This window comes from Excalfactoria chinensis, chromosome 1 (assembly GCF_039878825.1).
Source record: "Excalfactoria chinensis isolate bCotChi1 chromosome 1, bCotChi1.hap2, whole genome shotgun sequence".
In the NCBI taxonomy this organism is placed as follows: Eukaryota; Metazoa; Chordata; class Aves; order Galliformes; family Phasianidae; genus Excalfactoria; species Excalfactoria chinensis.
This window is the reverse complement of record NC_092825.1, coordinates 167,498,035-167,570,123: the sequence shown is the minus strand read 5'-3', so window position 1 is coordinate 167,570,123 and position 72,089 is coordinate 167,498,035. Positions and strand designations below refer to the sequence as shown.

Sequence of the window (72,089 nt, the reverse complement as noted above, 5' to 3'; positions counted from 1 at the left end):
GAATGGCCCAGGGAAGCTGAGCAGGTCTCATCAGAGTCAACTTTCTTAAAATGGTAGCTTGTCCTTAACACGGTCAGGTATAACTGGCCTGATCACCTGGAGTGGTGTCCCACTGGGGTCACTGCTGGGACTGATACTTCTTAATATCTTCAACAATGTTATTGACAGTGGGGTCGAGTACACCCTTAGCAAGTTGGATAATGACTCCAAGCTCTGGGATGTGGTCAACACACCAGAGGGATGGGATGCCATCCAGAGGGACCTAGATGGCTTGAGCAGTGGATCCAAGAGAACATCATAGAATCATAGAATCATAGAATTACTCAGGTTGGAAAAGACCTTGAAGATCATCAAGTCCAACCGCAGCCTAACCAGTAGCCTATCTCTTAAAAAACAACCACAAAACAATACCACAACAACAAACCTCTTCTAAGTCATATCCCTGAGTACCACATCCAAGCGGCTCTTAAACACATCCAGGGATGGCGATTCAACCACCTCCTTGGGGAGCCCATTCCAGTACCTAACCACCCTTTCTGTAAAGAAGTTCTTTCTAATATCCAACCTAAACTTGCCCTGGCGCAACTTGAGGCCATTTCCCCTCGTCCTGTCACAAGTCAGTAGTGAGAATAGAATAAATCTAACTGCAAGGTCTTTCACCTGGGTCATGGCAATCCTCACTGCCAATACAAGCTGGGGGATGAAAGGACTGAGAGCAGCCCTGCCAAAAAGTCGTGGTGGTACTGGTGGATGGGAAGCTGGACATGAGCTAGCAACATGCCCTTGCAGCCCAGAAAGCCAACTGTATCCTGTGCAGCATCCAAAGCAGCACAGCAAGCAAGGTAAGGAAGTGATCCTGCTCCTCCACTTGTCACTGATGAGACCTAACCTGGATTACTGCACCCAGATGTGGAGTCCTCAGTACAGGAAATATGTGGACCTGTTGGAGTGCATCCAGAGGAGGACCACAGAAATTATCCAAAGGATGGTACACCCAGTGAGGACAGGCTGAGAAAGCTGGGGCTGTTCAGCCTGGAAAAGACTGTGGGGTGACCTGGGAGCTGACTTTCAGTATCAAAAGAGGAGCTACAGGAAAGAAGGGGATGGATCCTTCTGCAGGGTCTGTGGTGATAGAACAAGGAGAAATGGCTCCAAGTTGAAAGGGGGAAATTTAAGTTGGATATAAGGAAAAAAAGCCTTTTTCAGTGAGGCTGGTGAGGCACTGGAACAGGTTGTCCAGAGATGTGGCAGGTGCCCCATCCCTTGACACTTTCAGGGTGAGGCTGGAACAGAGCCTGGGAAACCTGATCAAGCTGTTCATGTCCATGTTCATTGCAAGGGAGTTGGACTAGATGGCCTTCAAATGTTGTTTTCATCTCCAAGGATTTTATGATTCTACGATTCTAACACAAGCTTCATGATCTCCATGAGTTAAGAGGTAGATCTGCCAATACACAGAAGGTCACCACGGAAATCCCATGGAGTGTATTCCATCTTCTATTGCATGTAGGCTTTGGAAATAGGGTGCTGCAATCAGCCAGTGACTGTTAGTGTCATTCTGGTTGTTCTGTTAGGCCTGTTAATATTATCTAGGAGTTTTCATTCAACCAACACTATTGATTACCAGTGGCTGGTGAATGCCTCTCATCTAATGCCTGCTCAGTGCCTGGTGATAGCCCACCCCACCAAAACCGCACTGGGCCACAGCTGCTCCTGCTGAACCTTGGACTAACACACAAAATGCTCCCTTACTCCAGTGACTGGCCTTGTTGCGTCTCCTCTCCAGCATCACCAACTGAGTGGGCAGAGGTTGGGCAACACAGGAGTCACACAGGACCGTCACACCCTCTGCTTTACCCGGTTTGGTGTGATGATGTCATTTTCTATAGCAGCAGGAAGACCTGTGGAAAACCCGTGGCTCTGGAAGGATGCAATCTCCAATTTCTTCTGTGGCTCTGGGTGCACGTCTGTGTGGTAATCTGTGTGGTAAACTGCAGAAAGGGGATTGCAGAGCTGACTCAGGCTGTGGGAGGGCTTGTTATCTCCTGGCACTTACAGGTTTGTATGTTGGACACATTCAGGTTACAGGAGAACCTCTCTCTCCTTGTCATCCAGCAATCTGGTTTGTCCCCAAGGGAGGACTCCCTGCACTGTTCCCACCCAGCTCAGTGATGGATGGGCTTCTGCACACTTTGTCCTGCCAGTAATGCCCATAGGACCACATCCCCTTTGCAGTACACAGTGACTTATCACCTCTGAACTGTCACACAGCAGTTTGTATGGCTGGCATTAGCAGCGCTCCTGTGTCCTCCTAGTGTGGGATCTTCCTGCCTTGCTGTGTAGAGCAAAGAACTGTGGGGACCCTTTGCAAACTACTTTCTGCTCTGCCTTTCACCACCCCATGCAGCAAAATATTTTCTCCCACCAAGTTCAGGATTTCTCATGTATGAGGACGAGGAGAGATCTGCCTCTTAGCCATGCAACCAGATTTGCTTCATTTGTAGACTTTTCTCCACCCAGTAAGAACAGAGCCAGGAGCTGACATTTGTTTGGAACTATTGAGTTCAGGTCCACCATATAGGATTTGCAGCTGCTCATCTCAGCTGGAGCTGGTGAGCTGGGCAAGAGGGAAAACAACTGACTGAATGTATGTCCCTGACATAAGATATTAAGTGAAATCCATATGAAAGCCAAAGGAAAGGTGGACCCAGACATGTCACGGTCTGGTATGTAGGAGCATGGATTGGAATAAAGGGGAGGGTGGACATGAAATGCAACCACCACCAGCTGAACCAAAATGGGCACTTCCTCAGTAATGTGCAAAAGAAGTGACTCAGATTTCAATGATGTCTTTTAATTTGGGATCGATGCCTATGTAGATTGCACAGCAGTGGGTAGGAGGAGTGGTGGGAGGACACAGGTGACATTAGAGTAGGATAATTGTTTATGTTTGGTGCTAAGCCAAAAGTTACATTGTAGAAAGGTCTTAAATGCAAGTTTAACAGAACAGCCCAGTTACAGAAAAGAGAAGGGAAAGTTGGATCAGTGTGCAAAGGGTGACTCACACCTTGTTTGCACTGCTCCATTTTTGTGTGTGTTGCCTTGAAATTAAGCAAGCAAATTGTGTAGCAGCAGTTGTTTTAACTGGGGCAGGTGGATTCAGCTGTTGAGAAACCAGCGGTCTCCTGTGCAGAAGGAAAATGTAAATAATCCCCATGGGGAGTTTCTGCAGGCAGCATCTGGCCACACTCACCCACCTCTGTTCTCGTGTTTCCTCTCCCAGCAGAAGATGGAGCCACAAGAGCAAACCCTTTGATGGGTTATTTCCTCCGTGCCACAGGGCTAATGCGTTACCCCAGCATGCTCAGGATATGAAAGGGAAGCCACAGTGCCCAGGAAGCCTTTAAACTCCTTGCAATTATAAATGTTTCTGCTTAACTTCTAGAATCCTGGTTCCCTCAGGGGAAACTGCTGATGCTTCTACCACCCAATGTGAGTGCAGACCTGTTATTACGGGCACTCCCTTCCCATGGATTTTTCTTGGTTGAAGAAACTCTAGTAAACTTTGAATTTTAAAGGGGGAATCTCAGTTCTGTGTTGTATGAGAACAGAGGAGTTCTCAGTTCTGTTACTTTTTCCATCATCAGAACCCTGAGCATCAGGGATTCCTTCTTTATCTGTTACTTCATAGAGATGTCATCTATTTCCTGTTGGTAATTGCACCAACAGGAAAATAAAAGTTACTGCCTACCTGTAAAATAAAATTATACAGTAAATCAGTGACAGCAGAGAAAAAGCCAGGGGTAAGAGGTCACTCTTCACCTGCCTTCACAAGACATAAGTTCCATGCATTAAATCCCCATTTCAAATGCAAGAAGGAAGAAGAGCTGTCAGAACGTTGTGGGGTTTCAGTCTGTCTGGGTTCTGCTGTGATGCTTCCCAGCATGGCCTACCTCCTGAGACCAGCAAGACCTGGGCAGCTGCAACCACTTGCGGTCTCACCCCAGGAGGGACACTGCTTTCTCCCCTACAGAGGGAAATGGGACCATGGCTTGTATGGGCACTTGCTGGGTCAGCATCAGGACCAAAGCCTGTGTACTGTACAGACCACCAGCTGGTCGGTGATAGAAGATGTTTCCTCATCTTGCAGATTTGCTAGCTGGAGTCCAGGTACCAAGCAACACCCAACATCTCCCATCCGCTGTCCCCAAAGGAACTTATTCTATTTCTCTTCTCATTTTTGTAAATATTTGCCTTTCTGAAGTGAATACAATTCAGATACAGCCCAAACTCCAAATGACCCAAATTTCCCCATCACTGAGGGCTCTCAGGCCCCCTATGTCTCCAAGTCAATCTCATTGGCATGGAGTAATGCTTGTGGAAGAGAGAGAACTGGACCTTTGCATTTTCCATTCCTCCATGACTTTGTCATTACACTTATCATCTTCTCCTCTTCATTGACCCTGTCATGAACATGTACCAGGTCTTCCAAAACCTCTTGGGAAATCAGACAACCGCTTGTCTTCCCCACTCACTTTCCTCACCCAACCCTGGAGAACAAGGCTTCCCCAGGGCTTCTCATCTGAGGCCCCCCTGGCATAAGGCTGGTGTCTCAAGAAGGAAAACTTGAGCTACTCAAGTCTCACCTTGATTCAACCTCATCCCTCTTTGCAACATCAGGGAAATACTTCCAGCTTAGCATTAGCTAGCCAGGGGCTGCTGGCATAGAGCAGTATGTATTTGCCTACTTGCAAGCTGATCTGGAACACTGGCAGTGCTCAGCCACAGCTTGAGTCCTGCAGATTGTGATCTTCCTGGGTAAAAGCTTGTGCAGAGGACCCTGCGGGCCCAGTAGAAACTGTGCCGGAGTTGAAAGGGTAATAATAATACACAGCAGAAGTGCACAGGCTGGTTTGAGGAGGTAGCAAAAGGACTTAATGAAAAAGAAACAAATCCTAACAAGCATGGGATACTAATTTTAAGAAGTAATTCACATATTACATACTGCTCAAGGGCAAAATTCATGCTGCCTAACATACTTTCACAAGTTCGCAATGCATGCCCTTTGCAACACAATAAGTAGATATGTTTTAACACTTTCTGTGTCCATGAAACTGTGTAACACATGCCACATCAGATGTCTGCAAGACAATAACATGTTTTCAGGATGACATTTTAGTACGGTAAAGAAGACCCCTAATGAGGCCTGTTCCTGATCTCCCTCCCTGAAGAGTCTGGGCTGCCATACAAGCACCCTGAGCAAAGAGGTGGAGAAGGTGCTCATTAACCCCTTTATTAAGTGCTGAGGTGGCAGTCACGAGGCAGGGTGCGTCCAGAAGTGACAAACAAGAAACTTTTGTTGGAAAAAAGGTAAATAAATAACAGACCAGAAGTCCCACTTGAATTCCACAGGGTATCAACAGCACCAGCACTGAGCTTTGGTGCAGCCTTCCATTTCTGGAACTCAGAGAAGCCCATAGTGATTAACCATCCAAATTTACCCTAAGGGAAGTAGAAATTTATTTTTCAGAGCTGAGGAACACTGGAGCAAGGAGAATGTAACCAGAAAGTTCTAAGCTCACACAGTTGTCAGCACAGGACCAGGTAACAGGCTTGTTCACCAATAGGGATGGCAATGGATGGTGATCTTCTAAGCCATCCTCCATAGCCTCCTCAAGTTCCCACCAGGACATGGGAGGACAGTTGATATCAGCTGTCCCCAAAGAGTCTGATAGAAGGGTATTGGTCACTGAGATGCTCTGCCCAAAATCATGGCCACAAGAGTAGCGTAGATCTTGCCTCATACAGACACTAACAGGCCCTGAGGAAGGGGTGTTCTCCAACCTGATGGGTGGTGTTTGGGGTTGGGCACCTGCACACAGAGCATCTCAAGTGTGTAGTAATGCCTCCATGCAGTGATCTGTCCCCAGATCTCAGCCATCTGCTGTGGTTCAGAGCCAAAGAAGAACCACACACTAGGAAACTCTGAGAAAAAATTAGTGAATGGTTACTGAAAAACAATAAAAATGGAGAAGCATCGTCCAGATCTGAACCGGCCCTTTGAAATTCTAATTCTCTTGGGTTCCACACCAGGAACTTCCTTCAACATAAACAAGAGCTGAATGTTTGGCAGAGGAAAGGAACAAAAACCTTACTGGTCAAATTACCATATGGAATAGAAGGCAAGGAATACATTGCATGAGATGTCTTCATGTATAGAACTACCATTGTGCAAGAGCAAAATGTATTCATTTTATAACAAACAGCAGTACATACTTCAAATAACACTGAGTTCCCACTTTCAGTTCTCTTATTCTTCCTCATTTTTTCCCCTCTAAGTTGCATGTTGGTAAATATTCTCCCTGTTGCTCTGATAACCGTATCTGATTACAGAGATTCGTAGCGTAACTGATGATGAAAGATCACCTGAGGGACACTGGAGTGTGTGTGCCACAGGGGTGTGGACATAAACCCCTGAACTATGTTGGCTGTGTGACCGAAGCTGTCCTACCTGTAGGTTAGGTCAAGCCAGGAGCATGCTCACTGCTTGCACGGGGAATCAGACCAAACTGAAATCCCTTGTGGTGGTTAGAAACCATGAGGACAGGTGGAATGGGATGGGGCTGAACCTGCAGGAGAGGAATGCAGCAAGGTGCTGAGCCCACCAGCACCTTTCCCAGCACAAAAGCTGCTGGTCACGCTCTATCATGATGGCACAGCCCCAGCCACAGTAGCACCAGGGCAGCTTTGTCACCTGCTGGAGCGCAGTGAGGGGACACATTGGTGAGGACAAGGCAGGGCAAGAAAAGTATTTGGGAGCCTGTAAATGGAAGCCTTCCATTCTGTTTTGCAACATGAGAGGGCAGTTTGCCAGATCTTTACAAATGTTGGTGGGTGATGGATTTCCTTCATGAAAATTCACAGCTGCTGGTTAGCTGGAGTGGGCAACGATCTTTATGAAGATCACAGCCCATGGATGTCAAATCCAAACCACCTTCCTGCAGTCCTGACTTGGCTCTCCACCAGACATAACAATGTCAATAAACTGTTGCTTTGTTTCCACAGATTTCTGGTCCCATTTTTAGGGCCATGACAAGTTCCTTGACCCCTCACAGAGAGGCAGCTGCCCTGGTCTAGTGTTTGTGCAATGGTGGATATGAGCAGGGAGGAAAGTACTTTTTCCTGCGAAATGTGTGGCCAAGGAAGATTGGAGAGTGAGGGCAACTCAGAGCCCAGGCCAAGCTTCACCCCATGCTGGCTGCAAGAGCTGGGCACCAGATTTCAGAGAGAAGGAGGATGGAACCACTCATCATCCACTCTCTGCCTTCCACCCACTCTGCTCGTTGGGGCAAGGCAGTGTGCAAGAGTGAGGGCAGCAGGTGCAAGCAGCATGCAAGGGTTCTTCTTGGGGACACCCCAGTGCCCAGCCTGGGTCACTGCGATCACCAAGGAAGTCCAACAGGGAGGGGAGATGTCTTGTCATAGTTCCTTTAACACAGAAATTGGTGTGCTTTAATGGATGCTGAAATCTCTGGATGAGTCCCGGTCCAGGTATGGTACTTCGCAGACCTTGTGGAAGTGAGGAGCAGAGCACAGGGGTCAGGGATAATGCAGCCCAAAGGGTGCAAATGGGAAAACTGGGGAAAGGTAGCTCTTTTAGAAAAGGATACTGGAAGCAAAGATGGAAGCAACTCTCTAAGCATAAAGCCTTCTTAGGGACGTGACCATTCGATATTAACTGCTGAGACAAAGACATGAAGAAATCAGTTTCTCTTCTGCAACAAAGAGTGTTTTGTCTGGCTGCTGGGGAACATCTCCAGAATGCACAGGGTGTGGAGCATGGGGAGAGGCTGGAGGCTCCTTTTCCACCGAGACCCTCCCGATCCCTTGCACAACCCTGCTGCAATGCCTCCCTCTGGCCACAGGCCCACAGCCCTGTGCCCGTGGCTGATGGCAGTGGAACACTGTGGCACAAGGCCCGAGGTCAGCAATGCTCAGGTCCTTGCCTGCTTCATGCAGCTTCGCCTATCCACTGCACTAACAGTAGCTGGCAGGAGCTGTGACTTGGCTTGAACAAGTGCTTGATAAGATCCTTGAAGCAAAGTGAGGATTACTGCTCTATAAGAAAGTGTTGAGCACTAAGAATGCCCTGCTTTCTGTCATCTAAATCATATCAGTTCTCTGAGCGTCACTCATAACACATCTGGCGCCAACTATTTCCATCTACTTATAGGCGATGCTTAATGAGATGCTGCTGTAATTCTGCTGAGCCAGACGGAGATCATAGCCAAGGAAACAGCTCAGGTTTGTAAAAAAGAAATCATGGTGCAGGTTGCTAAGTGATCAACATTCACTATACCCAACTATTTACACAAAAGGAAGTGATTAATTCAGGACATTCTTTACATATCACCTCTATAATTTCCATCTGTAGTCTATTATGTACCTTTATCTCACAGCCTGCTCTCTTTATTTGTTTTACCACTAATCTTAATCTGCAGGTTTTTTTTTACATTTACCCATCTAACACACCCAGCCCTCTGCTTGCTGCAGGCACTCTCAGTCCAAGGAGCGATGCCCATGGACCCACTTGGCTTGTTTTGGGGCATGCTGACACTCTGACACCAAATAAATGTTCTGAGGAACAGTTTCAGTACTGGGTCAATCCAGCTCCCATGGCTGAGCCATGTCTCTGTTTGCCACCACTCATGCAGGAACCAGCGGTGCCATTTCTAGCTCCTGCATGCAGGGTATCTGTGTGCTCTTTGCAAGCTCCTGCTGCTGCATGACAAATTTTTCCTCTTCCTTAGATAAAGAACTTGTGAATGAGACAGCTGCAAATCCCTGATGTTTGCAGGGTAATGGAGTGCTGTCACTAATTCAAACATGGGTACTTTTCATGCAATGCAGCAGTCAAGGAATCTTCAGTGGAAACACCTCTCCCAGTCCCCAAATACTAAATCTTTGCTCAAGAAAGTGGTGAAAGTGAAGGAGCTCCACATCCCCTTGGCTGCCACCAGTGCTTGACCTCAATCAGTGGCTCAAGTAGAGTTCCTTAATTCCTAGAGAACTAAAGTCATCTCTGTGAACTTTTTTACAACAAGGTTGCCATTGGAGCATCTGTATGATTTATTGCTTGCCCTGCAAGTGCAAGTGCTTTGTCCTGGAGCAAATGCCTCTAGCAAGGAATGAGCATGGCCATGGTACCTCCAGCTCCCATCTGCTGGCAGTGACTGACCTGTCCAAACTCACTGCTGCCTTTGAGCTGATGTAAATCCAGTGACAGCTGCTCTCACCAAGGCTTACAAAACTGACTCCTATTTTGTCTCTAAGGAAGTCTTGAGATCACCCTTTATGAAGTCAGGAAAAGGCATTGGAACCTGCTGGTTGGTATCTCTTTGTGCTCTGTCTGCTTTCGGAGATTGTTTTTGATGTTTCAGTAGCCTTTTCCTGCTATATGGCCTGCTCTATTTGATTCTCTTGTCAATTATGATGCTGGAAGTAGAAAACTACTCTATTTGTTTCATCTGTCTTAGAGTTACTGTCCACGTGCTACAGACCACTAAGAGCCAAGAGCAGGTGGATGTAGGACTACTGTTATTGTCTTACATTCTTTTATCTTGACCTATTTCCCATTTCCTTTGTGCCTTCTCCTTTCTAAAAGGTATGAACATCCACTCTTGGTGATTTCTTCATTACTTTGTGCAATGGCTATGTCTCAGCCTTGGCTTATTCATGCCTTTCCTGTAACAACTTAGTTTTACTGCTGTGTAGCTTTACTGTATTTGCTTACAGCTTTCTGTGATGCCTGCTCTATCTTGGATCACTTCCTTGAAAACTTGTCCTCTGGTTTACCATGAGCCTTTCTTCTTACAGACACCTGAAGTGCTCTCAAATACCTCTTTTGAAACCACCTTCTGTAAGCTGGTCCCTACTTACTGTCATCAAGTGTCAGCTCATCTTTTTCTTGGTCTTCCTCTTGGTCTCTTTGTTAGATAAACTAATTGTTAGCTGCATGAGCATTGGGTGTATGCTCACATTAAGCATTAGGCAACGCTTTAATTGTTTTTAATTTGCATGTTTATGGGGATGAAGCGTTTCTGGTTTGTGCTAACTATGTCTGCATCATCTCTAAGATGCGTATCTAACCTTCCCTGAAAGACCTCAGAAACCTTTTCAACTGCTCAAAGTGGTTGGTTTGGTTGCTTATTTTTCTTCATCCCAAGATGTGAATTAAACTTTCTTAATGCTTTTATTTTCACATAAGATCAACCTTGTACAATCTCGTATAAGCTTAAAAAAATCTGTATTATTTTAGAAGCAGTGAGTCCAAGAGTGTAGGAAGACCACTGATGGCCAGTTATAAATTAGAAGGAAATAGATGATTAGCCAAAATGATGTACAGCAGAAGGAGATGTGGAAGCACGAGTAGCAGGTGATAGACCTGTTTGGTTTTATGCTCAACCAGTTGGGCTTTACCAGCTTCCCATGCTCTGGGGTGAGACTGTGAAACTCCCTCCACAGGGAGATACACCACATAGGGAGAAATGCAAAGATGCAGCTGGGTGGTGGGTGGGCAGTTGAAAGGAAGGGGAAACCATATGGGACACACAAACATGCATGGATTTGGGAGGGAAAGGTGTGAAGATGGTGTGGAAAGGCAGGAACTGCATAAGGCTGCAGATGGAAATGACAACAACAAAACTCACACAAACCAACAAGAGTGGCCCAGGACTGTCGCCCATCCCTAGTCAGAGGGGAAAGATAATCTGAGGATCGGAGACCTGAGGATGACTACACGTCATGACTTGCCTTCCTCCATCCTGACCATGCTCCAGGCTGTTGTGCTGCCTGTTAGCCTATTGCCAAAGGTGAAAACACACTGTCATAAATTTTTCTCTAATATACCTGCCTTAATTAAGCTGTCTTGCAATTTAGTTGTGGAGAAGATACTTTCTCCACCCAGTCGCTGTGGTTTTCCTGGGCACGCAAACAGGGGATTTTGACCAGGATTGGAGGACACTGCTATGTTTTGCAGCTGTAGCCGGTCCCACACCCAGACTGAGAATAAAACACTTTAAAAGGAGAAGTATGTATTAGGAGCTGAAGAATTCTACAATAAAAGTGGAAGAGAAAGAAAAAGAGGAATAGGTGTCATGGATTTGATAAAAACAGTTTGCTTGGAGCCTGGGGAGGGGTCGGGGGGGGTTATCACAGGGAATACCATAAAAACCATGGGGAAATAATAGTTGAAGGAACAAAAAAGGTTAAGATTCCCTACAGAAGGATCCTGTTTGGAAGAACAGTGCTGGCAGAATAGGAAATCACAGAAACATTAATGTTGGAAAAGACCTCTCAGATCATCGGTCCAACAACCAGCATATCCCCACCATGCCCACTAACCATGTCCATCAGTGCCGTATTTCCATGTTCCTTGAACACTTCCAGGGATGACGGGCCTTGGGAGCCCAAATGGGCCAAGACTTCAGCTTGAAGAGGAGTAGGCTGGGGAGGGACACCAGAAAGTTCCAAGAAAAAAAGTGAATGCAGAATTGTTCTTTAAATTTCATGCTATAAGAACGAAGGAGCAGGCACTGACCTTGACAGAGGGATGGTTTAGAATATTTCACAAAGCTCAGTGAAATTCCAGAAGTTCAAAGCCATGGGAAGCTGATAAGGTGGAGCACTGGTGGATTCAAACAGGGACGAGCAAAACTCTGGGACAAGAAGTTCAAATCCAGATACTGAATGGCACTGGTAGGGATGTATGGCTGATATCCCTCATCCAGCAAGTGATGGGGTGAACTGCAAGTAGCAGTTGGGTTCACATATTCTGCCTCAAATGATGCAGACTCCTGGTGGAAAAATACCAGCAGCCTGACCTGGGAGAGCATTTCTCACACTCCAGTGTGCAGCTTGTTTGAACAAAGGAGCAAAAAGAAGGACACTGAAATCTTACTTGATGAGTTGTCCTCCAGGAGGACAAGAGAAAGTGGCAGGGGACACAGTATAGTCATTAGTCAACAGCTGAAGAAGTGTGATGCAGATTGTGGTCCTCAAACACATGAAAAGACAAATGAAAGCCCAGAAGTGATAACACAGAAGAATTTTTACCAGAGCCTAATGGAACAAGAGAAGATCTAGGTGAAGTGATATGGGTGATACGGATTTGGAACAGCATTCCCAATTACAGAGGCCACACTTGCTACCAGGGTCCTGCTTATGTCACTCTGTAGCTACAAAGAAGACTGTGGTATAAAAAGGTTTTGTGCCAATAACTTTATTTTGAGGCTCATAGAGCAGTAGTTCACCAATGCTCTCAGCAGCCACCAAGTCAACAGGTAAGTACTGAGTCAGCCATAAAAAAGGGAGCAGCTTAATCTCAGAACGTATCACAAGATAAAATCAGAGCAGCTGAACATTACTGTCAGCAGAGAGGATTAGAAGAAGACTCTGACTGCTCAGCTCCTGCAGTGCACTGAGCTCCTGCAGGAGGAACCTGAGTCAGAGAATTGCTACCAATGGGCACCTGAGCTGCTCCTGAGGATCTGCAGTGTGCTGCCAGGAAAGATCAAAATTTGCCCTGAAGATGTCAGCTGAGATTATTCAGGGCCCATGTGGCCAGAGGTCTACATTTGGATCCCATGTATTGAGTGAAAAAAAGAATCAGTAATCACCACAAACTTGGTTTGCCTGCAGATACAGGAGTAGGAGGCTGGCACAACATCTGGGCACCAGTTAATTCCCATGTGTAGTTTTGCAACTAAAGATGATGCTGTAAGAAACTGAGAAATATAAATAATAAAGAAAAGGGTCATCAGAAGAGAGCAGAGTGAAAACGGGGCTGTACGATAAAGGACGACTGGACAATTGAAAGGAAGGTTTGAAAAAAAGGAAGAAGATATAAAAAGAAGTGCACTTCACAAAGGCAAGGGTACATGAACTCAAATATCATGGAAACGATTTTATATTACAAAAGGTTTGGAAAACACAAAGTTTTCCTTTGCCCAAATAAAATTGTACCCAAGGAGGAGGACTCATGAGATGCAACCAGAATAATGCAGAGCCAGTTCCTATAATTGCAAATGAATTTACTGTGTGTTCCCAAAAGTGAGACATCAGTGGACTTAATGATAAGCTATCCACGCTACCCATGGCAACTGAGTTTTACACAGTTCTGGTCTTTCTGCTTTCATATTATACTATTAAACCTATTAAACTCATAAACAAGATGATCATATATTGTTCTGGAAATCTCTCAACACTGCCTTAATTAGGCAACTTCCAAATTATCACTGTCTTTTATGCCACGTTACCCACAAACCATGATCATGGTCATATCTAGTCCTTCTTGTAGGCTTTAATTAACAGTGGTGATCGCTTATGCCTTTTAATTACAACAGTGCAGATTTCTGAGCCTTTGATATGACCACCTGAAGAAGGTTCTACAACTACGTGTTTTGGCAAACGAGACAAATGCTCCAGATAAGATGAATATTCATCCTACAGCAAGTTCTTAAGCTTTCCTCACACAGAAACAGTGCCATCCTACGAGTGGCAGCTTGGCTAACCTGCATCAGGGATAGTCATAAATGCTACAGCAGGAATTTTAGAAAAGAGAACCTGGAAGAGAGCAGCAATAGGACAGGCTGACAACACTTGGCTTTGTAGGTAAACTATCTTGGTAGGAAAAAAGCTGATTTTTCAGTCTGGAAGACAGGATGATGTAGACAAACTATTAATATCCATTCTGAGCTAAGCAAGAGGCTTACCAAGAGCTGGGTTGGACAGACTGGGCTGCTTAAACATTGTCAAGCAAAACTCCATTACTACAAGAACAAAACAAAGTCCAGCAGGACCCATCAGACCTAAGAAACCCAAGAAAAATCAGGACTGTGGACAAGGCCACTCATGCTGGGTATCTACTGAACTGCACTGCACCAGCACAGCCAGGCAGCAGGGGCAAGAGGAAGGTCCTTTTGCTGACTTCCTGCAAGCGTATCATAGAAACATAGTATATCCCAAGTTGGAAGGGACCCACAAGGATCACTGAGTCCAACTCCTGGTTCCACACAGGAACACCCAACATTCAAACCCAATATCCAAGAGCGCTGTCCAAACGCTCCCTGAGCTCCAGCACCTCAAGGCTGTGCCCACAGCCCTGTGCAGGCTGTTCCGTGCCCACCGCCCTCTGGTGCAGCCCCTTTCCCTCACCCCCAGCTGCCCTCCCCTGACAGCTCCATGCCGTTCCCTCAGGCCCTGTTGCTGTCACACAGCGCAGAGCTCAGCGCTCCCTGTGAGCAGATGTGGGCCACCATTCTTTGTAAAACAGAAAACCAAAAGGCAATGCAAGACGTGCTTCTGGTTTGTAGAACAGCACAGAAGTACTTCATGAACTGCTGTACGATACGGCTCACACAGAGGCACTGCCCTTTTAGTTAAACTGCTTTGTTATGCAGTTCTCTATTTCCACTGCCCTGTACATTTGAAATGGCACAGCTGAGTGTTTCCATTGCTCTATGGGTTTGAAATGACACTGCTGAGGTATCAGAAAATCTCTCTGTGGTCTCTGGGCGCTCTGGGACGCACAAAGTTTGGCGCTTCTTTGTCTGCCTTCTTTGTAGGATATCAGGAATTCCATCGACTTGTCTTTGCACATCAGCATTTTCTATATTCCTGCTAAGAACTCAATAAACAGGCTGCACCACCTAAAGCTTTTAGCAGAGCTTTATAAGAAGATATTTGCAGTGGCACAACAGGGAGAGTAACTGCACGGGAACTTCGCTGTACCTGAAAATCACCAAGGTTTTCATTGAGGTAACTGCAGCAACAAAGCACAGAGGTAGATCATTCCCACTGCTGGTGCCAGCTTTAATTAATGGATAAACCGTTATTAGGCAAGGAAAAGAATTTAAAAAAAGGAACCAGTTTCAACAAAGCTGTTCCCAGCACCTCCCTGCTGAATGACGATCACGTCTCCTCAGTCCATGTCAGATCGCCAGCAAGGATTTTGCAGCCTCCTCACCGTCTTCTTGGACTGCACAAAATGCTCCCATTGTGTTACTGCGGGGCATTATCTGTGTGAAGCAGTCCAAAAACAGGCAACGGTGGCTTCATCTGGAAAGTATGCACTGCTGTGCTACTGGAAAAAATAAGTGCAAGACCTGATGTTAAAACACATCAGAAATGCAAAGGAAGGTTTTCACAATGGTTTAAATTACAGAGGTTTCTTAATGTCTTCTTTTGGAAAACATCTCCTGTTCTTGTGCCAGCACGGAGTTGCTGGACTCCTGTGGAGGCTTTGGCCAGTGCACAGTACCCATCACCTAGGTTTAAGCTATACACAATGAATGCCCTGTCTGGGGCAGATTTACAGCTCTACATATATAGAACCACAACAAACAAACAAACAAAAACCCCTAAAAAACTTCTTCATGAAGATCTGCTATATCCACATCCACGTATGGGCTCTGGATCTTTCTGTGTTAGACGGCATTTATTCACAGATACTAATGAAAATGCTGAGGGTTGTACAAACCTGTGGATAACTTCTCTGAATACAATGTAAGGAAATAATTAATGTGGTTTTCCTGCAGATGGTTAAACCCTGAGTGGTCTGATGTATGGCTAAACAGCCCTCTGAGTTTTGTAGAAACAATGCCCTCACCAAAGCTCTCCTTTATATTTGCTCTTCTCCATTGAGAATGGCAGATGCATTTCCTCACAGCTCCAGGTCACCAAACCAGGGTTTGACAAGCAAATACCTGCAGGTCACAGCCAGCCACAGCTCCCCTTGCTGGAAGCTCCCCAGAATGGCAGAATATTCCAAGGTTTTTGCCTTTCTGCTGGCTTTGATTTGCAGTAGCCCACAAAGCAGAGGACCCTGCAACCACATGCAGGATCTATGGAAGGGCAGCAGGCTCAGGTGTGCCTGAGCAGGCACAGCTACTTACCCCTGGTTAACAAGGACCAAATTAACTTGTGAAACTTCTCCTCAGGACTACCGGGCTATTGAAAACAAAAGGCCATTTCGTTTTCCCATTTCATTTCTCTACTGTCACTCTACCCACTGTGTTGACGCCTTCCAGACTCCCATCCTGTGTACCTCTGTTCCTGCTAGCTTACCACAGCTGCACACATCCAAAGACCTTTTTGTAACTGTTTTGACAGTATTGGTGGACAAAGGAGAAACCAGTGACATCTTCCTTGACTTGCGCAAGGCTCTGACACGGTCCTGCACTAAATCGGAGAGATACAGATTTGAAGGGTGGACTATTTAATGGATAAGGAATTGGTTGGATGGTCGCAGCCAGAGGGTTGTGGTCAATGGCTCTATGTCCAGGTAGAGACTGGACACAGAAAGTGTCCCCCAGAGATCTGTCTTGGAACCAGTATTCTCTAACCTTTTTATCAATGACATAGATGATGGGATCAAGTGCACCCCCTGCAAGCTTGCTGATGACACCAAGCTGAGCGGTCCGGTTAACACAGCAGAAGAATGGGATTCTATCCAGAGGGACATGCACAGGCTTGAAAAGTGGGCCCAAGTGAACTGAATGAGGTTTAACAGGACCAAGTGCAAAGGGTTGCACTGGGGTGAGGGCAATCTGATATACTTAGAGACTTCCCACACAAGCCATTCTACAAGTCTGTAGTCCCCATGTTGTGGCAATGCAACCCTGATGTGTAACTGTAGAGGCACTTGACGCACATCACATCTGCCTTTTGAAAACTCGTCATCACATTGTTGTCTCAAAACAATTTTTTTTTGTTTAGCTTTATCCTGCTTTTACTTCAGCACTATCCTGCTTCCCAGTTGAAACATGACAGATTTTTGCCTCAAAGATGTTGTATGTTGCATTATCCTATCTCTTAGTACCATCCCAATTTGATATTTGATATTACAAGATGGTCTCACACTAACTTTAAAACTATTATCAGTCCTCAAAAGAAGAATGACTACAGTCAGTGTTGGAAATAACTTCATGCTCCCACTTCATTACATTCAAACCACTTCCACAACATTCAGAAGAGTAGGAAGAGTAGGAGGTGCTGGGCATATACAGGTATCTCTCTGTACCTGCCCTTCTTCATCTTACACAAAATCACGGCTTTAATTTCCTAACAGTGTTAAATCAAAGGCTCTGATCTGAGCAACAATGTACTGCGCTTCCAGAAAGAAGCAGTGAGGTTGTAAAACACTCTGAACAAGGAAATGAATAAATAACAAATGAAGAATACAGTGCAACAAAGACATTATTGACATCTAAAAATAGACACTATAGGTGTAATGATTAAAAATAACACAGGGTTTAAAAATAGGTGGTGATGTAAAAAAAAACAAGCCACATGATGAATTCTTCCAAAATATCTCATAGTTTACCATAGAAGAATTGCTCGAACCTTGCTTCTTCAGCTGATAGTCAAGCAGAATAAATATACGACAACAGCTGGAGCAGTTCTGCAACTTCCCGGGACTACTGGTGTCAAAAGTTCTCACAGCACAGCAGGTGCAATCTATCACAGCAAGTCTATTGCATCTGAGGAAAAAATAATAATGGGATAAAAGGAGGAACACGAATTTGAACGCAATTAAACCAATTAATTTAACGGAATCTGGATTCATATCTAACAAGCAATTTGCTGACAAGTTGCTCCCCAGAAGGGATTCTTCTGCATCCAATTAGTAGACCAATTGCACAGACCTGTTAGCAGCTCCTTGCAAATCGTCAGCTAAATACTCTGTAAGCAGTGATGGATTGTAGGGAACCAAGAGTGAAAAGGGAAAAATGGAGAGAGGATAGAGAGGAGGGAGAAGACAAGAATGAAGAACTAAAATCAAGGGAGAAGAAAAAGGCTTTTAGCTGGGCTAAAAACTAGGGGTCTGCATCCCAAAAAGCCTCAGGGCAGGGGGATGCTGCCAAACCTGAACACCGCATTTATCCCCTCTTGGAAGAGAAAAGCCAACTCAACCTCAAGGAAGCCAACTCTTCCTAATGCTTCCCAGTTGTTGCATTTATCAACAAATAATTTTGTGTGCTTCAAATCCCAAGCAAATGTCAGCTAAAGCACATTTTTCTCCAAGCCTCTCCCCTGACCTGGAGCCATGACCCAACGTGGGAAGTGGTGCTCCAAGGTGAGCTCTGCGTGCACATGACCCAGCGAGGGGCTGGGACACCACACACCATTGGTCTGGCACATTTCTGTGCCTCTCCAAGGTTTTGTCCCAGACAGAAAACCACTCCCTTGCAACAAGGCAGTCTGCAGCCAGTGGTCACCCACACAGGAACTGTAGGAGGGTGCGTGTTGGTTCTCACCCATTTACTCCCACAACTTATTTTCCGAGGGTGCTGGTTTCAGAACATGTAGATGCATTCTACCACTAGAGTATCACAAAGGATCGCAGAATGGAGCACCTTTCTCATTAAAATCTTTTATTCATAAGCAATAAAAAAAAAAGCAAATATATCAAATATATCAGGTTTTAGAATATCTCAGAATCAACACAAGTAACGTGATATAATTAGTTATGAAAATGCCATATGCTCTTAACAGGTTTGATCTTGAAAGCAATTGGAACCTTCTATAGCCCAAAATACAAAAACATACATAATATGCAGAAATCATTCCCATAATTAATTCCCTATTGCTTAATAGGGCATCAAGTGTGGGTGCTGACCTCCCCAACTTCAGATCGTTAATGAGGGTTGTGCCAGTCACTGTGGCAATGAAAAGCAATAGAAGGAACCTGACAATTTTAATTCTATTTTGGGATAAAACTGAGTTCACAAATCCTCCTTTCTCTCCACAAACTATAAATTAATGCCAGCCTATCTCTATATCATCCCCTCCCCATCCCATGTTTAACAGACAGATGTGCCCTCGGGCCACCACGTGCATCAGGGAACACACCTTATCTCAGGCCTTGTTCATTGTGATTTACACAGTGTGGTATTGGTGTGTTCCTGCAGACATTCCTGCTGTTCGCACTGTAACTAATTGAGCTGCAGTAACATGTTTCTGTGTCCGCACCTTCCGTAAGAACAAGACTTGAAAAGCCCCTGAGCATTTCATCAAAACGAGTGCTTAATGTCTTGGAGTCTGAGCTGTACCAGACGTTATACGACCTGCTGGCACAAATTCAGAACTGCTAAACTCAAGCAGTGCGGGTGCAATGCACTGTTACAGGTTATTCTTATATACAATAGCGCCCCAAGGTGCCAGCTAAGTTCAAAATCCAGCTATATTACATGGTACGTACATCTGTGAGACAACTTTGATGTGGGCTGAGGCTGCAGCTGCTGGAGATACTGCTGCTTTCAGGTGGACACTCCATCCTTACACAGCCATTTCCTGGAGGGAGGACAGCAAATAAGGCTTAAGTGCTACATCTAAGCCACTGCATCTTTCTCTTGGCAGCAAAGTATCCGACATTTGGGGTCTACAGATGAGTCCTAAGAAAACAATCATTGCTTCTGATAACACACAAGGAACAAAGAGGTGAATTCTCTTTCCAAGACTATTAAGAAGGTTGTAGAGTTGCGTGGAAAAGCCCAGACGAATCCATTGCGCTACATCATCTCCCAAAATAGCTTTTAATCAAATTACTTCATTTCTCACAGGCAAGCCTTAAAATAGAGCATGTCTGTGCAGCGATGCCTACTGACAGCATCAACCACCTGACCCAAGTTTGGGCAAAGCCGTGGGGTATCAAAGTGCGTTGTCTGAAGAACCAAGTAGGTGTCTGGTCAGTCTTACTGAACCAGGGGGAGGGAAAGCGGACAGATCTATGTACTCACAGTCAGGTCATCACACTAGTATAGAAGTGCCATAGGCAGGGAAGGAGGAGTAATCACAGAATGGCTTACATTGGAAGGAACCTTAAAGATCACCTAACTCCAACCCCCTGCAATGGGCAGGGCTGCCACCCTCCAGATCAGGCTGCCCAGGGCCCCTTACAAACTGGCCTTGAATGCTTCCAGGGATGATCATTCATTGCCCAGCACTGTGGAATGGTTACAGAGCTAATCTGAAGTGACCCTTAGTGCTGCCGAGGTCTCAGCTCACTGGCCAAAAAACCTGCTCTCTGCTTAGCACAACCTCCTATCTGCGGTCAGTGCTTTACAAATTAACCCCACTGCCACACTGATTGGCACTGAGGGCTCATTTTCTCCAGTGACAAACAGCTGATGTTTGCCAATTCCAGATCCCCGCATAAGCAAATATTGTTCAAGTGCTGAACTTCAAAGCAAGCTGAAAAATGCGTTATTTAAAATATGATTGTGTTCCAGCATTGCACAGTATTAATATTGCTAAAGCTACCTAATGCTTACACATCCAATGCATATATTGTAATGATCTGATACAGTTTTAACCGAACTTCTAATAACTGTTTCCAGTTATCTGTTAATTATGTCACGACAAATTTGGGCCAAATATTTCATTTGCCTCTACGCTTGTGCACATGGTTGCTTGCACATTTGGTCTCTTCCACATGACCAAAAACCTCCACATTTGATGAAGAACTGCTCTTTGTTTGGTCTGTCCTGTCAGACAAGGTGCCCCTCAGTTAGATTTCATTTGTTTCTTCAGTTTGGCCAGACTGACGAGACAGTCATCTCTCCATTCTCTTCTGGCACTCAGGTGCTTTGGAACAGCTGGAACTTTTTCAGACATCGCCTGAAATAGAAAATATAAGAGATAATTAAAACTTATTTGTGAGTAGTAAGAAGGATTGTTTTCCTGCTTTGGGGAATCATCAGATCCAACACAAAGTGCCATTTATTCTATCACAAGCAACAGGCTGCTAATTCTTCACGTCTGACTGGTAAATAGCCAACAGATACAAGAAAGGTGCTCCCACTGGAGAAGGCTGTTCTGAAGGTTGCAGTGAAGGTGCCTACAGGAACACTGGAGCAACAGCTTCTTTTCTCCATTTACCCCACACAGCCACTGTCTCATCTTTTTGACAATAACCTTTTATTAAGTAGGAAAGAGGCCACCTGGCCTTTTATGTGGCTAAATACAAGCTCTAAGCCAAATCCACATGTGTGTGTTTAAGGCTGTGGCTTCTCTTCTGGCTCCTAATAAACGTAAGGAGGAATACCATGTTTGCTGCAAACATTTATTTTAGGAGTGCCAGCAGCGATTTAAATGGCGGGGAAAGAGTTGCAACAAACCCAGAATTATGATTTCAGTTTTTAATTGGAAAATGAGGGAGAGAAATTAGAGCGCTGCTTCAGGATCCAAAGAGAAAAGCCTGAACAAATCTGTGGGTATTTGTATATTTGTAACTAAACGGGTAAAAAGAAACCATCCCTGTTTCTGAGTGCATAAACAAAGCTGCCCGGATGTACCTGCTATATGCATCACTGAAAGAAGAACAAAAGGCATTAAATGGAGGCCAGCTAGAACACTGGTAACAGATTTCCTTCCAATGAAAAAAAGCTGTTTCTGAGAACAGAGGCAGAGATCATAAGGTCATCTCAGCCAAAATAGCAACCAAGGTCTTAGGTTTAAAAGGTAAGTGCTGAGAAGCTAAAGAAAACCTGGTGCAGCACCCAATGCCAGGCAAGCTCCCATCACTCCAGGAGAAATCAGTGGGAGGGATAAAAGAGTCAGATAAGAGATGCTTAATGTTTTACTAGAAGATTCCTGCAAACCCATCTTTGGTGCTGATGGCTTTAGATAACAGGCACAGAAACAAATGCTGATAGACAAAAAGACAGACGCTGAAGTAGAATCTTCTGTTCCACAAAGAAACCCAAACTGTTTCATTCTAATCAAAACCTTCCACTTGTGACAACTCTCGGTTGTCTTTGATTGTTGCTATAAGCAGACTATGTTGTTTGAGCACAAAAAACACTTTTTCCCTTTTAACATGGCTGATGTTGAAACTGCATTAACATAAAAAGGCAGAAAAACGCTACCTTCCAGAGTCACTGCATAGAGGGAAGTAATCTGTGGCAGTTCATCAAGATCAATTCACTATGTATACAAGTTCTTTAGCAAAGCATTAAAAAAAACAACTGTGAAAACATAGAATAAGGAAATGGCAATGCTGTAGCTAATTTCTATGGATACACTTAATATCTTATACGGTGTGTATAAACAAATTGTTGGGTTTGTAACTTTGAAGACAAACTGGGTCCCAATGCAGCACAGCACTTAAAACACACTTCATATTTACGCATATAAGCAATCTTACCGGACTGCTCACATGCTGAAGGTAAACATGTCTTTGTATGCATTGCAGACCAGAGATCTAGTTCTTAACTACACAAAGAACAACAGAACAGCTGGAGGAAAAAAACACAGGGTTTAAGAAGAGAAACTTGGAGTTATGCACATAACAGCAGAGGACGTAGCACAGACATGATAAGAAATAGCGTGAGAGATTGAATGTCAGTAACCCACGGATGTTTAAAGTTGACTCCCCTGGCTAGTAATAACATTACTCACCTGATCATATTCTTTTGATGTATTTCAAAGTGCTCTGAAAAGGCACTCAGATAATCATATATTTTGTACTGATCTTTTCGCTCAAGGTGAACATTCAAACAAGAAACGGAGTACAGATACCTCTAATAGTAAATTGCAATTATACATACGTATAAACCAACATTCTTTGTTGTGAATGTCATTGCATTTATTGGCTCTAGATTTACCTGACTGATCTTCTGCTCAGTTTCACCTGAAAATTCTGGAACCGGCCCAAAGGTGTTCAGAACAAGTTTCATACCTTCCCGGTATCTTTCACAATAATTTGAAATACCTAAAAATAAGAGTGAAGGATTACATTTGATCAGAAATTCCTACTCTAAGTACAGAAATGCCACCTGTGCTTAAGCCTGGTCTTAACTTAAAATCCAGAAAAGGTGAGCTCTTATGCATAAGATACATCAATATCACCATGGAAAAATGGATTCTATTCTCTGCATTTTCATTAAGGTTCATGGAAAAACCTAACCACCCTCTCTTTCAGTTTAAATCCATTCCCCCTTGTCCTATCACTATCAGACTGTTTAAAAAGTTGGTCCCCCTGCTGTTCATAAGCTCTCTTCAAGTACTGGAAAGCCACAATGGAGTCTACCCAGATCCTTCTCCAGGTTGAACAAGCCCTGCTCCCTCAATCCATTCTCACAGGAGAGGTGCTCCATCCCTCTGAGCATCTTCAACACCCTCATCCAGACCCAATCCAACAGCTCTGCATTTTTCTTGTGCTGGGAGCCCCAAGCTTAAACATGGTACACTTGATGGGGCCTCACATGGGCAGAGCAAAGGGGAGTACTCGCTTCCTTTCCCTGCTGGCCCTCTCTCTTCCCATGTAGCCCAGGATACTGTTGGCCTTCTGGGCTGCAAGCACACACAGCTGGCTCATGCCTAGCTTTTCATCCACCACAACCCCCAAATCCTTCTCTGCAGAGCTGCTCCCAAGGAGTTATTCTCCCATCCTGTACACATATCTGGGACTGTCCTGACCAAAACGCAACACTTTGCACTTGGCCTTGTTGAATTTCATTAGGTTCGTGAGAACCCAATTGTCAAGCTTTTCCAGATCCCTCTGGATGGTATCCCTTTCTTCCGTTGCATCAACTTATTGTAGTTAGCAAATCTCCTATTTAGAGGTAAGGATGTGGTGTGGAACCATTATCCCAGTAAATACACTAAACCTGAGAAGGGAAGCTCTGAATATCCTTTAGAACCTTGTGATAATCCCCCTTTCCTAAGAACCTCTGAGACAGAAAATTTTTTACCCTTCTTTCTCAAATGTTATCTAATTACCAAAGCAAAGACAAAGCTGTTGAAGACAAAGTTGTGATGGTTACCAACTCTTACTTGAGGGCTCAGGAGACTGTATAAACTGAGAATCATGAGCCTGAACTCATCATGGTCTTATCCAACCACAAAGCACAAGAAACATTAAGAGAGGTGGCCTGACTACCACATGAAGGAATGTATCCTAGGCCAAGTCACAAAGTAGTCTCTTTCCCAAACAGCTTGCAGACAGTTCCCTGGAATGCAATACTGTGTGATATGAATACCGTAAAAGTCACACCTATCCAACCCTAAATGAAGGTGGATGAAAGAACAGAAACCTCCAACTACTGGCAACCATGAATCATAAACTCTTTAACACTTGTAGTGCTCAGCATACTTCATAGCCTGAAATTGCTGAAGTACACACATTCCAAATGGCTTCTGAGATGTGTTAGGTGATGGAGAACACTGTTGTTTCTGGACCAGTTGGTGGAAGAACTTTCTAAAGACAATTTCATTAGGAAATGGACACTGACATTATGATGGCTGCCATGTAAACAGCTGAAAGGGCAGGCTGGGAGAACATGTCCATTGCCTGAGAGTAACCTGGAAAGACTTGAGAGTACTGAGCCCTCTTCAAAAAACGGATTAGAAACGTTCTCCAGTGTCAGAAGGAAGGAAACTATGAGAAAAAGAGAATCCTTCTGAAGTAGCTTGAACTTGTGTCTTGTGCCAAGTGCATTCCAGTCAGCATTCTGTCAACCTATTGCCTTGCGTTATCCACCCACGGAGCACATCTGTTCCTAGAACATGCCCTGGCAGATTTTGGCTTTCTCTCGTAGAGAACAACGGCGGATATCTAGTCATATAGGTGCATCCGTGCACTAGTTATCTGGAAACTTTGTATTCTGTTCAATTATCTCAATCAATACACAGCCAGAAACACTCAAGTTGTCTATAGGGCTCCAAAACACCACTGATGGAAGCGTCAGAAAGATCTGGGAAGTATTAACTGCAGGACTGCTGTGATCCAATTCTATCTCTTCCATTGAGAGAATAAGCAGAAATCATCCTCCTTCCTAAAAACTCTGCAGAGGACCACAAGGTTTTAGAATTCTGGCATATCCTGTCATTAGTGTAAAGAGCTGCTCTGTTACCTCCTAACGACTGGGTTCACAGACTGGCACCTGCAGCCAATCTAGAACATCCTACAGGGATATTCTAGATGATACTCATGCACCAACCGCAAGAAGGTAGTATCTACATTCATCCTTGTTCATGTGAGCTTTTTCTTCAAGTTCTGAAGAGTTTGAGCAAAACATCTGCCCCCACATCATGCAACATCACAGAAAGTTCCCAGATACAGAAGGAACAAACCTCTCAATCACTTAGTAAGCCTGTGCAGTAACACTATAGATCTGAGAAGTTCTGGCTCCACTGCAGTCAAGAGAAGGTAGGTGAGAAGTCTCTGTGCCATGAATGTACTTCAGGAGCATCGGTTTAAAGAGATAACCATAGTAGCTTGGGTAGAGGAATGTTTGGACTTGGTTGATTCATTTACTTGGTGGATGTGAACTCCTGAGTTAGAGACAGCATTCAAAAGCTCACTCAGCCAGATAACCCTACAAATCGAGTTCCTGGCAACTCACCTACAGCTTGAATGAATCACAACAGCTTCTGGGTGGGTGTATCTCATCAAGACAAGAGAGACATGCCAAATGCAGGCTGGTTAATACAATTCACTCATTGCGTGCAATGTATGAAAGAAAAGAAGCCATATGCAAAGTCATCAAAATAAGAAAAGGTATAAAACCAAAATGTTATGGATGTAGAGAAGAGCAGCAGTACTACAGTTCATCTCAGCATTGCAGCTGAAGTAGCAACATGCAGACATGCGCACTGCATGCCAAGCAAGGAGTGAATGCTCTCCACAAGCACCTCACAGTCCTAGGCAAAGGAAACATGCTGAAAGTTAGAGTACATTCATGATTTCACTCAGAGGCAAAACAAACAAACAACAAACTTCAAAGTAGCCACCTTGAGTCAGCACTCCCAGTGTGACATCTCAGTGGAGAAATGCAGTGTTTGACTTGAAGCAAGTAAAGATCAATCCAATGCTACTAGCTTTAAGAAGACACCTGAACAATGGAGAATACTGTCAGAAAAATCAATTCGCTTTGCAACTGCAAACTCAATAAGACAAATGTTTGACTCCAGGAGAAACTTAGGAGTTTCTTCATCCAAAGGTCAGGGCTATAACAAAGGTGGATGAGAAAAGCCCTTCACAGAATCACAGAATCACAGAATGACCCGGGTTGGAAGGGACCTCAAGGATCATGTAGTTCCAACCCCCCTGCCTAGCAGGGCCACCAAACATACGTCTTTACTAGATCAGGTTGCCCAGAGCCCCGTCCAACCTGGTCTTGAACACCTCCAAGGACGGGGCATCCACAACCTCCCTGGGCAGCCTGTTCCAGGACCTAACCACTCTCCTAGTAAAGAACTTCCCCCTAACATCCAACCTAAATCTTCCCTCTTTTAACTTAAAACCATTTCCCCTAGTCCTGCTATTGTCAGCCCTTTCGAAGAGTTTGCTCCCCTCCTGGGAGTAAGTTCCCTTCAGGTATTGAAAGGCTGCAATGAGGTCACCCCGCAACCTTCTCTTCTCCAGGCTGAACAAACCCAACTCCCTCAGCCTGTCCTCATAGGGGAGGTGCTCCAGCCCCCTGATCATCTTCGTGGCCCTCCTCTGGACCCTTTCCAAAATCTCCGTATCTTTTTTGTACTGAGGGCTCCACACCTGGACACAGTACTCCAGATGGGGCCTCACAAGAGCAGAGTAGAGAGGGACAATCACCTCCCTATCCCTGCTGACCACCCCTCTCCTGATGGAGCCCAGGATCCCATTTGCCTTCCGGGCTGCCAGAGCGCACTGCTGGCTCATGTTGAGTTTCTCATCTATTAGGACCCCTAGGTCTTTCTCTATGTCCCTTGACATAGGGATAAGAAGATGGAAAACAAGTACTACAGAATCCCTTTAACTTTAATCCTTGTTGATACTCCCCAGGCAGCACCTTAAGCTTGACAAATTAGACTTAATAAACGGTATGAGACAAAAACAGGGTAGTACACGGGAGCTGGAAAAAAAGAAGATGGCACATGGCTTTTAAAAACACCACCTTCCCATGCACCATGTGTCATGCTCCACTATCTCCAGCCAGGAACAAAAAACATCTCCAACAAAAAGGGTAAGCAACTTACAGCACAGGGATAGCAATACTTTCCACTTGCCCACATGGTTTGCCATTCTTTTGTCTAAGCCTCGCTCTTCCTTTCACACTCACCTCATCCATGTCAGAGAAAGGGGGCTGGGAGAGAAGGCAGACATTTTGCAGCAGACACCTGAGAATCATAATCACAGAACAGAAATACCCTGAGGGAGGGCAAGAGTTCCCCGAATATTCCTCCCACCACATGTGGGAACTATGGTGAAGAGAAGGTAGAAGAGGAATGAATAATAAAGTGTTCTAAGGGAGCAGTAGGTATGGATTACAGAGACGAAAAGGGGTACATCCCTATTCCACCCAACATTTTTTGACTGGTACAGTGTACTTATAAGAACAGGTTATCACAGGCTAAAGGAGAACACTAATTCTCAGTTGCCCATATCTATCTTGCCCAAGAAGAAATATAAGGCTCTTTTATACCAACTCCAAAGGAGATATACTGCTGGTTTTCAGGTGCTCACCTGAAGGACTTCCACTGGTGTGGTACAAAGGTGGCTATTAGTGAAACGCCTCTAGTTGCATCATCAAGATGAACAGGACACTCAGAAAGGAAAAGGAACACTGACAGGCATTTAGTTTAGAAGCATGCATAAAAATACTTTTCTGTCCTTAGAAGTCCTCTTCAGAGGTGGGGTCCTAAACACCAAGGCAATGGGACTGATAGGAAAAAAGAAGAGTATACATGACAATATAAAAGGTAAGTTTAGTTCAGGCTTTATTGTATGTAAATATCTTCGAGCAACAGCTTACTGCATGCTAAGTCTTCTTTGTAAGAAAGGCAACAGGCACGAAGGCTGAAGGATGCGAGCAAATGAACTTGGTAAACCAGTCTGGCAAGGACATTACACATGGGGCAAAATGAGGAAGGCGCTAAAATATTTGCGAGAGAAAAAAAGACAGAAGCATGAACCTGACTACTCTGAACCTAAACAACATATTCAGAAGATACATAATGACTCAAAATGAGAAGGAAAGATAGTCAAGCCACTGATGTAACAGCATCAACAACTTGAAAAGATTTGGGTGGGGTGATTTTAGCAAGTAAAATTTCAGAAGTGGTTGCACTTAGTAAGGCTGAAGATGATTATAGAAGAACAGAAGACGTGTATTTCAGAATACCACAGAAGAATCTATCATGGTTAGGGCAAGTCCAAATAAAGAAGTTCCAACCTCTCTGTTTTGCTGAAAGAGGGACTATGTTTCTAGGCTTTGTAGGCCTGAGGAAAACCATCTGCATGAAATTCCATATAAATAGAGAATGTGTCTGAATGAAGAAACAGAAGCACTCCTCCTTTTCTTTGATTTGACTACCTTAACTTGCAGAATTTTGCACCTTCTGCTTACATGCTTCTAGCACTAAAGTTCTTGAAAAGGATTAAAGCTTGGTTTGTTCCAGAGGATAAGATAATGAAAATAATCCATGCTTTAGAACTAGCCAGCACATATGTCTACAGTAATTGTAATTGACACTTAGCTATGTTTTGCCAAGTCGGGGAAGAAGAAAATCTCCTTGCTTTGATATATGGCTTATGATTCTCTCACTTTTGTTTTGATGCTTTGTGCTTTTTGCACAAAAGACCTGCACTTTTAAGGACGGTGTATCCATGCCCATTTCCATTCTGTTCATTCTGTAGACAGCTACACAAATTTCACAACAAGGGCTAGGCAAAATATGAACCTGGGATGGTGCTTTGACAAAGCAAGACAGCAAATAGCAACACAGATCCTTCAACTTCCTATGCAGCTCTCGTGCTAGTATTAGCAGGCTTAGACCAAGATTAAATTACGATTAAGCTCAATAAATAATACACTAATAAAGTAGCTGACCTAAGACAGCCAATCTTGAAGTATACACAGAGAACTTTTGCTGCAGATATTTGAAACACCATAGATTACGGCCTAGCTTCTGCTTTCATAGATCATCTTCTCCAGTGGCTTAAAAGAAAGTGACAGTTCAAAACCAGAAGATAAAATCTCACTGAGGCCATACCCTCTTCAGTATATTTACGGGTAGGTAGTGGGAAACTGGCTTTGGCATGGAGAAACAGTTTCGGACAATGACAGTGAAGTTTGCAAAGACTGTGCGACAAATGTGGATGAATGTATATTTTAATTATATTGGCACATATGCAGAAGGACATTGTGCCTGCTAATATAATTGCATAATAAGTAAACAGATCAAGTGACACTACCCAATTCTATGGATGTCACTTGTAAAGGAAGTTAACAGCATTTGTTGTGATACTGCCATACGAAACCAAGAGGTGACAAACTCAAAATGCAGCGTATTGGGGTTGCATTAAAAAAGGTGTGGCCAGCAGGGAGAGGGAGGTAATTGCCCCCCTCTACTCAACTCTTGTGAGGCCCCACCTGCAGTACTGCATCCAGGCCTGGGGCTCCCAGTACAGGAAGGATGTGGAACGGGTCCAGAGGAGGGCCGCTAAAATGATCAGAGGGCTGGAGCACCTCTCCTATGAGGAAAGGTTGAGGGAACTGGGCTTGTTTAGCTTAGAGAAGAAAAGGCTCCGGGGAGACGTCATTGTGGCCTTCCAGTACTTGAAGGGAACATATAAACAGGAGGGGGAATAGCTGTTTACAAGGGTGGACAATGATAGGACAAGGGGGAATGGTTTTAAACTGAGACAGGAGAGGTTTAGGTTAGACATTAGGAGGAAGTTTTTCACACAGAGGGTGGTGATGCACTGGAACAGGTTGCCCAAGGAGGCTGTGGATGATCCATCCCAGGAGACATTCAAGGCCAGGCTGGATGTGGCTCTGGGCAGCCTGTTGTGGTGGTTGGCAACCCTCACATTAGCGGGAGGTTGAAACTAGAGGTCATTGTGGTCCTTTTCAACCCAGGCCACTCTATGTTTCTATGAAATCAACATTCATTTAATTTACAGAAACGAACAATCAATATCAGAATGTTAAGTAATTTGAATGTGCTTTTCTGCCCTCATTCAGTTCTCCAGTTGCTGCTGCTTCTCCTTTTAGTGACTTGATATTGTCACTTTGTTCCGTGTTGAAGGCTCACACCTTTATATTCAAAACTTCTATTACACATGCAGGGACTAATTGGTAATCTAAGGTGACCTAAATGATAGCTTTGGATAAGACTACTTATGAATATGCAGGAAAGGACATAAGAACTATAAAGGAGGAAGCCCTGCATTAGCATAAAGGAGGTTCATGGGAAGATCCTGATGTATGGCATCTCACATGAGCATGACTTCAGAATAAATAAATCGATCCTTGGAATATTACTTATCCAAAACCAAACAAAAATACCACACAACACTTAAGGAATCTTCCCGGCCTTCCAGGATCTCTCACAAATTTTCCTCTCATGCTTCTTGAATCCCTACCACCTTTCCCACAATGATTAACAGTGAGGTTAAGACTGCGGGAAGGCTAGAAAGGTAGAGATGTAGGGAAGGCTAATAGCAGTAGAGATGAGGTACCTATCTCCATTTTCTACTACTGCTCAAATATAGACACTAATTACCACAACGAATCAGAAAGAGTTGTCCTGGGCAAGCAAGGTCCACTATTCCATACTATGGGAAGCAATACTGGGGAAAGAAATTGGCAGTGGTACAAAACTATGACCATAAGCCATTGTGTGTCCTGACATCAGCTACGCTGACAATTTTGAATGTCTCTGATGAGAGCAACAGCTTGAGTCAGACTGCCAGCACATAAACAGGAGCAGCTCTAGACTCAGAGACTATTCAGATGTCAGATTGGGAATGAAGCAATAGTCTTCAGAATCAAAGCAACTGAGTATACATGAAAAACACCTTGTTAGTAACTGTACTAGTTATTTCAAAGTCATTTTTAATTTAAAGAATCATAGAATGGCTTGGGTTGGAAGAAACCTAGCCTAAGATCATTGAGTTCCAATTACCTGCTGTGGGCAAAGTTGCCACCCACTAGATCAGGCTGCCCAGAGTCCCATACAACCTGGCTTTGACCATCTCCAGGGATGGGGCATCCACAGCTTCTCGAGGCAGCACCTCACCAACATCACAGTAAATAATTTCCCCTACATCTAATCCAAATCTCCTCTCTTTTAGTTTAAAGCCACTCCCTCTTGTCCTAATCACTATCAGACTGTATAAAATGTCTGCCTCCCTCCTGTTTAAAATACGTTTTTAAGTACTGGAAAGCTGCAAAGAGGTCTCCCCAAAGCCTTTTCTTCTCCAAGCTGAACAAGCCCAGCTCCCTCACCCCATCTTCATAGGTGAGATAATCCTGCCCTCTGAACATCTTCATGGTCCTCCTCCTGACTCAATCCAACAGCTCCCTGTTTTCAAGAACTTGTGGCCCCCAACCTGCTCACAGTACTCCAGCTGGGGCTCCCTCCCTGCTGTCAGCTGTCTTTTTACAGAGCACAGGATGCTGTTGGCCTTTCATGCTGCAAGAGCACACTGTTGGTTCACATCCAGCTTTTGGTCCACCAGGACTTCAAGTCCTCCTCCACAAGGCTGCTCTGAAGGAGATATTCTCCCAGACCGTACACATATCTGGGATCACCATGGCACTCAAGAGCAACTCCTTGCACTTGACTTGGTTGAATTTCATTAGGTTCACAAGGACCCATTCCTCAAGCTTTTCTAGGGCCAGTATCACCTGCCCCACTCAGCTTGGTGTCACCAGCAAACTTGTTGGGGAGTACTCTCAATCCCACTGCCTATGTCATTGATAAAGAAATGGAAGAACATCAGTCCCAAGATGGACCCCCTGAGGAACATGCTCATCACCAGCCTCTACTTGGACATAAAGCCATTGACTACAATTCTCAGGTTGCAACCATGCAAACAATTATTTTACCCACAAAGTAAACTGCAAAATATGATAAAGGATTCCCAAGAATGATTCAGTATCTAAAACTGATTTAAATTTTTCTTTCAAGTTGCTGTGACAGAACCACCTGCACATGGATGATCCCTCCAGAGGATGCAATGGCAGGTTAGTAGAGTTCAGTGCAAGGACTAGACAACTTTGGGCTGTCAGACTCCAGGTAGACTGCTATGATAAGGCTCATGCAATGAGCATCTGTTCTGCTCAGTGTGCTTTACTGAGAGTAAGTCTGAAATCACTAGAGAGAGGATTTAAAAGCTTCCCTTCTCAGAAGCTTTTAGGAAGATGCCCCTTCTTGGAGGTCAGACGTTTACCTAGCAAAGCACCAAACAGACAACTGAAAGCCTCTGCTGGAGAACCCATAAAATCACATTGATTTCACAATTGGAAAGTCAACCTTAAGAGGCATAATTTTTTGTCAAGCAACCAATTGACAAAGAGACATAAAATAACACTCCTAACTGCACACTAGTATTTTATGATTCTGCTTTCTTATCTTTATTATTGCATCATTCTATATTGCAGCAGTGCCTAAAAGATCCAGCAATGGAGCAGGGTCCTACTATGTCAGGGACCACAGAAGAAGATATGGCACAATGTAAGAAATGAAAAATAGTTAGGAAGTAAAGATCATTCATTAATTTGCTTAAATGTTTGTATCACAAAGCTGTAATTTTTATTACATTTTATGTAGTTCACTTTTTATTTAGCTTGCATTCATACGTACAGTTTCCAGAAACATACAAAACCCATGCTCATCCACATGGCCAAGAAAGTAAGTTTTCTGTTAACCTTCCCTCCTGCAGGACCACCTGTGTGACATGCTCCTTTCTATCACACAGTAGTCAGAAAGTTGCTGTTTACACTGAACTATCGGATGAACCTTTTAAGTACTTTCTTTTCCTGACACTCAGTCAGTTCTGAACTATGTGTATGGCACATAGTGCTGTATTGTACCAGCAAAGTATTGGGAGAAATCTTATAAAGAACATAGGTGGTGTTTCAATTAGATGTTAATTTTCAGCCATTTGCTTACAAAAGAATAGTCAATACTCATTTCCTGCCATCTGATCTTAAATTTTATACAAGCATTCCTTTTTTTTTCCATCATTAGAGTACAAAGAGAAAAGTCATCACAGTTGCAGCAAACCTAACCCAGTTTGTTGTATAACATTTCTCTCCTACGAGGAAAAGTTGAGGGAACTGGGCTCATTTAGCTTAGAGAAGAAAAGGCTCCAGGGAGACCTCATTGTGGCCTTCCAGTACTTGAAGGAAGCGTATAAACAGGAGGGGGAACAGCTGTTTATGAGGATGGATAGTGATAAGACGAGGGGGAATGGTTTTAAACTGAGACAGAAGAGGTTTAGGTTAGAGATTAGGAAGAAGTTTTTCACCCAGAGGGTGGTGGCACACTGGAACAGGTTGCCCAAGGAGGTTGTGGATGTTCCATCCCTGGAGGCATTCAAGGCCAGGCTGGATGTGGCTCTGAGCAGCCTGGGCTGGTGGTTGGTGGCCCTGCATGTGGCAGAGGGGTTGAAACTAAATGATCTTTCTTTGTGGTCCTTTTCAACCCAGGCCATCCTATGATTCTGTGATTTTCCAGGGTCTTCTGTAATATAAGCATTTCCCTGTTTGTCTCATTTTAAACCACCTACCTTCTGCATTAAGATGCATCGTTTCCAGAGGTCCAATAAATGCGTATCGCATTCCCAGTCCATCAGACATCACAACGTCTAGATCAGTAGGAGATATTACTCCTTCCTAAGAAGAAGGAGTAGAGCAGGAAAATTTGTGAATGCTGAGTCTTAATGCAAAACTGGCTGTTTCTTGTATATAATTTTAACTAATATTCAGAGAAGAAAAACAGGCTAGAAGTGCTTGCCAGGGAAGTGCAAATGTTATACAAGTTGTCTCATAGCTCAGAATAAACATTAATTCACCTTTAAAACACATTATTAAGATCACCGTATTTCACAACCCAAATACACTTTTTAAAAAACATATTGTATATATGCTTTCTTAATTTATAATATCAACTGCCTGTGCACAAAGATTTGCCTGATACTACTTACAAAAACTCACATATTACAATTAAATTGATCCATTTATGTCAGCCAATGCATGTTTGTCTTAGATACTGAGAATCAGTGAGCAAAGTAGCACATGACCATAAAGAGTTTATACCAGAATCCAAGTTCTTTACCTGTGTTTCCAAATACAGAAGTTTTAGCTAAATCTTGCAGCTCCCTTCATTTTTTCCTAGTTCAGGACTTTCGTACAGACCCAAAATTAGCAGAATGGGGGTGCAGCATCAGTACTACCCTAAGGCCTCCTGAAAAAAAGGCTGGGACCAAACATGCAAGTAAAGCAGCTACCACTCCCTCCCAAAAAACTCACTGAACATTCAGCCTTCCCAGCCTCAACCTGCCCAGGTTCTTGGGTTCATTGCCAGACTCAGATCTCAGAGCTGGCAGGACAGGGAGTATGTAGAATTTCTCCAGTTGAAAACTGAGCGCTGTTCCACCCACACTGTTCCACACCACATATACAGGAAAGCCAATGCCACCATCAGGTAAGAGCAAGCAACACGAAGGCTTATAAAAAATGTCATTGTTTCACTACTTTGCAGCTCTACTTAAAAATATTTATTATATGAAGTTGATTTTCCACTTAACTGGAAAGGGCTGAACAAGCTAAGACCCATTCTAATTTCTTGAAACTAAGCTTTATCTGTTGTAAGAACTCACCCTTTACTCCCAAGGACAAAAACAAAGCATTTCCTTCTTGTTTTTAAGGTGAGACAGATGTTGAACTGTTTCTGCTTTGCCTTTCTAATCCTTCTAGAGGTGCACTCCCTATTCAGGGCCTCTTGGTCCTTTTGGAGCTGCAGAATACAAGTACACCGATCTGCTTAGCCAAGATGGGACATTCTCTGTTAGCCTTCCCTAACATGGGACCACATCTGACACTCTCCTTTTCACCATACCATGATCAGTTAGAGCCCTGACCAGCTGCAGGCTTTGACACCTGAGATAGACATCTAGGCTTTTTGTGATCGCTAGGGAGAGAAATCAAATCATCACCCCAGTGCGTATATCCAGAACAGGTCAGATGAGTAGTGTTCCAGAAGTGTCTAATTGTCCTCCCCCACTGAAAAGTGAGTAAGGAGCTTGGAACTCATCAACATCTACGTTGTAGAAATCTCATCTTAAATGTGTTGAATCCCATCCACAGAACCTTTCTGTGCTTATCAGCCACATCATTTATCATTACTCTAAAAGAAAATTATAAACCAAGAACCAACTTAACTTCTGCAGCTGGCCAAAGAAATCAAGTTTTACCATCTCAAGTTGAAATAGTGCCTTTTATAAAATTCAATCCCACGTCTCAATCTGTTAGTAGGCATTGCTCCGAACAAAACTAACCCTTGCTGAATCACCATCTCAGGTGACTTTTGAAATCTATCTTGAAAACAAAAAGATAACCTAATTATTACAATCAACCCACTATATTTGCAACATACGGCTCTGGCAACAATTTAATGAGGCACACAATGGCAGGGATAAGGAAGTATTATTTTCTTCAACTCAAAAGTAAGGCACAGGCATAGCTAATGCAACCTGTTCAGAGGACAATGAGGCCTGTGCAAAGACATGACTATGTGCAAGCCTCAACATTCAAATTACAGAACCACTGTCATTCCACAAACATAAAACTTTCAGAAAATGCGCAGTACCTTTCTCCCAGAATGGTAACACAACTTCTATGAACAAGAATAGCAAAGTCAACAAAAGCAGCCTTCCGCTTAGAGTGCTTCATCCAAACAGGGAGTTATGCTGGTAAAGTCGTGCTTTATGATTTTTTTCTTTGTTTGACATGGATTCGTGGACAAAAGTTTAACCACGAGTTCCAGACAAGCGGTGAACCACAGTAGCAGTTAGTATTACGTTTATAGCCTTTTTTTTTCTTTTTTTTTTAAGTAAACAAGCTCAAAATGAAACTCTTGAAATATTTTAGAATCAATGTAAATTAGTTTTCAATCGAAAAAAGAAATATTCCCTTCTTCTGATAATATAATCTCCTATCATTCTTACACATGAGCTCACCTTTTCTTTGCCATGCAGACTCTCTTAAAGAAACGTGTCTTACTTTTTTTCTGTTCAGAAACGAAAAACACATAAATGAGAAACAAGTTTGACTGTCTTCCCCTAGGGGATAACTACTCCCACTTATGTTCAAGAGATCATAAGCTGGTGGAATGAATCAGCAGGGTGGGTGCGAGGTCAGCAAGGTGTCTTCCACAGGGATTGGTGTTTATGCTAAGAAATAAGCAAGGAAGTCTTCCAACGCTGTTTCAGTAAATCTAGGTGTGAAACAATCCTCCTAAGGGGATTTTTCATCCTCTGCACAACCATTCTTGCAAGCCTTGTCCTTAAGCACTGCTCAAAGGGAAGAGGATGAATGTTAAAACTACAACCCTGTTCAACCGAAGCTGACTTTCACAGCTACAGAATTAAAGGACTTAATCTAAAACAAAATCTAACAAAATCCTCAGCAATTCCAACGTCCAGTCAACCATCAGGATCCAGACTATATCAGGATACTTCAGGCTGCTTATGACACCACTCATACTCCTCAGTCCTGGAGATTTTAACCAGCTGTGACACTACAGTACTATCCTGCAGTATTTTGCTGGTGCTCCTCATGAGGCAGGGGCCCAGTTCTCCCTTCCACAAGCCTGTGGTGGTTCTGCAGTCTCCAACTCACCTTTAGGCCCTGACCAACCTGCTTGGTTTTAATCAACAGCCTTTAACATCTGTGAGTCACACCTGTATCTCAACTTCTGTCACTGACTTGGCATATCATAATGTAAAACACAACATGGACGGAAAAAAGTATTTTTTCTGCTGCTACCAATTCACCACATTCTCCAAGTAACAGCAACATGCCTGTTGAGTTATCCCAGACTCTGCTGACCACACATTACATCTCCAGATCTGACATTTTATCTTCTGAATCTCCCAAGATCCTGTCCTTTTTCTCTGCTTGCTACTAATACATTTGCTCTCCCTCAGAAGAACTTGTTACACCCTTTTCTTCCCTATCACTTCAATCAAGTCCCTTTGATCCACACCCTGATCAGATCTTTGTCCAGTCCTGTCATTCAAAGCATGTGACTTTTCTCCTAGATCCCTCTACCAGGTCTCTCCTTCTATTTCATCATGTCTGAGCAATCTGTTGTCCTGCACCATTCACATCTCCTTACTTTGTTGGCCCTATATTCTTCCAGGACACTCTCACACACTTCACCCGGTAAGAACCCCGTAGGATCAACACAATTTTTTTCCCTGGGCCTTAGAACTCCCTTTTGTGGTATCTCTTTTTTTTATGAAGCACCATAGCTATGCCTTTAAACCCCTACTTTATATATTATTATTTTTTGTAAAGGTATTCTGGACAACTAATGCAACTAATAGTAACAAATTTAGAACTGTGAAATTTAGAAAATTAAATTCTTGCCAGTATTTAAGGACTTCCAAGCTAGTCACCTGAGAAGGATGAGGTACTTAAATTAGGCGCTTTGGCCAATGCACATTCTTGCTGTGAAAATGGATTTGGTGCCCCGTTCCTAGAGGCATTCAAGGCCAGGTTAGATGGGGCCCTGAGGAGCCTGGTCTAGTATTAAATGAGGTTGGTGGCCCTGCCTGTGTTGGGGGGGGGCTGTAGATTCATGATCCTTGAGGTCCCTTCCAACCCAGGCCATCCTGTGATTGTATGCGATTCTGTGAAAATGAACAGAATGGACACACAGCCAAGCTGTGACTGCCTATAACCCAACAGATTAATGAGAAAGGTCTTAAATAGCAGTGCTGCCTGTTCTTACGGCCTACAGTCTCCATTATTATCACTTTACAAAAAAAATAAAATAAAATAGCATTTTTGTAGAAAGGCGTATTAAAGCAGTACCAAAAGCTAAAACAGAAAAAAACAAATAATCCAAAGACAAGTATCATCTTGCAAACTGGTTTTAGCAGATTCTTAAAAGCAGTTGGTACTCCTAAATGAGATCAGGGATGAAGAATTGCTGTGTTCTCCTCACTGTTTTTCCTGCTGTATTTCATCATCCCCTTAAAAATTTCATCTGATGCTCAGAAAAATATTTTACCAAGCAAAGCTTCCACTCAGCAATTCACAGTAAAAGGAACTTCAGTTTCATACATACTAGATAGACCTGTGTCCTCCAGAAAGTTCTCAGACACAAGACCTTAAATAGACAAACATAGAAACAGACAACTGGAGTCTTCCCAGTATCTGTATTTTCAGGAAATAAATGCGGAGCATAAGACGATCAATGCAAAAAGCTTCTGCCACATACACCAGCACTGTTCCAGTTTGTAACTTAGGAGTCAAAACAATGTTCAGTAAGACTTCTTTTCGCACAGAAGACCAACTGAGATCCAAAATGAAACATCTCACTGCAGCACTCTTGCTTCAAAGGAGAGCATTTGCTTGAATTCCTACTTTTAGGCCTACAAGTGAATCTATAGCTTTTCTTACTAAGTTCTTATAAAGTTAAACTTCTTATCCTTAAAACCACTTTCCAAACTATCTATCTGGCCACAGTTCTCAGCATCCAACTGTACTCTTTTTGTGCCTCCAAATCTATCTCCATTCTTTCACTGTTCTACAGTTGGTATCCAAATTTCCAGGCCTTCTAATTTTTCACCATTTTAATTCAGTACTTCCCATTCCCACATTTGGCCACGTCCTGTATTCACAGCACTTGTTTTGGGCCCAGGTTCAAAATCCCAGCCCACGCGTGCTCTTGGGGATCTCAACACCTTTAGCAAAGACAAACTGTGTCCTAATATCCAAGTTTCTCATTGCTAATTTCACAAAATCACTGAGGTTGGAAAAGATCTCTAAGATTATCCAAGTCCAACTCTCCACCTATCACCAGTATTTCCCACTAAACCCCGTCCCTCAGTACAACATCTAAAATGCTTCTTGAACACTTCCAGGGATGGCAACTCCACCACCTCCCTGGGTAGCCCATTCCAGCACCTGATCACTCTCCCAGAGAAGTATTTCTTAACATCCTGGTGCAAGTCGAGGCCATTCCCTCTAGTCCTATTGCTAACTGCATGGGAGAAGAGGCCAATTCCCTCCTTACCACAATCTCCCTTCAGGCAGTTGTAGAGAACAATAAGGTCTCCCCTGAGTCTCCTCCAGGCTGAACAATCTCAGTTCTCTCTGCTGCTCTCCATAAGCCTTGTGCTCCAGACCCTTCACTGCCTCGTTGCCCTTCTCTGAACAGGGTCTCAGCGTCTTTCTTGTGTTAAGAAAATTATGCTTTGCTCTCTGCTCCAGCACCCAAGCCCCTGTACAATTTGATCATTGTGCAGAGACTGAGCCCAATCCCAACCTGCTGATAGGGCTCCCCAAGATTTCTTGTTTTTCTATTCTTAGGCCTACGTGGCAGAAGTTGATGAATCTAATGCACAATCCAGCAAGCAGTTATACTTAATGCATGAATTCAGAGTAAGCAGTAAAGGCTTTGGGGTTGCAGCACTTGCTTTCTGCACAGCTCTGTGTACAAATGTGCCTCACCAGGCAACAATTGTAGCTTTGTATCAGAGTCTTTCTCCTGTCGTGTGACTCCTGCCCCATGCCTCCCTCACCCATCTCATCACAACACTGCTGAAGAAAAAAGGGACCGGCTAGCTGTCAGTACCAAGCTACAGTTAGGTACAAAAACATATCCTGAAAGCTGTTCAGTACATTCTTGATAAAGATTTCCACATAAATGCTATTAAAACAGCTGTACCTGCAAGTTTATCACCAATACCCTTTTAATGGCATATAAATACCAGGAAATTCAACTAGTTCCTAGGATGAAACAAGATCAACTGACTGAAAAACAAAAAGGAAATAAATGGACTGTCATGAAAGTATATCTGTGCGTGCACATGTGTGTAAGACTGCTCTCCCCGTGATGGCTATAAATATTTGAGCAAGGACCCAGATGAGAACTTTCAAGTTTTATCTCCAAGTCCTCACAGACAGACAGTTGTTGACGTAAACGAGCTGATTTAAGACCACTTCAAGTGGCTTCAGAACACTTAAAACCACTGCTATGTTTCCCTCCTGGTTCATATATGGCATTTATATCCAGACTATTTATGTCCTTGTTATATATCAGTGAATTGATACAGAACAGTGCAAATATAGCAGTTCTCCATCAACAACATGTATTTTTCCCCAAGTAATCGCCATGTTAAAAATAAATTCTAAGAAAAGCTTCAAGCAGAAATATGAACACTGGAATCTCATAAGCAATCTTGAATTGCTTTTGTTCTGCATTCAAGATGTCTTAGACTGTGAAATCTAATACATGTGATTTACCTATCTAACCACAGAAAGATTAATAATAGGGTCATTCTGGACAAGCAGCATTTGTTACCATCACTACTGATAAAATTTGTAAATTAACTTCCACCCATAGTTTCTCAAGTAGTCAAAATTTCTGCTACTAGAAAGAATCAGTGTGGGCTTCTACAGCAACAAAATATAAACACTGAGTCAAATTTTAATTTTAGGAGCTCTCAATGGTTGCAGAAAGCTGATGTTTTCACGACATTTTAACCTCCAGTGATAAGGACTAAAAAGTGACTTAGAAGTCCAAACCTAGAAATCTGCTTTTCCTCACTTTGAAAGCGCCAAAAGTACATGACTTAAAATGAAAATGATTATGTTGGCAGTGGAACAGCAGGAAGATCACCTAGGGTGATTTCCCTCCATCAAAGGGGCTGTTTAGCCTCAAGTCACACAGCTGAAACTATACACCTTTGATATCTGTTTTCCATATAGACTTTTATCATGAAAATGAAACTAAACTTGTTACAGTTGAAATGTGTTATTTGCTCCAAACGCAATAAAATTGAACAAAAACAGAACTTGGAAACTTAGATGACTATCATTACCTGTCAGTGCTTGAAGTACTGTTATTTTACTATTCACATAATACCACCCACACAAAGTCATCCATACAGGTTTATACTGAAGGCAGAGGTTCATACTAAATGTTCACCTCAAGTCAGTACACCCTTTTTTCCCTGATAATAGCCCATAAAGCATACTTATCTTTCCATAATTAAAAAGCAAATACATAGACACTTTCAACCATAAACGCTGTATGTTATTATTACCTCAGTTTCAGATCTTTATCTATATCTGTGAGTACAGTTCTTTTGAACAGCTTGAAAATAAATAAACAGAAACAATTCAACAGAAAAGCCAGCCATACTCATGCCAGTTCAATCTCTTCCCAACAGAATATTACCAGTGTCATAATTCAGCTGCTTCTGATGAAAGATCAGATTTTGTAGCACAGAACATGCAACGTGGGAAAAGATGAAGTTACACGAATAAACGATACTAAACTGGACGTCAGAATGGAAGGAGGAGAAATCTGTCTTTACCTACAAGTATCGAATAACTGCCGAACCTGAGTGCAATTCTTTAAAGGCCAAAGAGAAAACCATTTAAAATATTTCATAATCACTGTAAAATAAGCCAGCAACATTCAGAAAATAGCAGGAAGTAATGAGACAACCTAGAAAAAAAAATGAAAATCAGTATTTTGACTTCAGAGCTTTTAACATTGTTCTTTTCATTATCTTGAAAATCGGAGCCTAAAAAGAAAGTAGAATAAAGGACAATTGTTAAGATTATATCCCTTTGTTTTTCACAGTCTTTGTTATTTATTACCAACATCACTTCTTACTGTTCTTAATTTATGTGCTGATTTTAATTTTTGTGTACATAAGGTACAGTAAAAAAAGACAAACAGATAGGAAATGCAAATATACAATCCCAAGTGAACCTACAAAAATAAGTGTGTGTAGAAACTGGAAAAAAAAATATGTACATACACCCACAAGTCTCCAGGCTTCACTTATCACTGCATACTGGAGTCGATTCAGAACAAAGCCCTCAATTTCTCTGTTTAATTTGACAGGCGATTGTCCAATCTTCTTCATCAGAGCGTACGTTCTCTCTGTAACAGACGGATCTGTTTCTGGATGTGGAACAATTTCTACCAGTGGCACAAAGTAAGGTGGATTTACCTAAAGAAGAAACACAAAAGAAGAATGTCAAGAATCAACAGACTAAGAGAATAAGCTGATATAGAGCATCGTTATAGCTATCTACTAATAAGGATATTTTCCAGTAAACAAGTCTGATCTTTAGAGTATGAGTGAATTCACCAATTCAGTTTTGAAAACAGTAAAATTAAACTGATCTTCTATGGTTAAATCTAGCAAAGTTTATGGAGCTACAGTAAGAAGAAGAGTACTCAAACAGCACTAGAAGACTTTATACTGACTCAAATTAATGGATCTTTTCCCAATATTCAGACTGTTTTTTGTTATAAAACAACCATCTTCTCTAAAGAAACAAGGCATTTCCTTTTAGATGATATTCAGGAAATTTATAACAGAACTATTCCAGCCCAACTGAATATATATATACTAACCATATTAATAGATATCACATAAAACACACTTTCCAAAAAGCCTTAGAATAGGTTACCTTCAAACACTGCACCTGCTATAAAAAAAAGCAAAAAACCGAATACTATCCCCTCCCTGACTCTCTCCAATTTCAATTTCTTCTCAGGTCAAGACCTACGTGTAATATATTTCTGAAGCTATAAACAAAAGATTCTAAATAACATCCTAGGAATGCCTCTATGTTCTTCAGGTCGGTATTGCCGGCAGTAGACACTGCTTCCTCCTTTCAGAAGCAGTAGTCATTACACCGCCATCTTAAAGCTAAGGGCTTCTTGTACTCATTTCCAAGTAACAGACAGGTGTAACTAATGATTAAGTGACTACCAGAAGTAACATTCACATTTAAAGGATGGCACTTAAGCAGTGATTATTTCACCGTACTCCTTTATGGACAACTGCTCTCAGCTCCACTTATGTAAATGTAAATACAAGACTTAACCACTGCAACATGCAAGCAACCCTTCCTCTGGGTTGTTGGTTTTATTTGCTCCCCTCTCTTCAGTATCTACAAGTTTCTTTTCATGTCTGACCAATGCAAGACCTGCTGCATATTCATGTCTGCCCTAATCAATGTAACATATTTCATTCTCTTTGGCAGTGCCACCACAAAGTTCTGTGGTGTGACAGATGCCATTATAGACATAGAGGTGCCAGGCAATTCAGCAAGGCCTGAAGCATACGACCACCAAGAAGCTCTGAAGGCTTTTCTAACTCTTAGGTACACTGCAGCATCTCATCATAAGGAACACAGGTAAACTCTTAAGCAAGACTGAGGCTAATACAAATCTCTTCCAAGATTACTTCTGACAGAGATCTTATTGAAATATTCTATTTCGTGGACTTGGCACAGTGAGTGCATGGGTACGTTAACCAGCATGCTGAGGGGACTGAGAAGGACAATTTTTGTAAAAGTAAGTAGTAGATGTTGGTAAAAAACAGAAGTGGTAAGACAGATTATATTTATAGGGGAAGGAAGGAAAGATTTCTAAAAATTCCCTTCTAAGGAGAAGGGAAATGTAAAATGCAAAGCCATTCTTAAGGGAGCAGGAGAGTTTACCTTACGCAGCTTAACAAAATGAAAGATAAGAAGGGATATGGTAAAGTAAACACACAGAATTAGACAAGAGAAGTGACAAAGCTACACACTCTAAACAAATAACAAATGAATTTTAATGATCTGTTAATAAGACCAAAATGGAAGAGGAAAACAACTTCACATAGAAGCAGTCATGTGAAATAATCAAAATAAAGAATGTGACAAAGAGAGCTTAATATCTTTCAAGGTCAACTCATTACATGGTTTCCTTTATAGCAAAGAACTTCACTCAACAGCTCAGTCTTCTCTAGCTCCATGTTTCTGGCTGTGACCTATTAGGTTAACATAGTAGTCAAGAAATGAACGCTGTGGAAAGGCCCGAGAATGGCTGCAGAATATAGCTGTGCGTAAGGATTGTGTGCATTTTTATTCTACAGCTGTGATATGTTATTCCTTTTTTTTTTTTCTTCTAGTTCTTAAGCCTATTACATGAAGCAAAATGATTAGCTCCTACCCCCCTTATGGCCTTTCATTTCACTTCCCCTAAGCAAGCTCACCTACGCCAGAGCCGTTACAACTTAAGGTTTTGCCTTTCTAGAATTTCAGATTCCACACTGTTCGTTTTCACAGCATCTTTCTGAACTGCTAACTTATTTCAGCCACCATTCCCCATGATGTCAGCAAGGCCACAAATAAAACTACCTAAAACCAACAACCAAGTAAATATTTGTCCTGATGTAACAAACAGAGAAGTGCTCCTGGAATTAAGTACTGGATCCCAACTTCCACAGCATACTCCCCTTGGAGTGAAGCTGAAGCTACCAAGAAATTGGTCTCAGTCAGACTGAGACATTTTAGAGCAATTAAAAATTCAGGCACTCCAAACTATTTGCTTTGGAAAACACATACATACATTGCTGTTGTAGCTATCCTTACAACAGCAATCAGGTCTATGTTCATGCATAAAGTAACTGCTTTGTCAGGTCTGATCAAAGATTGTTTCAGAAGAATGCAGCTCCAACTAAATAGACCAAGGAACAGATACCAACCTGAGATGATAATAAGAAAGAATAATTAAATATGAAAGGATGACAGACAGGAGGAACAGAAGCCTAGGAGATGGTAAAAAACAAAGTCACAATTGTCATTCTTAAATACAGTAGTTTAAAAGAATAGACATTTTGTTGTCTCTTACACTACAGAAAGTTACAACTCTGGAAATATGAAGTAAGGAGCTCCTGAATTTTAGACATAAGCACACATGTAAACTTTGATGCTTGATCTTCAAAGGGAAACATCACTCCCATTTACAAGAACAAGAGGAAGGAGGACCCAGGGAACTACAGGCCACTGATCTTCATCCCTGTGCCTGGGAAGATCATGGAACAGATCCTACTAGAAGACATTTTAAGGCACATGTTGGACAAGTGTGTCATCTGAGACAGCCAGCACAGCTTTACCAAGGGAAGGTTATGCCTGACAGATCTGGTGGCCTTCTATGATGTAGTAACAGTATTGGTGGACAGTGGAAAGGCAACTTTTGTCATCTATCTGGACTTCTGCAGGGCCTTTGATATGGTCCTCCACCACATCCCTATCTTCAAATTGGAGAGATACAGGTTTGAAGGGTGGGCTATTCAGTAGATAAAGAACTGGCTGCAGCCAGAGGGTTGTTGTCAACAGTTCTATGTCCAGGTGGAGGCTATTCACAAGAGGTGTCCCCCAGAGATCTGTTTCGGAACCAGTACACTCTAACATCTTTATCAGTTACATAGATGATGGGATCAAGTGCACCACCAGCAAGTTTGCTGATGACACCAAGCTAAGTGATGCAGTTGACACAATAGAAGAAAAAGATGTCATGCAGAGTGACCTTGGTAAACTCTAAAAATAGGCCCCTGTGAACCTAATGAGGTTCCAAAAATCAAAGTGCAAGGTTTTGCACTTGGGTAAAAGTAATCCCATATGTGTACAGAGACTGGGAGAGTAACTCTTTGAGAGCAGCCCTGTTGAGAAGGACTTAAGAGGTTCCAGTTGATGAAAAACAAAAGCCAGTGTATGCACTTGCAGCATGGAAGGCCAGTGGTATCCTGGGTGACCAGTAGAGCAAGGAAGGTAATTGTCTCCCTCTGCCTTAATCAGGACCCAGCTGGAGTACTGCATCCAAGTCTGGGGTCCCCAACACAGGAAGGATGTGGAGCTTTTGGAGAAGGTCCAGAGGAGGGCCATGAGGATGATCCAAGGACTAAAGCACCTCTCCTATGAAGACAGGCTGAAGGAACTGGCCTTCTTCAGCCTGGAAATGAGAAGGCTGCAGGGACACCTCATTGCAGACTTTGAATTTTTAAAGGGAGTTTATAAACATGAGGAAAATCAACTTTTTACATGGGTAGGTAGCGATAGGACAAGGGGGAATTGTTTTAAACTAAAAGAAAGGTAATTTAGATTAGGTTACAGTGAGAGGCTCTTTTCTGAGAGAGTGGTGAGGTACTGGAACTGGTTACCTAGGGAGGTTGTGGATGCTCTGTCCCTGGAAGTAGTTGGACGGGGCCAGGTTGGGTGGTGCCCTGAGCAATCTGATCTAATACTTGATCTAGCAGCTGGCAGCCCTGCCTGTAGCAGGAGGGTTGGAACTTGATGACCCTTGAGGTCCCTTCCAACCAAAGAGATTCTACGATCTTTGTCTTTTTTTTTTTTTTTTTTCTTTTTTCTTTTAATTAGAAGAGGATTTAAAAAAAATAAAAAAAAAAAAGTAAATTATTTGGACAAAATCCTTCTAATCAGTCACCCCAAGGCACAATGGCAGTGGCAGAAGAGTGTCAAAAAGGAACAAATGTTTTGACACTGCAGCATTAGGCTACAGGTTGCTGTAGAGATACCACAGTAAAGCAGCACTGTGAAAAGAGCACAGGGAATTTTATAGGTTGGTCCACAAAACACAGACTCCCTGTATTTTGAGACCCAGTGGCTGGAATAATACAATACCAGCACAAGAATTCAGATGGTAGGTATCTTGAACTAGCAGTATAAAGCATACATGCATATGGTCGATTTAGTATATGCTGTTGCTCACAAAACAATTAAACTAAAGCATTACTGAAAATTTGCTCCCTGTATACTAACAGTGGCACAAAAGTACTCAAAATATCCTTCAGTCTCTCTCAGTATGCAAGAAATAACTTGGGACACTGTTTAAATCAAATACCTCTAATACCACTATAAGAACAACGCACTCCATCATACTTACAGGATGAGACACAATACACTGCTTAACATGTTTAAGGCCAGTGAACAACTTGCTGGGTAAGAGGCAAGAAGTTGAGCTGCTCAAGATAACGTTGTCATCAACGATGAGATCTAACTGACTGAAAATCTTCTTTTTCAGTTCCAGGTTCTCAGGAGTACATTCCTGAAATAAGAACATAAAAACAGTGTTAGTAGACTTCTATTAATAGCACTTATCCATGCATTTCAGGCTTCAAACAAACAAAAATATAAGAACTTCATACAAACCACCAGTTTTAATTCAGTATGGATACACCAGTAAGCCATAACACAAAAAGATCTTCCTGCATACAAAGAAAGGGAAAGCCCAGGAGGTTCTCTACAGCAGAAGAGAGATGACCACACACCACTGGAGACTGAACATAAAACAGACTGTTCTGGTTTGCATACAGTATAGGCTTCTATTGATGCACTGATGTAACATGGTAGGGAGGAAGACCACCTGTTTTTTGTCACTGTTTTTGATTGTTTTCAAGAGAATATCAAATGAGGTAAGGCTGTATTCTTTTCAGACAAGACAAAAAAGAACATATGCAGCTCAAAAGAAGACAAACCTACAGTTCCCAGAACTATGGCAGAGAATACCAACTGTAAGAGTCTGCACTAAAATACCTGCCATACTCAAAAAACTATTCAACCTATTTCAGCCCAGAGAAAGATTTCTGAAAAACAATGCATACTATCAAAGCTTCTCCCAGAGCTAATGAACATGTTTAGCTCTGCAGAATTGCAGTGTGAAATTTCACAGGTATGAGCCAACAGCCAGATTCAACCTCTAGGATGTTAAAAGTTATCCCCAGGAGCTGCCTGAAGGAGAGCATGCAGAAATCTGGGAGCAGTGAGGGTGTGGGAAAACAGAAGATCCCAGAGTCAACAAGAAATACTTCCATCTGACCAGGACAAGGCCAGCCCGCTTGGATTCTTTGCTTTTGTTTGGTTGGGCTTTTTGTTTTTTGTCCAAAAGAATCCAAACAGAATTCCAAACTTCCAAGACTTCAAGCTTTCCCCTTAAAACACACAGACAACACCTACCTTTCTCCCCCCATCTATCAGCCTTTCATCCCACCCTTCCTGTTATGCTGAACCAGACAGGAATGCCCAGGGCAAGAGTTTCCATCATGCCAGATTAAAAGGGTTAAAACTAATTTTAAGCCTTATTAGGATATAAGCAAGTTACATGGGACAGTACTAAAAGTTCCATGATGCAGAAAAGATAAACAGGGTCATTTAAGAACTCCAGATAGAGCCCAAAGTAATAAATGGCCTTATCAAAACAAAGTGATACTTTGCTCCTAATTCCAGGATCCCTGCTTGTTAGTTAAGTTTAAATAGTTTCTTTTAGTAAAGCCAAAGATGAAGAGAATTCTGCAGATACTGTTCAGGCTAATAAAAGGGTCACACTGAATAGACTTATTGAGAACTTGAAACTCTAAGCCTCCTCTCACATCAGATGATAATCAAAAAGGCAAAGTCAAATCTGCTGGAAACTCAAACCTGCCACGATTACGCAAGGCTTCTGAATGGGCTATTTGCTTGAAGTTTCTCATATAGCATCACAATTGTATTCGTGTTGTTGGACCACTGCAAAGAGGTTTCTATCCTCATCAAGCATGCAATTATTTTCTCAGAGAAACCAATTCCCTTAAGAACAGAGGGAAAATGAAGCTCTAAACAACCTATTAAACAGGAACCTCACTCACTGTCAGTTCTGGAGCCCAGAGAGGTCTGAAGCTATCCTGCTTACCCTGAGAAAAAGAAGATCAAACAAAGATAAGATACAGTTTTAAAGCCACCACAGTCTCTCTCAAAGAATCAGTGCTAAGAAGGTTAGCACACACCTCAATGCATTTTAAGTGACACTGAATATTCCTGTGCCTTTTTTGTAGGCAGGATGGCACTTCTCATGTGCAGCAAACAATGCACCTTTATTCTGAGGCTTGAGCACCTGAACAAGGCTGCTACTAACCTGACTTTGACTTTATCAGACACCTGATCAGAACACAACAGCTGTTAATTTTTAAAACCCACTTCCTGGAATAATTACATTCTACTAACAACTTAAAGACAACAGGTATTAAGCTGTCTAACAATATGTTCAGGAAACACTCAGCAGCTGCTTGACCACCCTACCAACTCTGAATGCACTGCACAAAGATAAGCATGTACCAGACCACATCCACTCATACCCAGACGAAGTCTAGCAACCCCTAAAGAGAATCTGCCCTCATATGACACAACCCCTTGAATAAATGCCAGTATATATAAAGCTTATAAGTTTTATCTGTTTAAGTCAAGTGGTTTTGTACAGGCTCTTTCCACCACGCCATCTGCACTCCTACACACATCCATGCTCATCTGAGCACAGTAACTTCATTTACTTCCACTAGATGCTGGCATCTTCCCAGGTTCTTCCCATCTACTCTTGGACACACCAAGGAAGCAATCCACCTCCCTCTAGGAAACACTCCCCAAAACACTTCCTTGCAGAACATCCTCCTTCTCCTTGCATTGTCAATTAGACTTGCTGCCAAGACTACGTGTTTTCCAGCCCTGTGTGGTTAAGAAGCAAAGCGTTGCCTGAAGCAAAGCACTGCAACACCACTGCATGTAAATGCACCAAATGCAACACAACAGTACTGAAAGAGCAGCACAGGCATAACAGCATGAGCTGAAATCCCAAGATTTATGCTGACACAAAAAAAGGTCAAATATTACCAGCCATGCAGCAACACCCTTTTACATCTCACAATACTGTTGTTGGGAGCAGCACTGAACCACTTGACAACAGTAAAGTCCCACAGCCCAAACCACGACTAAGACAGAAAATCACTCTCTTGATTTCTGTCTTTTCAGTCTCCAATGAACTCAACAGAGCTTCAACAGCAGGTGAGCAGCTTAGAGGCCATATCCACTCTGACTGCTACAAACGCACTCTTCACCTTGAGCACTTAAGTGAGGATCTCCACATGCACCACAAACTCTGGCTTCATTCCTGTATTTATACACTCCACTTACAGCACTCTAAGTGCTCTCAGTGCTGTGATGTAGTTGTCAGCTTTAAGGCACTTCAAAGAACACTCTCCAGGGCCAGGTGCCATACAAACCTTGTATGTAGACATCACAAGAAGCCTTTAGGGCACTAAGTTCCCCCACAGGCCAGAGCCAAACAGCACTCCTGGGACACAAAAAGTTCTCACAGACTCACTGTCAGCTTTTGGGAATATGAATGTCTTCTCAGGATTAAGAAACAAAAAGCACCGAGACATCTATGTCTCAGAAAGCAGCTTTTCAGCACCCAATCCCTTTATACAAATAATTTTATCTTCTACAGCTATAATTGACTAAAAAGAGAAAAGACTTCAGGCATAGTTCTTTTATTGCTAACTTATCAAATCACTATAGAGGGATATATTTTTAAAACAAAGCCTGATTTGCATGCACCTACATAAAGACATGGGTAAAACTAAATACGTTAATCTTTTAAGGACAGGAGATGAAAGAGAACAGGAGATCTGGAAATTTAGTTAAATGAAACAGATCCTTGAGATCTTTCAACTGCAGCAAGTGCCTGTACAGTCAAATGCCATTATTCCATATTTTTTTAACAAATCTAAATAATAACAATGAAAATAATATAAATAATAAAAAGCATCAGTTGACTCCAGAAAGAAGCTTAAAAAATGAATGGTCTAAAATTTGGCAGGGTGATATTCGCCCTACACCAAATAACGTGATTACATCTCAGAGAGATGAGTTCTGCCTAATTCCTACAGGAATTTTCTGAGTAACCTACTCTAAGGAAATCACTTCAGCAGGGGCTCGAACTGGATGATCTCCAGAGGTCCCTTCCAGGCCCTATGATTCTGTGAATCTGTTGATATGAGCATAACCACAACTTCCTGTGGCAGGAAACTTCATCAAGTGGTGCTTTCTTTGAAGGAGTTCCAGGCCCTCAATCGTTTCAGCTGCTCTCCTCTGTGCCTTCTCCAGTTCCCATCCATGTATGTTGATAGGACTATTCGCTGCAAGTTCAGCCTCTATGAGATGTAGGTTCATCAACATTTTTATGTAGAAGTAAAATAGTAACTTCCCATTCATTGCTCATCCCTTCCCAAGTGACACTCAATATTTTGCAGGTGCTTGTTTTTGTATGTTTTTTTACTCTACGAATGCATACTAAATTGATGATTTGGGAGAACTGTTGGACAATTCCAAATCTTTTCCAAGTCAGAACTGCTGTTAGTAACTTCTGAATCACACAGGCATGATTCAAATCATTTTCCCTCAGCTCTGTTATTTCATACCTATGTGAATTACCTTCTACTTTATCTCTGATCAGGTTTAGAAGGCTTACCAGGAATTTCTTGAACTTGTATTGCACTAGGCCATCTGACAGAACTTACTGTCACCTGCAAACTTGAGCATAGCGGGTTAATACTGCCATTCCTGGGTGAAAACATTGAACAGTTCCAGCAACAAGGAAAGGGACCTGGGGGTGTTGATCATGCTTGGCTGAACATGAGTCAACAGTGTGTCCAGGTGGCCAAGAAGGCCAATACTATCCCAGCCTGCATTAGAAATAGTGTGGCCAGCAGTAGCAGGGAAGAAATCACCCCCTGTACTCAGCACTGGTGGGGCCGCATCTCGAGTACTGTGTTCAGTTTTGGGCCCCTCACTACAAGAAAGACATTGAGGTCCTGGAATGTGTCCAGAGAAGGGCAAAAAAACTGGTGAGGGTTCTGGAGCACAAGTCTTATGAGAAGCATAAACTGGGAGTTTGGGAGTTTAGTCTGGAGAAGAAGAGGCTCAGTGGAGACCTCATTGCACTCTACAACTGCCTGAAGGGAGGCTGTGATGAGGAGGGGTTTGGCTTCTTCTCCCAGGCAACAAACAGGACCCAAAGAAATGGCTGCAAGTTGCATCAGGGGAAAATTAGATTAGCTATAAGGAAAAATTTCTCTCAGAGGGTGGTCAGGCCTGCCCAGGGAGATGGTGGTGAACACTGCCAGGGACAATTGCAAGAGGTGTCTGGATGAGGAGCTATGAGATATGGTTTAGTGGCTTGTGGTAGCAGTGGTGAGGATGAGCAGAGGAGTGTTGGACTGGATGATCTTGTAGGTCCTTTCCAACCTTGTGATTCCATGAACAATTTTTAAGCTTCTTTAAGATTTCTTTCTATAAGAAAGCATAAGGAAAAAAATAAAGACAAAACAGCCTCCCCTACACCCCTGTTCAGGGCACGCTCCTTTACACTTTGAGGTGAATCAATCTTAATTCCTCTAGCATGGAATGGGGGGGAGGTGGAGGGGGGGACTGAGGAAGATCACAGAATTGAAAGAAACTATTTTGTCCCCTGTTCTAGCACTCTCAAAATCAAATTCCCCTCCATTGAAATTCTTACACTGACTTCCCAAAGCATTTGGCCTTACAACTGTGGTCAAGTACTGTGATTGCTTACATGTTTTTGACTTCACAAACAGTGGAAGTGGCTATAGTGACAGGGCATTAACAGACTGCTCAGAGAAGAAGTAGAAGGTAAGAGGCAGGATTGCAATGCAGGTCTTGGAAAGCTGCAAGCTTGGCTTGTTTTGAACAAGTCATAGGAAAACCTAGGAAATAACATGCAGTGCAAAGATGTTACAAAAGTGAAAAGAACCAAGTCACTAGTTTCATCTTAATCTCTTCACTCTGAGGATGACAAAAGCCAGGAGGGTTCAAGTGCTTCACAGATTTTGATTTCAAGGTTATTCCACACTTTGTTCTGCAATTCCCAAACAGAGAGAAGCAACCACTTGATTAAGTATATTAACTACAGTAAGGTGTCAAATAAGAAGGCACCACTTCAGACTGCAAATGTGGCATATTTACTTCAGTTTCCCTTTAGGAAGTGCTTTTAAGCTCACCTAAGGGTAAAGTAAGAACTGCCACTTGACAGAAGATTCATGCACACCCATCAGTTGGGTCTGGGACACAGTACAGACACACGCAGCTGTCACTGAGCAAGGCTCCAGGCTATTGGCCATCTATCAGAGCAGTGTCAGTACTCTGATCAGTTAGAATGAAGAAGATTAAAAACAGCCAAATGACTCTTATAACAGTGTTATGTTATATATGCACTACAACCTGAACCTACAGCTGCTAAGAGGGAGTACCTGCTTCTGCACAACTGCAAGGGGCAAGATCAAGGGAGACTGACCCTGAAACACACAGGGAAGGAGCAGGAACCCAGACAAGCAGGATATAAGCCAGGGAACAAAACCCCAACAGGGTGTCAGCCCCTATCCCCCCTGCAGATATGCATTCCAAACACCAAGTACACAGCTTCCTCCAAAAATGTTTTAAGTACATGTTCAAATACCCAATCACTAACAAAACATGTCTGGAGACAAAAGACTCCTTAGATATGAAACAATCCCTCAAACAAACAACACAACCTGGGCAATCAAGTCCTTTTTTTCTTTTTCTTTTTCTTTCTTTTTTTCTTTCTTTTTTTTCTGTCCCCAACCTGGTATCCCTGTAAGTCCAGGGTAAGAGAAGGCTGAGAACAGCAGGGCTATAACTGAAGAGCCAACAGGTGAGTCACTTTTGAGGGGCCCACCCTGCCACCAGTTGAGATAAATATAAAAATGGTAACTTTAAAAGCAAATTTGTGGACCTCAGCTCCAGTAAAATAACTTCTTCTGTGCCTTGACTGAGTTCATACCAGGAGGAAATTTGATGCTTCCCAAATCACTAGCTCTTGACTGACACAAAAGACTGTCTACCACATGATACCGTACAAATAAATACCATTACAGTGAGGTGGAATCTAGCATTTAAATGGAAACATTTTGTACTTTCCTACAGTTCAGAAACATACCCTGTTAAGAACTAGAGCAGTATATTATCAAGTTACTGTCATCGTGTGCTGTTCAGGACAACTGACTGAATTACAAGTGTCTGTTCAACTTTCAGTTTGCACAAAATAGCAGGTGCTGGGAAAGCAAAACTACATGACCTAAATCAGAGTCAAAATTTGAAGATTTCAGAGCTTCTGGGAGAGGGAGAATATTGTTTTCAGGTTTTTTGTTTTGTTTTTTAAATGCATACCAATGAAGGGAATTTTTGCCTCAACTAGTATCAGTATCACACAATGAAGACAACCACCATTTTCTATGAGGTTGCTGTATCCTGCAAAGCTTTCAAGGGATGAATAGACAAGATGATGAGGCTGCTATAGGAGAGATGACCATCTTTCTTTTTTGTTCCTTTAGGGAAGGGAAACAAGATCTTAACATAAGGTTGATGGACACTCTCCTCCCCACATCCCATTTCAAAGAATCAGATCTCTTTTCTTTTACTGTGATCCTACCCAACCTGAAAAACAGAGAAAGGTACCAGGGGAAGAAATGTAAGAAAGACAGTAGAAATGTAGGTCTTGAAAGGAGACCAGGGAACACTGAAGGAACATGAGGAGTAGGGTTAACTGCTGGGCAAGATGACAATTATGGCAATGAAGACTGTTTTCAAATCTGCAGTGGTCAGTAATGCCAATTGATACACACAGAGGCTAGACAGGAGTGAACGTTAGAAAATTTTGAAGAGTTCATTCAGTAATAGCATCACAGAAGTGACACGAGCAAGCTGCTTATTCAAACACCATTTTTCAGTTCAATTCAAGCATGGACAAAAAGGTATTTTACAGCAGGTGTTTGTGATCAGACTCATTCAACCTCTAAAAATCACAAACAGTTTTCCCCAAAACATCTACAAAGATGGCAACATGATTAAAAACCCTGGAACCAGCTCCTTCAGAAGCTGAGATGCAACTTCTGCCTCAAGATTGGCGTTTAAGCTAGATAAGGTAAAACAAAGCCTAAGGTTACATTTGCCCAACTAAGCAAACAGACCCATGTTTATTTGTCCAGCGCTCCAAGCTGATCAGATAGCAGACCCAAAGAAACTGTGTTGCTGAAATGCTCGAACACTGCCTTGCAGCAGCTTTTCATTTACATAGGCATTAACACAGCTTCCAAATCAGGATTGTCTTTTACCCTACAGGTTCAGGGCAACAGTAGGCATCTCTGCACATAGCTGTTTGCAGGTATTTGCCCATCACCAGAAGTAAAGAAGTCCTTGGGAGCCATCAGAAAAGTAAAACAAACACTAATGGTAGAAACTGGTTATCGATCAAAAACAATTTTATGACAGGACACAAGAGACACCTACTATCAAGTCTCCCAGGTAAACACTGCTAGCCCATTGTGTGGCACCTCCAGTCTTTTTGGCAGTTGATGGGGTTTTTTTGTTTATTTGTTTTTTTAAGGTGGTAACTGTTTTTCTGACTGGGGGGGATAAAATAGCCAGGAAGATCTAAAGGTAAGCAGGCTAAAACTCTATTAGTGCTATTGTCACCAGTTCAAAAGAATTTGCAGATGTCATGGGGAACAAGAGGAGACCCTCCCTTCTTAAAGTAAACAATACACACACACAACACACACACACACACAAACTGCCTCCTTTGGGGCATTTTATACAGAGGGCAATAAAAAGGTAGAAGGATAAATACCTCATACTGTGAGGATTACAACTCCTTTCTACAGGAGTAGTCTAAGGTTACCTTCATCCCTTTGCAGCATGCTTCATCCCATGGCTCAGCAAGCACCCAGCTCTGCAACCCCCAGGCCCATCAATGACCCTGCCAAGCCCTGCAGCTCATTGCAAGCTCTGCCCTTAGAGCCAAGTCATTCTCCTGCTTGATGCCAGAGTACACAAAAGCTCAAGTATCAAACCTAAGATCTTACCAACAACTAGTCATCCCATCCTCCTATGTGAGCTAATAAACTTTGGAAGAGTTCAGTAACAGAAATAATAGAGCAAAGCATAAAAAGTTGTGATTTTAATAGCACTGTGGTAAGAGACTTCCATCTGCTTTCTAAGTAGTGTAAGAAAACTCTAAGAAGGGAAATAAACTTCAATAATTTTCTGAGTGAATACTCATGTTTTAGAGAAAAAAAGAGAGATGGATTTCGTTCTGCAGATGATGTAAAGCACACCAAACCATTAAAACAAGTTGCTTCATAAAAACATCCAAGACAGTGAAGATAAACCAATACACAAATCATACCCTGTTCACAGAAGGTTGTGATGCTACTGTTCCGATTTTTTTCCCCTCAGTCCTTCTAACTATCCCTTGCATCTTTTTCACTTCTGGATCTACATTAATGCTAAAGTTCCCATTAAAATAAATAAATAGGAGGCCCAGTACAATAATTCATTCAAAGAGCACAAAGACCAAGGAATTTACCTTTTTTTATTATTATTATTATTATTTATTTTTATTTTTTTTTATTAGGGATGAACTTGCTCTATTAAGGTCAAAATTGAAAAGAAATTAAGATTTAACCAACTGAGATCTAGTGCAAAGAAATGCAGATCTCATGGAAGTCTTCTGACAAGTTAATCAGTAGGATTTTATCATCAGACCAGAAAATTAAGCCCTCTATATTCAACCAAGATTAACACAAATGATGTTTTTAAGTAACCAATAAAAAAGTCAATACACCTGCCCCATAAGTTACAATTGTTCCATCTTGTCCTCCTAGTTTCAAAGCTTTACTTGGTCAAGTTTCAGAAGTTCAGTAAGGTTCAGCGAGAAGGTAGTCAGTTCATTGCTGAAATAAGGCTATGAGCTTAGAATAAGAATTCTTTTATATCCATTTCCCCTCCCACCCCCATCCCAAAAGAACAAATTAAAACCTAGTTCAAATAACTAGTTCGGATGAGAGGCAAGAGACAAAAGTTGCAAGAACAGAAGGTCCAATTTGATATTAGGAAAGAAGCATCACAATGAGGGTAATGAAACAGCGCAGCAAGTTACCTGAAGAAGTCTTAATCCTTAGAGATTCTCAAAATTCAGTTGGAAAAATGCTAAGCAAGCTGATGCAAGTTCATCCTGCTTTGAGCAGCAGGTTGGACTAGCTGACTTCCACAGCTCTGTTTTAATGGAAAATTCTGATTCTGCCACATTTGTCCAAGACTTTTCACAGAACAGCAAATCAAGGAGAACATGAGTGGGGGGAAAGAATGCAGCCCCAGATTAATCTGAAGCAGCATGCAGGCCCTTCTTCAAAAATCTTACAGCAACTCCATTACAGCTGCACCAAGCTTCAGAAGACAGTCAAGGACAATTGAGGATACTTGTACAGCAAAGATCAGACACTAACAGACAACACAGAGGGAACAGAATCACCAAACTGATATACTAGGTTGTAAGAAATGCTTGAAAGGATAAAAGAAAAGAGGCATAAAGAGGAGTCTACTAGGACCAAGAAGGTAGACTTGACAAAGCTGAAATGGCACCCAGACAGTCATGACTGCGAAGGATAAATTTGCCAAAGATGAGAAAAAGGCACAAGAAAGCATCAATTCATAGAAGGAACTGTTAAAATATATATATTTTCTTTCTTCAAGATGCATGGAGAAAAGGAATGTGTAGAGCTAGAAGAGGACGTAAGTACAAAAGGGCCATCTAGAAAATACACACAGAACGAGTGTTTCTTTGCTACTTCTGTTTTTGCTTTCTAATCCTTGCAACAACTGAAGTCCTGCTTCTGGAAACTCCCAGGGTCTGTCCAAAATGCGAAGAAGCAAAATAAATCACAGACAAAGAGAGGGGTAACCAAAAAATAAGATTCTGGAACATGCTACCCAGTTTTTGTATAGCTACAACACCCAACCCAGTAACAGGGATATACAGCTGATGATTTGAAATAACTGAATATGTACCTTTTGGTACCAAAGTGGAAGAAAGCAGCAAACATGATGCCACTTCCAAGGGAAAAATCTATACACTGAGCCTGTAAGCCTTATGCCCCTATTAAGTGATTTTAAAAAAAGGGTAGTACTGAGTGAACTTTAAATAAACGTGGAAGAATCAAAGCAACTTCTTCAAAGGGAAGCCCTTGCTCACAAACCTAGTTGAAACCTCTAAAGGAGTCAAGCAGCAGTCACACAGCTGATGCAGTCAGCGTGCATGTCCAGAAGTCTCATAACACAAAATAAAGGCTTTCAAGGGAGTTAGCTAGTTATATGAGGGATGCAGTAACAGACAGTGACTGGCAGTCAGCTCTTACTCAGTGTAACATGCTGACCAGCGCTGTTTCACAGAGGTTAAAAGACCTGCTAGTTAGCTCACAGAATTGTTGATCCTTATCATTACTACTGCAAACATCTGCATAAGACTGAGTGAATAGACAATAAATTTGCAGATTAAACTCAGCAGAGGTAATTGCTTTACCTGCCATTCTTCCCCCTCAACTTGGCAAGAGGAAAAAGGGCTGGCACTCTGTCCTCTTGATTGAAATTATGATTAAGGATGTGTTGAAGCTGATCAAACTGCAGTATTTACAGCCTGAGACATTATGAACTGTAAACTCCTAGATGCAGCACATGAATGCATAGGGACAACTAACGAACACTGGAATAGCACTGGGCAACCCTGTAAGGTAGAAAGTGTCAAGTCCAAGCAAACTTATTTATGCTTTACTCCAGAAATGATCTCTGCTGCATCCACTCATTTAACTGCGCCCACGTCAGTGAGCATACTAGTAAATAAGCACCAGGAAGTGTTAAGTCCAGAAAATTAGCTCATTCCTCAGACAAATGTTACTTAGCAGCATGGATTCAGTGCTCTCTGCAAACCTGCAGATAGCTGCTTTCAGCTACTATTTCAGCAATTTGTGCAGGACTCTTTGCAGCATTCATGACAAGCTGTTGTGGCAGAATTTTTGCATGAGGTCACAAGCAGGAAGAGGCCTGCATTCCAGGACAGCAGAACAGAAGTTACCTTTGGTATAGCCACATTCCCAGCCTCTAGATACCTAGAAAAGAATACTTTTTAGTCCTAGCTCCAGGATGTGTGATGTCGTCCAATAGATAAGCCCTCCCCTGAGTATTTCCTGTCCCATATTCTTCTTTCTAACAGGTACAGCCTTTGTTAAACACACGGGTAAACAATTCTCTCACAGCTTAGCCAGCAGAGAGGTGTTGTTTTTTCCCCCAACACAACCCAGAAGAAACTTGCAAAGATTCTCAAGCAGGAAAACTACAAAGAAACAGTAAGAAACAGTAATATGTCCTGGCTGGAAAGAGTTTTAATCATAACACAAACCTCCTTACAGGGTCAGGGTATTGAACCTACAGCAAACAGTTTTTCACTTACGTTGTTTGCTAGGAGTTGTCAAGCATTTGCTTACCTGAATGAAAGTAGCACCCTCTACTGCAGCCTTCAGGTCTGTGCAGACACTGATGAGATCCAGCTGCTTCTCTGCACTCAAAGTTCCTTTCAGGAATCCCGACTCCTCCAGCTCTTTCATTTGTTTGCTAACAGAAATAAAGCACATTTAGCCACATCATTTTTAAGCCACTATTAGTATTATTTTTCAATAAAAGCTTCTTAATGACACAGTAATGACATGCTATTTGTCATGCCACTGTATGTACAGTCAGAAACAAAAAGGTTAATTTCAGTCCTTTATCTATGCTTCTCTCTCTGTTCCCCTCCTTCCTTCAACAAGGATTTTTCCTTCTCTTCAGACATGGGCAGCTAAAAGATCTATTCCTAATCTCACATTTGTCACCATGTCAAATTTTTCACTTGTGCAGATCAGCAAGAATTTCTCCTTAAATTTAGTGTACCTTTTATTTTGTTCCTTTAGTATTACAAACAACAGCCCTTTTGTTATGACATCTCACTGTAGGATCATTGTTTAACCGTAGTTAAAAAAAAAAAAAGAGATGCATTCCATGCAGCCACAAATTGTTCCTAAAAAATAAAAAATAAAACTAAAGAAAATCCTCCGGACACAAGTAATAACTACAGTGAGTGCCTGAAAATTCCTGTTAGTAAATTGAGTATCCAGAACATTAACTGAACCAGCGAACACATCACTGCTGCATTTGGACAAGCCACCTGAGTAAGTCTCTACAGTTTGAAACCCTCAAAAGCTGAGAGCAAAAAGGACATTTTCAAAACTGTTTGAGTAACTGAGAAGAGCAGTTTTTGCAGAAGTTACATGGGATTAAACCATCTGATCACTATCAACTGGAAGCTCCTTGATACAACCATTAATACATTTAAACTTACCAGTTGCCTCAGTTCAGAACTTCTCTATAGCTTTGCTATTATTCAGCAAAAATTGTTCATTCTGAAGAGAGGAAAAAATTCAGCTGATGGTTATCAGTAAGGGGGGGTGGGAGGAGTCCTTTGTTCTCCCTGCCAAGTTACTTAAAAAACAAAACAAAAAAAAAAACTTTGGCTTCTTTTTTGGGTGCTTGCTTACATAATAAGTACATTGCACTTGGCACCCAGCTGGAGGGTAGAAAAGCCACAGCAAATAGGAGCTGTACAGCCTGGGAAAAGAAAAAATGGTGTATTCCTGCATAACAAAAATCATACAGCTGAATATAGAAACAAGTAATGATCCACCACATGTTCCCTAAGTGACTGCGACACAAGGGCACACATGACAGTCTGCATGAAGGGATTTCTTGGGACAGTACCACTGGACTTAGTTTGCACCTAGAGACCCCAAACATTTGCCATATTGACTACTGCAGCCAGAGGCAGACACTGCCCTTAATCCTTACGAAGCCAGGCAGGCAAATAGCCTTGAGACAAGGGTAGCACCAGCTCCAGAACCTCTTCTCCAGTCCAACCCCAGCACTTACACTGAGGCAGCATTTCTTCACCTCTATCAGCCAGGCAGCTGCAGCCACCTTTACAGCAGCAACCTTAAGCAGAGGTATTGCAGACAGGGATCGACTGCACCTCAGCTTTCAGCCATTGTATGAAGTTGGGTTGAGAAGCCCATCAACAGCTTTCCAAGCAACATTTTAAATTAACAGAAGAGGGAGAGGGATGTAGGCCACTCCACCTCCATCTTTTACTCCATGCTTTTCAGACTGCTTGCTGAACAACATGGGCTAACACATTCACACTCTGTCAATCCATACTTTTATTTAGAGCTCTTTACTGTTAAGAAATGTTGAATCCATAGATCTAATAATAAACTTCTTCCTCTAGATTCTCTAAATAAAATAAGGGAGATTAATCTCACCTTCCCTGTCAGCACATTCTGAGACAATCACCTTCAGTTCTCTTTCAGAGAGGGTAACATAGTGCCTTTGTCTGACTTTTTTTCTTGGCATTCAAATATGCTATGTCTCATCTTATGATAGAAGTACCTATTTCTCCCTGCAGAAAATAGCAAAAACAAGCCATTGAGATAACAGTATTCTTAAGTTAGCAAAGATAAAAGTTTCTTATACAAAGACAATCCAGTTCCAACTAAACTACACAGAAGTCCAACCTCCGAGATTCAGCAGGCCCTTGAATCTTCAGCTTGAGCTGAAATCAACTTTCAAATTCTGCAGGCACAGTAGCTGAAGTAAAATTCTGATTTGTTGTATTTTCTTGGGTACAACATAACTAAACTCTACTAGTTCCAATACGGTTTTATTAAAAGGTCATAACTACCAGAATCATAGAAACCTTAGAGTTGGAAGGGACCTCTGAAGGCCAGCTCCCCTTCAATGAGCAGGGACACTGCAGTTAGACCATGTTGTCCAGGGCCTGATCCAGCCTCACTGTCAAAGTCTCCAGTGACAGGGCATCAACCACAGCACTACATAACCTACTCCAGTGCCTCACCACCCTCACTGTAAAAATATTTTTTTCCTTATATCTAACCTAAACCTACCCTCCCTGAGCACAGACATTTCTCCTTGTTCTTCTTTTCTTTGCCACCCTCACTAATACATTTATAGTCAGTGTGATTGTTTTATTCCACGGATGAACTCCAAGTTGTCCAAATGCTAAATTAAATTCCCCTTGGGTCCTACATTGCCACAGAAGTGTAAGCAATGGCAGGGAGCCTCCCCAGTACTTAAGATGCACTAAACAGTAACAGACTGGTTAATGCACACAGCAGTGCACCACTGACCTCTACTGGATGACTTTTTATTCAGAGAAGCTTCAATTTCAGAACGATTGTCCCCAAGAACAAGCACAGACTGAAAGGACAGACACAGCAGTCATTGCTGGAGGACACACCACATGACTTCACACTGCAGCTGTACCACATGCAAAGCTTGAGAAGTTTGACTTGGTATCCATAAGGTCTTCAGCGAATGATAAATTCACACCCAGAAGAAAATACTAATTCTTTAGAGAGCCCACACTTTGTTACTGCCTATCTTCAGTATATCACTGTTGTATCAGACTGTACATGTCAACACAATCCTGGGAACTGAATCAGCATTTACTTCAAAATAAGGCACCAATCTATACCAACACCCTGGATTCAAACTGCCTGTGATGCTCTAGGTTACAATGTCTATTGCAGAAGGTTTTACAGAAGGGCCTTGGAAATGATGACAATAACTAGTCTTTTTCTTCTGCAGCAGGGGAGAGGACTGGAGGGAATGGAAGTAGACACCATGCCTAAAGGTGCTTGGCCTTACAGTTTCCAAACCTAAACAGTTCAGCATAAGCCCAGAGTATGCTTATGAGTATGTGGCCACCCAGACAAGACTGAGTAGAATAGACAAGCACCAGAGCACTACTCAGCACAACCACCCCAGCCTTCACATCTCAGGAAACCAACACATTTCTGAATACAGAACTTCTGAAAAGCAGTTATCAACTCCATCACAGCAGAAACCCAGCTCCAGGCCCCATAGTTCCTTAAAAGAACCTGGAAACTTTTCATCCTCAGTGACCAGAGGAAACTGCTGTCCTAAGACTGTCTTGGGGGAACAATTAGACCAGTCTCAAACTTCCCATCCACTTCTTCTACACAATATTCCTTCCACAGTCTCATTACCTCATTATTATTAGTGCAACATTTCCACTGTGTTTTACCTTTATCAGCAACATAATTCTTTATAGAATAGTAGCACAGTGCCTATTTGAAAGAAATCTGCACAACAATCAACGGGCAAGGGGGCAGCATGCACTACAACTACACAGTAGGTTTTGCACTTAATTTCGGGAATACTGTGCTATTTGTTTTTCTATTTTTTGTTATTTTAAAGTTCAGCAATCAAATCAGAATCACAATGACTCAGAAGTGTCAGATAGGAAAAGTTACACTTTCCAAGGCAGGTTACTACAGGTTTTGTTCAGTAGATCAAGTGGCATGAAACGGTTCAATTGATTTATTTATTTTTTCCTCTCTTCCCCGGAAAAAAAGGTTGTTCCATTAGAGCAGGCACTGGTTAATCAAGCTACTGGTACACCCAGTTCAATCCAGCATGAAGTCACTTTCTGTGTCAGGGCACCAACTACCACACACATGTCAGCAGGTAGGTAGGCCATGAATCTACCATGCTAAGCTAGGCCTTAGTAATCGCACTTTCCGTATCTGGTCCACTGCTATTGTGGTAAGCTGTTACAAATTTCCACATGCGCCAGTAGATGCAAATTCCACAGTTTGGTCTCATTTTAGGGCACAAATTCTGGAAATAGTGCAGAGTACATTTCAGAGTTTCCACGCAGATAAAAGCAGGTCTTCCTCATCAACAGCAGGTCCATCTTACCGCCTGCAGATCTGTACACCTGCTGTTTTGAGAGACCTAAATTCACTATGTTAAGGAATCCTGAAGAGCTCTTCTTACACAGCTTCTATTGATTCAGAACAGCAAGTTACAAGCCAATGTACCAAAAGTGAATCACACAATAGGTCATTTCTACTCCTTATAAAAGTGCTGTGTACTACTCAAATCTTCTTCTTAGTTTAGAAAAGGAAAACTAAGAACATTCCTTTGGACTCTTGAGTTTAATATTTTAAAATAGCTCCATACTCTAAGCCATGGGCTAAAGAACAAAACTCTTTTCAACACTGAACTAAAAAGAAACAAACAACAGCCACGCACACCAAAACAACACACCCACAAGTGCACTTTAAAAATCTCCCAGAAAGCAAATCCCAGCAAGCTCAGAGAAGTAACTACCAACTGCTTTGTCACTCAACTTCATCAGGCAGACCCTGCTGCTCTCCCCATATGAGCCTTCAAGATCTGCTGAAGTTCCAGCTCTTATAAAAACATCTTCCCAGTAACAAAAACAGATTTACTGCAGGTTGCATGCTATGATATCAGTGCCAAAAGAATGTTCAAGTTTAACTGTATTTTCACAGATTCAATCATTAAAATACTGGTTGGGAAAAAATAAAAACAAACCAACAACCGCATCGCTTGTGTTCTTGTCACAAAAGCTATGTTTTTCTAGAACTAAACTTTTTAACTAAGATGTTAGAACAGCCAAGACACATAAGTTAATTATAAGTTGAGTTAAGAACACCTTATGTAAAGGGCAAAACCTGCCTTGAACTCCTATGGAACAGCACATACAGGCACAGGACAGTACACTGACACACCCAAATAACTCTCTACCCAGCTATGCACAGTAATTTATGTTTCTCTTTTCCAAGCTGAAAACCTTGGAAGACTGAAGTCCTCATTCTGCTATTAGACAAGGAATAGAGATGAGTGCTGGCTTTACTAACATAGCATGCAGAATTCCTCCCGTTCTCAATAATCTACAGTCTCACTGTGGATTTTGCTATGACAGCAATTCTGCAAAAAAAAAAAAAAATGCAAGTGTCATCATATAGGTGCAGTAACAGATATGTTGGGTTTGACTAACATCTACCTGCAGAGTTTTGAAGGAAGAAAAACAACACAAAGACAAACCACCACCTAAGAAAGATTTTTCCCCTCCGTCACTATCAAATCTTACTTCTTTCTTTAAGAAGCAAATCTCACTAAACATTGCATACTGCTTAACCTCCAAACTCTAAGAACTGAACTAATTCAACAAAGAGCCCCTGAAGTCCCTTGATATGAGCCTTGTTACTCAAAATAATCAGAGTGAAACAAACCGTAACACTTTTTCAGGTGAAACTTCATGCCTAAACCAGCTGCCATGTAGCAGTTAGCATTTCATTATAAGACAGCAGGAAGGGAACACTGAAACATTTAGTTTGATACTTATGATCAAACAACCAGAACTTTAGAATTAAGTGCTGGTAAAGCAATAGAAGGCTGTGTGCAGAATCACTCTATCAATGCATGCCCCCTCCCACACAGACTTCATTTCCAGAACTGGCAAGAAGAGGGTAAACAGGACCAGTCAATGTTCCTTCTAACTTATGAACCAGTGGCCAAATAAAGCAGCTAAGGATCCATGCTCAAAGCAAACAAAAGGGAATAGCTCTTCATGCAGAGAGCAGTAAACCTGTACATCACAAAGTCCTCTGGCAAGGAGGTCACAGAAAGACTTATGCAGGTTCAAGGGAAGGTTAAGAGAAATACTTAGAAGCACTATGGTTAAGAGTCACTCAGTACATATGCAACTTCAAGGCACTGTAGGCTCGGGGCGGGGGGGGAACAGACTGGCAAGACATGAACTTATACCTCTCAGACATTCCCAAAGAACAGGACTTTCACCACAGTGCAACAGGGTTATCAGAGAAAAGGGTTGGGGCGTACTGCTCCTAAGCACTGACTGTTCTCATGCTCACGCCCTCAAATCTGCACATTTTAAGGTGCTTCCAAGCCTCTACTGTAACTGGTCAGTAGTTATGCCTTCAGCATGTCTCCAAAAAAGTTACTTCAAATTTTTAAATATTTCTAATTACAGAAAACTAGTAATTATAGTACAGCTCCTTAGCAATCAATATTAGCTTCTTTGCATCTTGAAACACTCTTTGTTGTATTTCTACACACACAAAAAAAAAAATGATGTGTATTTAAGTTTAGCCTGTAGACAACCTAATCACAGAAGATATGGTTTCAAGAACTTGGATCTAAACTTAAGCTCTTAAATCTTTATTTAGTAATTGGAGTGTTCTTCAGAAGAGATTTGGGAACATGGTTCTTCTGTTAGTAACTGTAGTCATAGTTTATGCTAATGTCTTCTTTAATGCTCAAAATCTATGCTCCCTCAAATGAGACTGTTCACTCATAGTTACAGAAATCCTACACATTCATTACAGTGTCAGTCATTTTCTGGCAGTGACAGGACAAGGGAGAATAGTTTTGAACCAAAAGAGATGAGGTTTAGGTTAGATGTTAGGAGCAAATATTTTTTATTCAGAACATGGTGAGGCACTGGCACAGACTGCCCAGGGAGCTGTAGATACCCCACGCCCAGAGGTGCTCAAGGCCAAGATGGATGGGGCCATGGGCAGCCTCAGCTATTGGGCAGCAGCCCTATCGATGGCAAGGGGTTGGATCTGGACAGGCTTTAAGGTCCTTCCAACCCAAGTGATTCTATGACAGCTAATCAGGAGACTTACCGAATGTTTTCCAGTGCGGTTGTTAATTGTTGTTGTGCAATATCATAAAGTTTCACTTTGAAGCCTCCAGCAGCAAACACCATGGCCCAGCTGCGACCAATGAGTCCACTGAAAAGGAAATAAATATTAACCAATTAATAAATAAGTATTTTCTTCTGGGGTCCAACGAGCACTTCAAGAACTAAACCAAAGTTTGGATTCTCCAGCATTTAATCTAAAGATCAGTTACATATTAATAAGAATCTAATCTCTCTCTGCAGCAAAGAAATATCCTTCACTGGTTGTATAGAAGCTTCTGAGAGCAGGGAGAGTGATAACAAGGAGTCATAAATGGAAGAACAGCAGAATTCTAAGGAGCAGGAACCACTACTTTGGGACACTGGATTCAAGTGTCAATAGCTTTGCCAGCTGTAATCCTAACCTAAGAGCTGGTGCAAAGAACTGCATTACCTGTGGCCCATTACTGAGAAAGTTGCAGTAATCAATAATTATATTACATCAAAGCAATGCTGGTTTTAGCTTAAATAGTTTTATTACTGGGCATTAGCTTCTTCAGATTGAAGCACTGAGACACGGTGCAGTAAGATTAAGTAACTTCAGATCACATTAAAAACAAATAGTAATAACCCCAGCAAGAACTCCACAGCCTCAACTGTCACAGTGACAGCACTGATCATTACGTGCATTTTCTGCCACTTCCCACATTGCTGTCCCTGTAACACTAAACTTAAACAACCTCTGGCATTTGGGAAAAGGAAAGGCCAGGAGGGTAACAGTAAAGGAAGGTGGGGGGTGTAATAAACAGAGATAAGCCCACAGACCAGATGCAAAAAGAAGGAAGAGAAAAATAGGAACACGATCAGGCTTTATCTAAAGGAGAACAAACAAAAGAGAACAAAACAGGAAGCTTTGAGGAAAAAAGTAGGAGTCAGAGGAAATAACCGAGGCAAAAATAAAGTGAAACTTTACATTTAGTATTGGTGAATGAGAACCTACTGGCCACTTAAAGCATACAACTTAAACTCTAAATCAAACACACGCTATAGCAACCCAGAGGCCTGCATTTCTCAAGCAAGCTACAGAATAAGTGCACTTACAGAAAAGAGGTACAGACCATGGTGGCCACAGCAGCCTCCCAGCTAGCAAACACTCGTCAACTAAAAGTACTTAACTCTAAGCAAGCATACCTGGGCTACCAATACCTTTATAAACTAGTAACACCTCTTCAAACCGTACCCTGAATAAAGGGTATTTAAATCAACACTTTAAAACAGCAAGTTTTACTTTTATTCACATTCAGATTTCTAGGATGGCCAGATTTGCTTTCTTCAGAACTCCACAGCACACAAAGCTGCTCGGGGCAGGCAGCAGCCTTGTGCTATTCCTGCACTGAACACAACAGCAACACCTCAACGCGTTGCTGACGTTGCCCTCCCGGACACGCAGCGCCGTCAGCCGGGCTCCAGGAGGAAACTCAGCCCCTGGGGTCCCACCTGTTCGCCTTCGAGGCGGCGGCACGCAGCGGTGCCGGCGGGCCGTGCTGTCACATGGCAGCGGCGGACACGTGCCGCTGAGCTCCGGCGGCCGCGGACACAGCGCGACTGAACGCCGCGCGGCTGTGGTCAAGTAGAGGCCGTCGGCTTGAGCTCAAGGAGAAGGTGAAGCAACGCGCTCGGGAGTCAGAGATAGCGCCGTGTGTTGTGACAGCAATGCAGAGCCTACCAGGGAAGTCCAGCAGCTCGGTGACACTGCTAGCTATTAGAGCTCTCAGCCTCCTCCCCCAGCGCTCCACTTGTGCAGAAACGGGATGGAGCGCGGGGCTCAGCGCTGCCGCAGACCCGCAGGAGGCCACTCGTTACGGAAGCGCCGCCGGCTTTCCCGGGACGCACGGAGGCCTCCCGGCCTCTGGCAGCGCCCGCCCGCGGCCCGCCGGGCCCCGGCCGGCAGCCACCATTCCCGACGCCGCGGACAGCCGCTACCGCCCGGTCCTGCGGGCTGCGGCTTGGCGGCCGCCGCTCACCCCGAGGCCCGGCATTCCAGGGCCGCGCCGCCCCGCGCGCAGCGCCCCCCCGCGGGCGGGCGGGCAGCCCCTCACCTGCCGATGATCGCCACCCGGGTGGGCTCCATGCTCGGCAGACCCGCAAGCACCGCCGGCACACAGCGGGGGGCGCCGCCACCGCCGCCTTAAAAACACCCGCTCCCCACCCACGGTCCCGCCATGTCACGGCCGCCCCCATTGGCTCCTGCTACGAGCTCTGCCATTGGCCGCTCGCCGCGCCCCTCAGCGGCCGCTCCTCGAGCCCGGCCGGCCGCCCTCGGTCCCCCGACGGGAGGGAAGCGGCTTCGATGGGGCCGCCCCGGCCCTTGGCGCCGGGTGGAAGCTCCCGTGCAGCGCCGTGAGGCAGCAGGCGGGGGTCTCATCTCCAGGACGGGAGCAGCCTTTGCCACGACGCAGCCTGCCCGGCATTCCTCCATGCAGGCGTGTTGAACCACGGCCAACATTTCGCTTTTATGCAGAGGCCTCAGTTGTACCATAGTGGCAAAAAGTATCAGAGCCACAGCTTCAGAGATGCTCGGGTTCCACATCCCACTGAAACGCACCCAGCTGTGAGAGTCGGCCTTGGGAGCTGCGGCCTTTCCTGAAGGAGCAGCAGCCCCATCCCAGCGTGCTTGGGCCGCAGAAAGCTCTGGATCCCAAATTTAAAGTTCAAATTTAAAGCTAATTCCATGCTTTATTTATTAGGGAAGCACTATTATCATTCAAAATACTTTCTTCCTGAATTCTGATGATGCTTTTTTGTTGACTTTGCTCTTTTTGCACGAGAACTTTTCTATACTCTGAAAGAATGTGACTTTACAGTGCCAACACAACTAAGCTGACAGCTCTATAATTTCTGCTGGAGTGCTGCATTACCCGATTTTTGTTTATTCTGTATAGTTCCCATTCATCTGTATGTTGCTCGGTTATCATGCTGGATGTTCCTGAAAAGAAATAAAAAAATAAGATATTTAATGTTTACTTGCTACCAAAGATCAGTACGCTTAGCATAGCTGAGAACCACTGGTAAGTTTTGTGTTAATGGCAAACTGGAAAAAAGAAAGTTGACTTCCCTCTCCCCCTTCCCCCCGAATTAAGCCTTTCATAATTACTGAATGTCAGCGAATCAATTTGGTTATCATTTCTTCTAATTTCCAAGAAGGAAATTTAAAAACCTACATAATCGTTCTCAATATCCATTCCCCTCACTAGTGCTTCACTAATTCCAACCACGTGGAACAAGGAGGCCGATATCTCAGAAGCATAAATCCCTAAAGGCCTCGTGATGACCACCCATGGGACAGCAGATAGAAAGAAAACCAAACTACTATCTCTCTGACCTCAGCACCTAAACACTGCAGCTGCCATTAGGTGAGAAATGGAGAAGCCAAGTGCAGGCCACTGGTCCCCAAGATTGTAGGGCAACAGCATGCAGGAAACCTGGCCTTGCCAGTTGATGGCTCAGAAGCATTGTTCTATTATTATAGCAAATACCAGTTTTGCTTCTTTAAAGGCTGATTTGAAATTGCATGACTTGGCACATATTACAAAGAACTTTGTCTAGCCAAAGTGTAATTGAAGCTCTGTGTGTTTACCTTGTGTACACAAGCTTTTACTTAAAGAAAAAAAGATCCTAGATAAAAGAGATGTATTTTGGACTTTGGAAACATGGTTTTGAGAACAGGATCATCATCGCTTCCACTTGGAATTACTTACAGGTTATCTCAATATTCAATGATATTACTGAGATGCATATTTAAGTCTGAAGTTGCCTTATGAAAGACTAGACTTTGAGAGTCAAAAGCAAGACTCAGTGGTAGACAAGTTGATAAGAAGCTCTATGGAGAAGAACCTGGGTGTCTTGGTGGACAGCAGGTTGTCCATGAGCCGGCAGTGTGCCCTTGTGGCCAAGAAGGCCAATGGGATCCTGGGGCTCATTAAAAAGAGTGTGGTTAGCAGGTCAAGGGAGGTGATTCTCTTCCTCTACTCTGCCCTTTTGAGGCCACATCTAGAGCACTGTGTCAGTTCTGGGCACCTCAGTACAAGAAAGACAGGGAACTACTGGAGAGAGTCCAGCAGAGGGCCACAAAGATGAGGAGCCTGAAGCATCTCCCTTAGGAAGAAAGGCTGAGAGACCTGGGACTGTTCAGCCTTGAGAAGACTGAAAGGGGATCTCATCAAGTATCTAAAGGGCAGGTGTCAAGTGGAGGGAGCCAGGCTTTTTTCAGTGCCCAACAACAGGACAAGGATCAACAGTTACAAACCAGAACACAGGAAGTTCCACATCAACACGAGGACAAAAATTATTTCAGAGTGACAGTGCACTGGAACAGGCTGCTCAGAGAGGCTGCAGAGTCTCCTTCTCTGGAGGTATTCAAAACCCACGTGAACATTTTCCTTTGCGACCTACTGTAGAGAACCTGCTTAAGCAAGGGGTTGGATTCAGTGATCTCCAGAGGTCTATTCTAACTCCTGTGCCTGTGTGATATAGGGAAATTAAGAGCTCAGGCAAACCAGTTAGGAGGAGCTAGTGCAGGAGTCTGAGAACAGTTACATGGCCTACAAGTTCTGTCGGTGACCAAAATAAGAGATCTGTGGGCATGAAATCTGAACTGTTCTATTACCATCATTGTAGCAGGAACAGTGCCACATAACTCTACATTAGTTATTTTATTAGGACATAAGAAAAGCCATTGGTTTTTGATAGCCGGACCCACTAATGAGCCCAAGCTGCCAACACATTGATAAGATTAGAAGAAAGAGAGATTTACAAGAAAGGAAAATAAGAGAGAATTAAGTTGAAATTAGTGTAAGTCAGCGAAAGGCAATGTGGTAAGAAAAAACATTAGTTTAACTTTTGTGTAGCAGCATAAGAATTTTTAGATCTAGTACTTGGAGCCTGTAAAATATAGAGCAGCAATTCTCCTCCCTCTTCTGCAGCTCACATGGGAAGAACAGAAGGTACCTCCAGCCCAGAGGCATCAAAAACCCATAGCCAAGAAGTGGTGGAAAGTTCTAGGCTTCATTAGAGGCTGAAAAGTAAGGCTTATATTGGCAGGAGGAAAAAGCCCAAGTGGAACAAGTATGCACTCACCATCCTCTGCATTCATTTTTGTGGTCAAACAGCAGTGGAAGATTTGACTTAACACACTGGGAGCTCCAAAGTTGCCTCCTCCATGTTTTGATCTGTATTGAGCATACTCAAGCATGCCTCACAGAGGAGCTGACAACCACTATTGGCCGTGGAGGGGAGGTGGGATTAGTGCAGGGGAGGAGCAGGGAACTATAAAAAGGTCTGAGGATAAAATAAAGGAGGAGCATTAGTTGTGTGTGCTGGGAACTGGTGGGTTGGGATGTGGAGGAGGTGGGAGTGTGAGTCTGTATATGGGGAAAAAAAATCACGTCTCTAAAATACTGAGTGTCCTGGTCTGAACTTCTGGCAGGGGATAAAAGCAGAGCCACAGTTCACCCTTGTTAAATATTAGGTTGTTTTAATGTGTTACTTTTCACCAGCAGAACCAGAAAGTACATTTACTTTGTAATTGACTATCAAACATTGCTGTTATGATAGTAGTGTCTCAGGAAACAAAATGTGCTTAACTGATAGTTCTCATTTAATAATTTTATTCCTCTCCTGTAAAGTTCTAAGTAATGGTTTGCACAAATAATTTAATTAGTGTGTTTTAAAGTCATGCTGTAATTGAAACTGTAACTTTGATTATTGCTAGCAATTTGTGCAGTTAACTTAGGAGGCTGTTTACAGTGTAAATGGTCTGATGCAATTATTACCAATAGTAATAGTACCAATTCTGACACAAGCCAGGATGCCATTGGTCTTCTTGACCACCTGGGTGCACTGGTGGCTTATGTTGAGTGTTGACCAGCACCCCAGGTCCTTTT

The 72,089-nt window shown here is 42.7% G+C and overlaps 1 protein-coding gene across 1 annotated transcript; it reads right to left on the bottom strand.

Annotated features, from left to right (window-relative positions):
- Positions 1–18,409: 18,409 nt before the first annotated feature.
- On the bottom strand, positions 18,410–68,385 carry CRYL1 (crystallin lambda 1). Its single transcript, XM_072335381.1, has 8 exons — positions 68,247–68,385; positions 66,152–66,259; positions 59,045–59,171; positions 46,771–46,932; positions 41,846–42,040; positions 33,566–33,671; positions 22,668–22,774; positions 18,410–20,679 (listed from the first exon to the last, which is right to left on the bottom strand). Exons 1-8 carry the CDS (start codon positions 68,276–68,278, stop codon positions 20,566–20,568), a joined length of 951 nt encoding a protein of 316 aa, XP_072191482.1. The 5' UTR covers positions 68,279–68,385; the 3' UTR covers positions 18,410–20,565.
- Positions 68,386–72,089: the final 3,704 nt, after the last annotated feature.

Bases quoted from the DNA above. Each gene is read 5' to 3' on its own strand.
- CRYL1 (XM_072335381.1), bottom strand. From the start codon at position 68,278: ATGGAGCCCACCCGGGTGGCGATCATCGGCAG. The intron at 42,041-46,770 runs GTAAGTATGATG...TTTCTTCTTTAG, and splicing joins AGTGTATTGTGTCTCATCCT to GTAAATCCACCTTACTTTGT. The intron at 20,680-22,667 runs GTAAATCTAGAG...TTTCTATTTCAG, and splicing joins CTGAGCAGAAGATCAGTCAG to GCGATGTCTGAAAAAGTTCC.